The 72,089-nt window shown below is 46.6% G+C and overlaps 2 protein-coding genes and 1 long non-coding RNA gene across 7 annotated transcripts; 2 read left to right on the top strand and 1 right to left on the bottom strand.

Annotated features, from left to right (window-relative positions):
• Window positions 1-8,961: 8,961 nt before the first annotated feature.
• On the bottom strand, window positions 8,962-27,845 carry LOC115204371 (uncharacterized). 2 transcript variants are annotated; one of them, XR_003880364.1, is made up of 4 exons: window positions 27,737-27,845; window positions 26,775-26,779; window positions 24,333-24,340; window positions 8,962-8,974 (listed from the first exon to the last, which is right to left on the bottom strand). It is a non-coding gene; the product is annotated as an uncharacterized LOC115204371 (long non-coding RNA). The 2 variants fall into 2 exon arrangements; XR_003880359.1 differs by lacking the exon at window positions 26,775-26,779 and having other exon boundaries at window positions 8,964-8,974.
• Window positions 27,846-35,940: 8,095 nt separating this feature from the next.
• Window positions 35,941-44,615, top strand: pecam1a (platelet and endothelial cell adhesion molecule 1a). 4 transcript variants are annotated; one of them, XM_029765999.1, is made up of 15 exons: window positions 35,941-36,115; window positions 36,264-36,287; window positions 38,329-38,622; window positions 38,916-39,197; window positions 39,362-39,622; window positions 39,831-40,118; window positions 40,910-41,209; window positions 41,723-41,812; window positions 41,935-42,070; window positions 42,245-42,315; window positions 42,637-42,690; window positions 42,791-42,880; window positions 43,042-43,098; window positions 44,061-44,089; window positions 44,304-44,615. In XM_029765999.1, exons 1-15 carry the CDS (start codon window positions 36,058-36,060, stop codon window positions 44,439-44,441), a joined length of 2,172 nt encoding a protein of 723 aa, XP_029621859.1. In that variant the 5' UTR covers window positions 35,941-36,057; the 3' UTR covers window positions 44,442-44,615. The 4 variants fall into 4 exon arrangements, with proteins under 4 accessions (XP_029621859.1, XP_029621841.1, XP_029621850.1 ...); XM_029765981.1 differs by having other exon boundaries at window positions 41,531-41,812; window positions 44,061-44,123; window positions 44,304-44,412; XM_029765979.1 differs by having other exon boundaries at window positions 35,943-36,115; window positions 41,531-41,812.
• A 19,256-nt stretch (window positions 44,616-63,871) lies between these two features.
• LOC115202115 (protein phosphatase 1 regulatory subunit 12B-like) lies at window positions 63,872-66,762 on the top strand. The gene is made up of 3 exons (XM_029766010.1): window positions 63,872-64,751; window positions 65,128-65,278; window positions 65,568-66,762. Exons 1-3 carry the CDS (start codon window positions 64,232-64,234, stop codon window positions 65,686-65,688), a joined length of 792 nt encoding a protein of 263 aa, XP_029621870.1. The 5' UTR covers window positions 63,872-64,231; the 3' UTR covers window positions 65,689-66,762.
• Window positions 66,763-72,089: the final 5,327 nt, after the last annotated feature.

A 72,089-nucleotide genomic window follows, 5' to 3' on the forward strand; every position in this document is an offset into this window, starting at 1 on the left:
TGTATCTACTGATGTGGTGCTGGGACAGGGCTGGCCTCCCCCTCCCACCTCTAGTTGTATCTACTGATGTAGTGCTGGGACAGGGCTGGCCTCCCCCTCCCACCTCTAGCTGTATCTACTGTTGTAGTGCTGGGACAGGGCTGGCCTCCCCCTCCCACCTCTAGCTGTATCTACTGATGTGGTGCTGGGACAGGGCTGGCCTCCCCCTCCCACCTCTAGCTGTATCTACTGATGTAGTGCTGGGACAGGGCTGGCCTCCCCCTCCCACCTCTAGCTGTATCTACAGATGTAGTGTTGGGACAGGGCTGGCCTCCCCCTCCCACCTCTAGCTGTATCTACTGATGTGGTGCTGGGACAGGGCTGGCCTCCCCCTCCCATCTCTAGATGTATCTACTGATGTAGCACTGGGAAAGGGCTGGCCTCCCCTTCCCACCTCTAGTTGTATCTACTGATGTAGTGCTGGGACAGGGCTGGCTTCCCCCTCCCACCTCTAGTTGTATCTACTGATGAAGCACCATGACAGGGCTGGCCTCCCCCTCACACCTCTAGTTGTATCTACTGATGATGCACCAGGACAGGGCTGGCCTCCCCCTCCCACCTCTAGTTGTATCTACTGATGTAGTGCTGGGACAGGGCTGGCCTCCCCCTCCCACCTCTAGCTGTATCTACTGATGTAGCGCTGGGACAGGGCTGGACTCCCCTCCCACCTCTAGTTGTATCTACTGATGTAGCGCTGGGACAGGGCTGGACTCCCCCTCCCACCTCTAGCTGTATCTACTGATGTAGTGCTGGGACAGGGCTGGCCTCCCGCTCCCACCTCTATTTGTATCTACTGATGTAGTGCTGGGACAGGGCTGGCCTCCCCCTTCCACCTCTAGTTGTATCTACTGATGTAGCGCTGGGACAGGGCTGGCCTCCCCCTCCCACCTCTAGCTGTGTATACTGATGTAGCACTGGGACAGGGCTGGCCTCCCCCTCTTCACCTCTAGTTGTATCTACTGATGTAGCGCCGGGACAGGGCTGGCCTCCCCTTCCCACCTCTAGCTGTATCTACTGATGTAGTGCTGGGACAGGGCTGGCCTCCCCCTCCCACCTCTAGCTGTATCTACTGATGTAGTGCTGGGACAGGGCAGGACTCCCCCTCCCACCTCTACATGTATCTACTGATGAAGCACCAGGACAGGGCAGGACTCCCCCTCCCACCTCTACATGTATCTACTGATGAAGCACTGGGACAGGGCTGGCCTCCCCCTCCCACCTCTAGCTTTATCTACTGATGTAGTGCTGGGACAGGGCTGGCCTCCCCCTCCCACCTCTAGCTGTATCTACTGATGTAGTGCTGGGACAGGGCTGGCCTCCCCCTCCCACCTCTAGTTGTATCTACTGATGTAGTGCTGGGACAGGGCTGGCCTCCCCCTCCCACCTCTAGCTGTATCTACTGATGTAGTGCTGGGACAGGGCTGGCCTCCCCCTCCCACCTCTAGTTGTATCTACTGATGTAGTGCCGGGACAGGGCTGGCCTCCCCCTCCCACCTCTAGCTGTATCTACTGATGTAGTGCTGGGACAGGGCTGGCCTCCCCCTCCCACCTCTAGCTGTATCTACTGATGTAGTGCTGGGTCAGGGCTGGCCTCCCCCTCCCACCTCTAGTTGTATCTACTGATGTAGTGCTGGGACAGGGCTGGCCTCCCACTCCCACCTCTAGCTGTATCTACTGATGTGGTGCTGGGACAGGGCTGGCCTCCCCCTCCCACCTCTAGTTGTATCTACTGATGTAGTGCTGGGACAGGGCTGGCCTCCCCCTCCCACCTCTAGTTGTATCTACTGATGAAGCACCAGGACAGGGCTGGCCTCCCAATCCCACCTCTAGTTGTATCTACTGATGAAGCACCAGGACAGGGCTGGCCTCCCCCTCCCACCTCTAGTTGTATCTACTGATGTAGTGCTGGGACAGGGCTGGCCTCCCCCTCCCACCTCTAGCTGTATCTACTGATGTAGCGCTGGGACAGGGCTGGCCTCCCCCTCCCACCTCTAGTTGTATCTACTGATGTAGTGCTGGGACAGGGCTGGCCTCCCCCTCCCACCTCAGCTGTATCTACTGATGTAGTGCTGGGACAGGGCTGGCCTCCCACTCCCACCTCTAGCTGTATCTACTGATGTGGTGCTGGGACAGGGCTGGCCTCCCCCTCCCACCTCTAGATGTATCTACTGATGAAGCACCAGGACAGGGCTGGCCTCCCCCTCCCACCTCTAGCTGTATCTACTGATGTAGCGCTGGGACAGGGCTGGCCTCCCCCTCCCACCTCTAGCTGTATCTACTGATGTAGCACCGGGACAGGGCTGGCCTCCCCCTCCCACCTCTAGCTGTATCTACTGATGTGGTGCTGGGACAGGGCTGGCCTCCCCCTCCCACCTCTAGATGTATCTACTGATGAAGCACCAGGACAGGGCTGGCCTCCCCCTCCCACCTCTAACTGTATCTACTGATGTAGTGCTGGGACAGGGCTGGCCTCCCCCTCCCACCTCTAGTTGTATCTACTGATGTAGTGCTGGGACAGGGCAGGACTCCCCCTCCCACCTCTAGTTGTATCTACTGATGTAGCGCTGGGACAGGGCTGGCCTCCCCCTCCCACCTCTAGCTGTATCTACTGATGTAGCGCTGGGACAGGGCTGGCCTCCCCCTCCCACCTCTAGCTGTATCTACTGATGTAGTGCTGGGACAGGGCTGGCCTCTCCCTCCCACCTCTAGTTGTATCTACAGATGTAGTGCTGGGACAGGGCTGGACTCCCCCTCCCACCTCTAGTTGTATCTACTGATGAAGCACCAGGACAGGGCTGGCCTCCCCCTCCCACCTCTAGCTGTATCTACTGATGTAGTGCTGGGACAGGGCTGGCCTCCCCCTCCCACCTCTAGTTGTATCTACTGATGTAGTGCTGGGACAGGGCTGGCCTCCCCCTCCCACCTCAGCTGTATCTACTGATGTAGTGCTGGGACAGGGCTGGCCTCCCACTCCCACCTCTAGCTGTATCTACTGATGTGGTGCTGGGACAGGGCTGGCCTCCCCCTCCCACCTCTAGTTGTATCTACTGATGTAGTGCTGGGACAGGGCTGGCCTCCCCCTCCCACCTCTAGTTGTATCTACTGATGAAGCACCAGGACAGGGCTGGCCTCCCACTCCCACCTCTAGTTGTATCTACTGATGAAGCACCAGGACAGGGCTGGCCTCCCCCTCCCACCTCTAGTTGTATCTACTGATGTAGTGCTGGGACAGGGCTGGCCTCCCCCTCCCACCTCTAGCTGTATCTACTGATGTAGTGCTGGGACAGGGCTGGCCTCCCCCTCCCACCTCTAGCTGTATCTACTGATGTGGTTCTGGGACAGGGCTGGCCTCCCCCTCCCACCTCTAGTTGTATCTACTGATGTAGTGCTGGGACAGGGCTGGCCTCCCCCTCCCACCTCTAGCTGTATCTACTGATGTAGTGCTGGGACAGGGCTGGCCTCCCCCTCCCACCTCTAGCTGTATCTACTGATGTAGTGCTGGGACAGGGCTGGCCTCCCCCTCCCACCTCTAGCTGTATCTACTGATGTAGTGCTGGGACAGGGCTGGCCTCCCCCTCCCACCTCTAGCTGTATCTACAGATGTAGTGTTGGGACAGGGCTGGCCTCCCCCTCCCACCTCTAGCTGTATCTACTGATGTGGTGCTGGGACAGGGCTGGCCTCCCCCTCCCACCTCTAGATGTATCTACTGATGTGGTGCTGGGACAGGGCTGGCCTCCCCCTCCCACCTCTAGATGTATCTACTGATGTAGCACTGGGAAAGGGCTGGCCTCCCCCTCCCACCTCTAGTTGTATCTACTGATGTAGTGCTGGGACAGGGCTGGCTTCCCCCTCCCACCTCTAGTTGTATCTACTGATGAAGCACCATGACAGGGCTGGCCTCCCCCTCACACCTCTAGTTGTATCTACTGATGATGCACCAGGACAGGGCTGGCCTCCCACTCCCACCTCTAGTTGTATCTACTGATGTAGTGCTGGGACAGGGCTGGCCTCCCCCTCCCACCTCTAGCTGTATCTACTGATGTAGCGCTGGGACAGGGCTGGACTCCCCTCCCACCTCTAGTTGTATCTACTGATGTAGCGCTGGGACAGGGCTGGACTCCCCCTCCCACCTCTAGCTGTATCTACTGATGTAGTGCTGGGACAGGGCTGGCCTCCCCCTCCCACCTCTATTTGTATCTACTGATGAAGCACCATGACAGGGCTGGCCTCCCCCTCCCACCTCTAGTTGTATCTACTGATGTAGTGCTGGGACAGGGCTGGCTTCCCCCTCCCACCTCTAGTTGTATCTACTGATGAAGCACCATGACAGGGCTGGCCTCCCCCTCACACCTCTAGTTGTATCTACTGATGATGCACCAGGACAGGGCTGGCCTCCCCCTCCCACCTCTAGTTGTATCTACTGATGTAGTGCTGAGACAGGGCTGGCCTCCCCCTCCCACCTCTAGCTGTATCTACTGATGTAGCGCTGGGACAGGGCTGGACTCCCCTCCCACCTCTAGTTGTATCTACTGATGTAGTGCTGGGACAGGGCTGGCCTCCCCCTCCCACCTCTAGTTGTATCTACTGATGTAGCGCTGGGACAGGGCTGGCCTCCCCCTCCCACCTCTAGCTGTGTATACTGATGTAGCACTGGGACAGGGCTGGCCTCCCCCTCTTCACCTCTAGTTGTATCTACTGATGTAGCGCCGGGACAGGGCTGGCCTCCCCTTCCCACCTCTAGCTGTATCTACTGATGTAGTGCTGGGACAGGGCTGGCCTCCCCCTCACACCTCTAGCTGTATCTACTGATGTAGTGCTGGGACAGGGCAGGACTCCCCCTCCCACCTCTACATGTATCTACTGATGAAGCACCAGGACAGGGCAGGACTCCCCCTCCCACCTCTACATGTATCTACTGATGAAGCACTGGGACAGGGCTGGCCTCCCCCTCCCACCTCTAGCTTTATCTACTGATGTAGTGCTGGGACAGGGCTGGCCTCCCCCTCCCACCTCTAGCTGTATCTACTGATGTAGCGCTGGGACAGGGCTGGCCTCCCCCTCCCACCTCTAGTTGTATCTACTGATGTAGTGCTGGGACAGGGCTGGCCTCCCCCTCCCACCTCTAGCTGTATCTACTGATGTAGTGCTGGGACAGGGCTGGCCTCCCCCTCCCACCTCTAGTTGTATCTACTGATGTAGTGCCGGGACAGGGCTGGCCTCCCCCTCCCACCTCTAGCTGTATCTACTGATGTAGTGCTGGGACAGGGCTGGCCTCCCCCTCCCACCTCTAGCTGTATCTACTGATGTAGTGCTGGGTCAGGGCTGGCCTCCCCCTCCCACCTCTAGTTGTATCTACTGATGTAGTGCTGGGACAGGGCTGGCCTCCCCCTCCCACCTCTAGCTGTATCTACTGATGTAGTGCTGGGTCAGGGCTGGCCTCCCCCTCCCACCTCTAGTTGTATCTACTGATGTAGTGCTGGGACAGGGCTGGCCTCCCCCTCCCACCTCTAGTTGTATCTACTGATGTAGTGCTGGGACAGGGCTGGCCTCCCCCTCCCACCTCTAGTTGTATCTACTGATGTAGTGCTGGGACAGGGCTGACCTCCCCCTCCCACCTCTAGCTGTATCTACTGATGTAGCGCTGGGACAGGGCTGGCCTCCCCCTCCCACCTCTAGCTGTATCTACTGATGTGGCGCTGGGACAGGGTTGGCCTCCCCCTCCCACCTCTAGCTGTATCTACTGATGTGGTGCTGGGACAGGGCTGGCCTCCCCCTCCCACCTCTAGCTGTATCTACTGATGTAGTGCTGGGACAGGGCTGGCCTCCCCCTCCCACCTCTAGCTGTATCTACTGATGTAGTGCTGGGACAGGGCTGGCCTCCCCCTCCCACCTTTAGCTGTATCTACTGATGTGGTGCTGGGACAGGGCTGGCCTCCCCCTCCCACCTCTAGTTGTATCTACTGATGTAGTGCTGGGACAGGGCTGGCCTCCCGCTCTACCTCTATTTGTATCTACTGATGTAGTGCTGGGACAGGGCTGGACTCCCCCTCCCACCTCTAGTTGTATCTACTGATGTAGTGCTGGGACAGGGCTGGCCTCCCCCTCCCACCTCTAGCTGTATCTACTGATGTAGTGCTGGGACAGGGCTGGACTCCCCCTCCCACCTCTAGTTGTATCTACTGATGTGGTGCTGGGACAGGGCTGGCCTCCCCCTCCCACCTCTAGCTGTATCTACTGATGTAGTGCTGGGACAGGGCTGGACTCCTCCTCCCACCTCTAACTGTATCTACTGATGTGGTGCTGGGACAGGGCTGGCCTCCCCCTCCCACCTCTAGATGTATCTACTGATGAAGCACCAGGACAGGGCTGGCCTCCCCCTCCCACCTCTAACTGTATCTACTGATGTAGTGCTGGGACAGGGCTGGCCTCCCCCTCCCACCTCTAGATGTATCTACTGATGAAGCACCAGGACAGGGCTGGCCTCCCCCTCCCACCTCTAACTGTATCTACTGATGTAGTGCTGGGACAGGGCTGGCCTCCTCCTCCCACCTCTTGCTGTATCTACCGATGTAGCGCTGGGACAGTGCTGGCCTCCCCCTCCCACCTCTAGATGTATCTACTGATGAAGCACCAGGACAGGATTGGACTCCCCCTCCCACCTCTAGCTGTATCTACCGATGTAGTGCTGGGACAGGGCTGGCCTCCCCCTCCCACCTCTTGCTGTATCTACTGATGTAGCGCTGGGACAGGGCTGGCCTTTACATAATTGTCACGGTGCTCACTCAGAGCTATTCCCTCTCTAAGTGCTTTCAACTTTGTCTTTATCGCAGAAAATCTGTGTCAGCTTGTCTTATCCAGGCTTGGTGAATCTGCCAAATAGAGTTCTTCCCTTTCACCCACCCCCCCCCCCCCCCTATGCAGTATCACAAATCACGAGGCCACACGGCTACACACCCTGAGCACAACTCGTAAACTTCACCTGAAATATTGAGTGTGAATGACTGTGCTGCACTCTGTACTCTGGTTATTATATTCATACTTCAGCCAGCCGAGTGAGCAGGGGTGTGGTAGTCCCCGCACGCACACACACACTCACACACACACACACACGCAAAGGGGTTTTCATCCAACAGTCATCAAACGTGCTCTATTCTGTTACTGTCACCAGTTGATTCATTCAGCATGCACACACACACTGTCTCTCTCACTCTCTCTTCTCTGTCACACACACACACACACACACACACACACACACACACGCCAGGTCATGTGGATGGCAGTAAAGACAGAGTTCTGTGAATTCTGCTCAACTCCAGTGTGTGTGCGTGTTCTGCATAAAGAGCTGCTCTTTTAGCTCTCTAGCTCAGAGAAACATACTGTGGTAGAGAACAGCAGCAAATGGCTCCTCTCTCCCTTTAGTCAGGATGATGACAACCCTCTTTGTCACCCGCTATGTCTTGGTCATTCTTCCCTCTCTTTAAACTAATACGTCTGCCATATCCATCCTCTCATGGCCATGTGCAGGGGTGGACTGGCCATCTGGCATTTCAGGCAAATGCCAGGTGGGCTGGTCCATTTCTTAACTAGTGGGCCTGTCTAACTTTCTAATTTTGTTGTGCAAAATGATCATGGTCTTTGTCAGAAGGTGAGTGTAGCTGGTGCATGAAGTCAGGCGCAAGAGAGCAAAAATAAGTGAGCAACGTACTTTACTTAAAAATCAAGGCACAAGGTAACAATACACTTGACCAATAACCAACGGTAAACATTACGCACGGGTGAACACAGCACCCGTCAAAAAACCAGCCATCATGAACCAAACTGAACATAGAAATAATCACACACAACAAACATGGGGGAAACAGAGGGTTAAATACATGAACATGTAATTGGGGAATGAAAACCAGGTGTGTAGAAAACAAAGACAAAACCAATGGAAAATGAAAGGTGGATCAGCGATGGCTAGAAGACCGGTGACGTCGACCGAACGAGGAGGGGGACCGACTTCGGCGGAAGTCGTTACAGTCTTGCTAATAATGGGGGCCTCAAGGGGAAAAAAGGTCACGTGTGTTAGAAATGCCAGGGCCGATTTCTGGTCGCAGTCCGCCCCTGGCCATGTGTGCAGTTTGTGTGTTCACATGTTTGTCTGTGTGTGTGTATGGGTGTGTATGTGTGCAAGGGCATGTGTATCTGAATGGATTGTGTGTCTATGACAGAGGCATAGATGTTAGCCTTGGCAGGTAAATGTGCCCAGTAAGCAGCAGCATATAGAGGAGAAGGGTGGAGGGTGGATGGGGAGAGTAGTGAAAATCCATTAGAGTCCATTCCAGTGAACCCCTGCCCTTTTGCCAGAGCTTTCAGCCAGGCTAATGCACCCAGCACAAGAGCTAACACAGCCCCTGTGGCGGCAGCAGAGGCTGCTTGGCTAGGGCTTGGGCCGGGGCTGGGGTGGGGGCACACACACTAACACACATGCACACACACAGTTCCAGGGCTGTGTAGATGTGAAGTGTCAGGGAGAGGAGCTGTAAAGCAGGCCAAGGTTTGACATTTGGAGGGTGACGTAGCTTTAAATCTGAACTGTCTCTCCTGCTCTGTGCCCAAGCTAAGGGGAGAGACAGGAATAGCAGCCCCACACAACAGAGATAAAAGGAGAGAATGCAACAATAGAGGAGTGGAGAGAAGGGTTGCGGAGAGAATGGTGGGATGTGAGAGTAGAGAGATTGAAGTTTTAAGTTAATTGGAAGCTATGGCAATCCTCCATCTTCTCTATCTCTCTACTCTCTTTCTCTCAGTGAGGGTCTCGTGGCTCTCTGGAGTTGAAAGACCCCCCGGGCAGAAGCGTTTTCCCACAATCCCTCAGTGATCTCAGCCCTGGTATCAAACAAAATAGCTGAGATTAAAGTCTGGTGTCAGGCCTGATTCCCCCTCTTTTTTCTCATTGGGGTAATGGCGTCATCTCTCCCTGTTTTCTCACTCCATGTCTCCGTCACGCTCTCTGTCTCTCTCCCACTCAATTGTATTCCTAGCTATCCCTCTCTCTCTTCCCTACACTCACTCACACAAACTTATTTCCACCACTTTTTCACTATTTGGTTCAATGAAAGGTGCTGAATCAAATGAATTAATCTGTTCATCCTGCTACAATATTCAGCCTGCTACAGTGTGAGAGACAATGGCTGTGGCATATCATGGCACACTCAGTACCCAAACAGTTACTATGGTTACTCTGTCAGTACATTCTGGTAAAAATTCCTAGCATATAATTTTTTGAATACAAAAACTCATTATGAGCATATTTCCTGTGAGGGATCATAGCACAAAGCACCAATGTCATGTTCATGGACATAGTCTGAGAGGGATGGGGTGCTCTTAACACTGAGTACAGAGTGAATAGGTGGTATGCAGCGTTGTGCAGACATTCCAGTAGCGGCAGACTATTTGAATTCCTGTTCTGTTGCATAAGGATTTAACAGGACTGTCACAGCTGTTAGGTACTTGTAGATCCCCAATGTCCTCCCAATGTGCTTAATTGTTCGTTTGGCTATTTTGGCTTAAGAGTTATTAGTCTGCTTGGATAATCACTTTTTTAGGAGCGGGAGTCTAGCATTAACAACAACAAAAAATATGGCTTTGGCCAATAATGTTAAGTGGAATTTCATTCCATGATGGGTAAAGTCTATTGAATAAGACCTTGCCATTCAACATAAGTCTACAAGGTTGCAACTGCTCGGCATCTGACCGTAAGGCACTACAGAGGGTAATGCGTACGGCCCAGTACATCACTGGGGCCAAGCTGCCTGCCATTCAGGACTTCTATACCAGGTGGTGTCAGAGGAAGGCCCAAAGAATTGTCAAAGACTCCAGTCACCGAAGTCATAGACTGTTCTGTCTGCTACCGCACAGAAAGCGGTACCGGAGCGCCAAGTTTAGGTCCAATAGGCTCCTTAACAGCTTCTACCCCCAAGCCATAAGACTGCTGTAGACGATACGATTTATCAAGAGAGGTTTGACCTATATTTTTTGTAGCTGTCTATTTACCACCACAAACTGATGCTGCCACTTAGATTGCACTTAACGAGCTGTGTATGTAACAGTTTAGCTTCCGTCCCTCTCCTCACCCCTAACTGGGCTCGAACCAGGGACCCTCTGCACACATCGACAACAGCCACCCTCGAAGCATCGTTACCCATCGCTCCACAAAAGCCACAGCCCTTGCAGGGCAAGGGGAACAACTACTTCAAGGTCTCAGAGCGGGTGACGTCACCAAATGAAATGCTATCAGCACGCACCACCGCTAACTAACTAGCCATTTCACATCGGTTACACTCACCCCCCCTTTTGACCTCCTCCTTTTCCGCAGCAACCAGTGATCCGAGTCAACAGCATCAATGTAACAGTATAGCTTCCGTCCGTCTCCTCGCCCCTACCTGGGCTCGAACCAGGGACCCTCTGCACACATCGACAACAGCCACCCTCGAAGCATCATTACCCATCGCTCCACAAAAGCCACGGGCCTTGCAGGGCAAGGGGAACAACTACTTCAAGGTCTCAGAGCGAGTGACGTCACCGATTGAAACGCTATTAGCGCGCACCACCGCTAACTAGCTAGCCATTTCACATCGGTTACATATAGGGCCATAAGCAAACAAGAAGATGCTCTTCCAGAGGCGACGCTCCTAGTGGCAGAAGATTTTAAATCAGGAAAACGAAATATGTCTTCCCTATATTCTACCAGCATGTCACCTGTGCAACTAGAGGCGAAAAAACTCTAGATCACCTTTACTCCACACACAGAGATACATAAAATCTCTCCCTTGCCCTCGATTTGGCTAATCTGACCATAACTGTATCCTCCTGATTCCTGCTTACAAGCAAAAACTCAAACAGGAAGTACCAGTGAAGCACTCAATACGGAAGTGGTCCGATGAAGCAGATGCTAAGCTATAGGACTGTTTTGCTAGCTCAGACTGGAATATGTTTCAGGACTCATCCGATGGCATTGAGGAGTTTACCACATCAGTGACCGGCTTCATTAATAACTGCATCGACGACATCGTCCCCACAGTGACCATACATACATACACCAACCAGAGGCCATGGATTACAGGAAACATCGCACTGAGCTAAAGGCTAGAGCTGCCGCTTTCATGGAGCAGAACACTAATCTGGATGCTTATAAGAAATCCCGCCACGCCCTCTATAGAAACATAAAAACAGGCAACATCGAATCCTACTACACCGGCTCTGATGCTCGTTGGATGTGGCAGGGCTTGCGAACTATCATGGATTACAAAGGGAAAATAAGTTGTGAGCGGCCCAGTGACGCGAGTCGACAACACAAACTTAATGCCTTCTATGTTAGCTCCAAGGCTAGCAACACTGAACCATGCATGAGAGCACCAGCTGTTCCGGACAAATGTGTGATCCCTCTCTCCTTACCCGATGTGAGTAAGACATTTAAACAGGATAACATTCACAAGGCCGCAGGTCCAGACGGATTACCAGGACACATACTCAGAGCATTCACTGGCCAGCTGGCAAGTGTCTTCCCTGACATTTTCAACCTCTCCCTACATCTTTCAAGCAGACCACCATAGTCCCTGTGCCCAAGAACGCCAAGATAACCCATCTAAATTACAATCACCCCGTAGCATTCACATCTGTAGCCATGAAATGCATTGAAAGACTGATCATGTCTCACATCAACACCATCATCCCAGACACCCTGGACCCACTCCAATTTGCATACCACCCCAACAGATCCACAGATGACGCAATCTCTATTGCACTCCACAATGCCCTTTCCGCTTGGACGAAAGGAAACCCTACCTGAGAATGCTGTTCATTGACTACAGCTCAGCATTCCACACCATAGTGCCCTTGAAGCTCATCACTAAGCTAAGGATTCTCGGACTGAACACCTCTTTCTAAAACTGGATTCTGGACTTCCTGACGGGCCGCCCCCAGGTGGTGAGGGTAGGCAACAACACATCCGCCACGCTGACCCTAAACACGGGAGCCCCTCAGGGGTGCGTGCTTAGTACCCCCTCCTGTACTCCCTGTTCACCCACCGGTGAATGGCTGCGCAAAACTCCAACAACATCATTAAGTTTCCTGACGATACAACGTTGGTAGGCCTGATCACTGATTACGATGAGACAATCTATAGCGAGGAGGTCAGAGACCTGGCAGTGTGGTGCCAGGACAATAACCTCTCCCTCAATGTCAGCAAGACAAAGGCGCTAATCACCAAGGAACTTGAAGCTCTCTCTCTCTCTCTCTCTTTCTAATCATGGACTACAGGAAACGGAGGGCTGAGCACGCCCCCATTCACATCAACAGGGCTGTATTGGAGCAGGCCGAGAGCTTCAAGTTCCTCGGTGTCCACATAACTAAGGATCTTGGTCCAAACACACCAACACAGTCGTGAAGAGGGCACAACAATGCCTCTTCTGCCTCAGTAAGTTTAAAATATTTGGCATGGGCCCTCAGATCCTCAAAAAGTTATACAGCTGCACGATTGAGAGCATCTTGACTGGCTGCATCACCGCTTGGTATGGCAACTGCTTGGCATCTGACAGCAAGGCGCTCCAGAGGGTAGTGCGTATGGCCCAGTACAGAACTGGGGCTGAGCTCCGTGCCATCCAGGATCTCTATACCAGGCCGTCTCAGAGGAATGTCCTACAAATTGTCAAAGACTCCAGCCACCCAAGTCATAGACAATCTGGAACTAACAGGATACAAAAAATAATTACTTCCCTCTGGGCAATTCCACAGTAATGAAATTCAGTAACAATTCCACGCAAACTTTGGTAACGGAATTATGGTAAAATCTCCTTCAGTTTTTTATACAACCACGTTTTATGACATGACACCTTGAGTTTGAAAAAATCTCTTTTGATTATTGAACTACAGTAAGTGAAGTTGATGGTAACGGAATTACATCATGGGTCCCTGATCTGTACTACACAGAAATGCAGAAGTATGGATGCTGTAACAACACCGAATAAAACAATTACTAAAAGTCCCATGATGGTAGTGACTGTCCATTACTGCTGATCACTTATTAACCATCATTTACTCACATAATAAAATATTTGTTTTATTTTAGAACTTTATTATTTCATTCCAAGTCATCATCTCATCTCTATAGAGCTGCTGCCTAAAATCACTATTTTAATAGTTCTTCAAAGTAAATAAGGCATACTTTTATGACTGCAGAATACCAACTATCAATCACTTAGATCATGTATTTTCAGGTAGAGATACCTTGCAAAGCAATTGCTTTCTATCCCTCTTGACTGTTGTGCCTTCTCTCTGTCTCTGTCATAGAGGTCTACATGTCTGCTCCGCATAGACCGGACAAGTAGGCAGGCGCGCAATGGATTATGGTAATTGTAGTTAATTAACAAAAAAATGTCACTAATCAGCAATAACTGTACTGTGCTATCCAAACTTGTGAAACATGTCTATAATAGCTTCAGATTTGGTCCAGTCAGTCTGTGGACTTTAACATCGAGGCCAGGGTGGACTGACAAAATTTCAGCTACTTTTCAACGTCCATGGACGTCCGGTGTCGGTTGATGCTCAGTGGGTTAGGATGCTGGTTACAGTAAATGGAAAGAGAGGGGGCTCATGGGTAGGTGACAGTAAGAGCTGGCAAGAAAAAAAGAAGAGAGAGAGAGAGAGAGAGAGTCAGTCAGTCAGTCAGTCAGTCAGTCATAATGACTGTTTTAGCACTCTTGGTTTGCCCACCAGACAACAGAAAGACAAAGAAAACAGTTACGAGCTGAACATAACAGTATGCCAGTGGAAGGGAGGAGAGTAGCATGGGACCCAACTATGGTTTGTGACTACTATGATTTCCCATTGTAGCCAATTCATTTGCAGTAATTCCATTACGGATTTGTTGGTGAATCCATTAACAGTGGCAGGTAGCCTAGTGGTTAGAGCGTTGGACTAGTAACCGAAAGGTTGCAAGATTGAATCCCTGAGCCGACAAGGTAAAATCTGTCATTCTGCCCCTGAACAAGACAGTTAACACACTGTTCCTAGGCTGTCATTGAAAATAAGAATTTGTTCTTAACTGACTTGCCTAGTTATGAAGGAGAGAAATTTGAAAATATCTTAAAGATATGTTTCTTTTTGGTAACAGAATTACAAGGCACAAGGCAATATTTCTTAAACTTACAGAAGGTAAAGAGTTTCTCCAAAAGTAAATATAAGCTTTAATATTAGTTGGCAGGGGTCTTTACGTCAACATTATTGTATTTTGGCGTATTTCTGATACGTTTTAAGACCTCTTTTCCATCTGTTTATCCAGAAATCACTCTTTACTTATGCCAAAACGTAATTGATGGAAAATGGTTGAAAAATGTAAACTGTTAGCTTTCATTTGACACCCAATTTGATATGCTCCTATGAACTTCCCATGTTGGTGCTCATGGGTCCTTTTCTATGGAAATGCTCCTCTGTAAAGTTACTGAATGAATGTAATCAATTTTAACTGGCAGCTGTTCCCAGAGCAGGCTGTTGGTTGCTAAAACAGAAAGATGGGATGTGTTATTCCTCCCTGATGGAGGGATTATGCTGCTGGTAGTGGGTTTACCTACTCTCTATCTCTCTCTCTCTCTCTCTCTCATCAGGTGTTTTAGATGAGCTGTGAATGCTCAGTGCGCTCTGAGACGGTAGAGGACCCTGTCTCTTAATTGGTTCCTGCAAGGGCTCTTCCTGTGCAGCTGTGTGAGAGCAGAGGATGCTGGGTAGTGGGTCTAGCCTCTCCACAACAGGGGGATTTTGACAAAGTCTTCTGCAATAATTGTTTGAGGAGCTACATGATCAAATGTCTGCTCAAATGTCTGTATCAAATGTCTGCTCCTTAAGGATTTATGCTGGGCCTTTTCTATTTTGCTGCATTTGTGCCATTTTTAAAGATATGAGGTGTGAGCTTAACTTCAACTTGGTCAATTTTTTCAAGTAATTTATGTTTGGCTTGAATGCTCATTAGCTATGCATGGTGCAGTGCATTTCAGATGAAATACATTGTTCTGACATAAAGGCTAACACTAGCTGAGTATATCTCAGTTGGAGCTCAGAATGACCATAATGTTATGTAACATCTCGCCCTGGCTTGCTGTAAAACAGTGGCTGAATTCCCTCCCCTGTCTCACTTAAGAGTCTACCACATTATCATGCTCCCAAACATTCTGTTGGCATGTGAGTCATTTCAAAGTTCAGCGAGCTGGGCCGTTTCCTCTCCTGTCTGCTTCCACACACATATGATGTTTGTATTGATTTGTGAGTAGGCTCTCCATAGAACTCCCCTGGTTGGTGGAAGGGGAACTGCTGGGTTTTAATAAACCTAAAAAGCTAAAATAGTAGAATGGAGCCGGAGAGGATGGCTGACATTTTACGTGCTCCTAACTGTGTTATTTTGTTCGTGTCACGTGTGCTCCATTTCCGGCCTCTAGGTCACCAGGCTGCTCTTTATGGCGCACACCTGTCAACATCGTTACGCACCTGGACTCCATCATTTCCCTGATTACCTCCAGGAGCCGCGACAGGCTCTCATGCCTCAGACAGATCGCCAGGCTCCCCTGCCTCCGCCGGTTTGTCAGGCTCTCATGCCTTCACCGGATCACCAGGCTCCACTGCTTCCACCGGCTCGTCAGTGGTTGGCGTCCTGCGGCTGGAGCCGAACATGCCGGGGAGGGGGTACCATCACGTATGCTCTCTCCGGCAGTCTAGGTCGCCATGCTCCCGCGTCTCAGCCAGACTGGCAGGTGCCTGCGCATCAGCAGAGGTGACTGGTCCGCTCCTGATCCCTGGGATCATCATTTTGGTCAGTCCTACGGCTGGAGCCACGCGTCGAGGAGGGGGTACTGTCACGTGTCCGGCCTCTAGGTCACCAGGCTGCTCGTTATGGCGCACATCTGTCACCATCGTTGCGCACACCTGCGCGTCATCAGATTCACCTGGACTCCATCATTTCCCTGATTACCTTCACTATATATACAGTTGAAATCGGAAGTTTACATACACTTAGGTTGGAGTCATTAAAACTATTTTTTCAACCACTCAACAAATTTCTTGTTAACAAACTATAGTTTTGGCAAGTCGGTTAGGACATCTACTTTGTCCATGACACAAGTAATTTTTCCAACAATTGTTTACAGACAGATTATTTTACTTATAATTCACTGTATCACAATTCCAGTGGGTCAGAAGTTTACATACACTAAGTTGACTGTGCCTTTAAACAGCTTGGAAAATTCCAGAAAATGATGTCATGACTTGAGAAGCTTCTGATAGGCTAATTGACATCATTTGAGTCAATTGGAGGTGTACCTGTGGATGTATTTCCAGGACTACCTTCAAACTCAGTGCCTCTTAGCTTGACATCATGGGAAAATCAAAAGAAATCAGTCAAGACCTCAGAAAAAAAATTGTAGACCTCCACAAGTCTGGTTCTTCCTTGGGAGCAATTTCCAAAGGCCTGAAGGTACCACGTTCACCTGTACAAACAATAGTACGCTTCGCTCCACAGGTAATATTACACTTCTTTACATTACAACGGTTTCGTTTGTTTAATCTGAACAATTTTTTCTTAGCTATCAAAGATAATTGTGTAGTTTAGATTAATTAGAGTAATTATCGAGGCCAGCTATTTTTTCGTCCTCCTAACGTAGTCAACACTGCTAGCTGCTAACTAGTCAACACCGCTAGCTAGCCAACCGTTACCGACTAGCAGCGCTGTAGATACTAATACATTACAACGGAACGATTTGACTAGTGCAGTGTTAGCTAGCTAGCTACATAGCTGTCTTTGTCATAGCTTGATAACTGTGTAGTTTAGTAATTATCGAGGTTAGCTAGGTTAGCTAGCCAGCTATTTCCGTCCTCCGCGACGCCATCGTTCCATACCTAGCCAACTATTCCGACGAGCAGCATTGTAGAAACTAAATACATTACAAAGGAACGTCTTGATTAGTGTTATGTTAGCTAGCTACAAAGTTGCTTTTGTATAATAGCCAACCTCTACCGACTAGCAGCACTGTAGAAACTATTACATTACAACGGAACGACTTGATTAGTGTAGTGTTGTGTTAGTTAGCTAGCATTTTTGTCATTTTAGTCAATAAGATTTTCGCAACGTAAGCTTAACTTTCTGAACATTCGAGACGTGTAGTCCTCTTGTCATTCCAATCTCCTTTGCATTAGCGTAGCCTCTTCTGTAGCTTGTCAACTATGTGTCTGTCTATCCCTGTTCTCTCCCCTCTGCACAGGCCATACAAACGCTTCACACCGAGTGGCCGCTGCCACTCTAACCTGGTGGTCCCAGCGCGCACGACCCACGTGGAGTTCCAGGTCTCCGGCAGCCTCTGGAACTGCCGGTCTGCGGCCAACAAGGCTGAGTTCATCTCAGCCTATGCTACCCTCCAGTCCCTAGACTTCCTGGCGCTGACGGAAACATGGATTACCACAGATAACACTGCTACTCCTACTGCTCTCTCCTCGTCTGCCTACGTGTTCTCGCATACCCCTAGAGCATCGAGCCAGCGAGGTGGTGGCACTGGAATCCTCATCTCTCCCAAATGGACATTCTCTCTTTCTCCCCTGACCCATCTGTCTATCTCCTCATTTGAAATCCATGCTGTCACAGTTACCAGCCCTTTCAAGCTTAACATCCTTATCATTTATCGCCCTCCAGGTTCCCTTGGAGAGTTCATCAATGAGCTTGATGCCTTGATAAGTTCCTTCCCTGAGGATGGCTCACCTCTCACAGTTCTGGGTGACTTTAACCTCCCCACGTCTACCTTTGACTCATTCTTCTCTGCCTCCTTCTTTCCACTCCTCTCCTCTTTTCACCTCACCCTCTGTTCTTCCACTAATCTCATTGCAACTCCCCTCCAAGTCTCCGACCACTACCTTGTATCCTTTTCCCTCTCGTTCTCATCCAACACTTCTCACTCTGCCCCTACTCGGATGGTATTGCGCCGTCCCAACCTTCGCTCTCTCTCTCCCGCTACTCTCTCCTCTTCCATCCTATCATCTCTTCCCTCTGCTCAAACCTTCTCCAACCTATCTCCTGATTCTGCCTCCTCAACCCTCCTCTCCTCCCTTTCTGCATCCTTTGATTTTCTCTGTCCCCTATCCTCCAGGCCGGCTCGGTCCTCCACTCCTGCGCCGTGGCTCGACGACTCACTGCGAGCTCACAGAACAGGGCTCCGGGCAGCCGAGCGGAAATGGAGGAAAACTCGCCTCCCTGCGGACCTGGCATCCTTTCACGCCCTCCTCTCTACATTTTCCTCTTCTGTCTCTGCTGCTAAAGCCACTTTCTACCACTCTAAATTCCAAACATCTGCCTCTAACCCTAGCAAGCTCTTTGCTACCTTCTCCTCCCTCCTGAATCCTCCTCCCCCTCCCCCCCTCCTCTCTCTCTGCGGATGACTTCGTCAACCATTTTGAAAAGAAGGCTGATGACATCCGATCCTCGTTTGCTAAGCCAAACGACACCGCTGGTCCTGCTCACACTGCCCTACCCTGTGCTTTGACCTCTTTCTCCCCTCTCTCTCCAGATGAAATCTCGCGTCTCGTGACGGCCGGACGGCCAACAACCTGCCCACTTGACCCTATCCCCTCCTCTCTTCTCCAGACCATTTCCGGAGACCTTCTCCCCTACCTCACCTCGCTCATCAACTCATCCTTGACCGCTGGCTACGTCCCTTCCGTCTTCAAGAGAGCGAGAGTTGCACCCCTTCTGAAAAAACCTACACTCGATCCCTCCGATATCAACAACTACAGACCAGTATCCCTTCTTTCTTTTCTCTCCAAAACTCTTGAACGTGCCGTCCTTGGCCAGCTCTCCTGCTATCGCTCTCAGAATGACCTTCTTGATCCTAATCAGTCAGGTTTCAAGACTGGGCATTCAACTGAGACTGCCCTTCTCTGTGTCACAGAGGCTCTCCGCACTGCTAAAGCTCATCCTTCTAGACCTATCTGCTGCCTTTGATACTGTGAACCATCAGATCCTCCTCTCCACCCTCTCCGAGCTGGGCATCTCCGGCGCGGCCCACGCTTGGATTGCGTCCTACCTGACAGGTCACTCCTACCAGGTGGCGTGGCAAGAATCTGTCTCCGCACCACGTGCTCTCACCACTGGTGTCCCCGAGGGCTCTGTTCTAGGCCCTCTCCTATTCTCACTATACACCAAGTCACTTGGCTCGGTCATATCCTCACATGGTCTCTCCTATCATTGCTATGCAGACGACATACAATTAATCTTCTCCTTTCCCCCTTCTGATAACCAGGTGGCGAATCGCATCTCTGCATGTCTGGCAGACACATCAGTGTGGATGACGGCTCACCACCTCAAGCTGAACCTCGGCAAGACGGAGCTGCTCTTCCTCCCGGGGAAAGACTGCCCGTTCCATGATCTCACCATCACGGTTGACAACTCCCTTGTGTCCTCCTCCCAGAGTGCTAAGAACCTTGGCGTGACCCTGGACAACACCCTGTCGTTCTCCACTAACATCAAGGCGGTGACCCGATCCTGTAGGTTCATGCTCTACAACATTCGCAGAGTACGACCCTGCCTCACACAGGAAGCGGCGCAGGTCCTAGTCCAGGCACTTGTCATCTCCCGTCTGGATTACTGCAACTCGCTGTTGGCTGGGCTCCCTGCCTGTGCCATTAAACCCCTACAACTCATCCAGAACGCCGCAGCCCGTCTGGTGTTCAACCTTCCCAAGTTCTCTCACGTCACCCCGCTCCTCCGCTCTCTCCACTGGCTTCCAGTTGAAGCTCGCATCCGCTACAAGTCCATGGTGCTTGCCTACGGAGCTGTGAGTGGAACGGCACCTCCGTACCTTCAGGCTCTGATCAGGCCCTACACCCAAACAAGGGCACTGCGTTCATCCACCTCTGGCCTGCTCGCCTCCCTACCTCTGAGGAAGCACAGTTCCCGCTCAGCCCAGTCAAAACTGTTCGCTGCTCTGGCACCCCAATGGTGGAACAAGCTCCCTCACGACGCCAGGACAGCGGAGTCAATCACCACCTTCCGGAGACACCTGAAACCCCACCTCTTTAAGGAATACCTGGGATAGGATAAAGTAATCCTTCTAACCCCCCCCCCCCCCCCCAAAAGATCTAGATGCACTACTGTAAAGTGGTTGTTCCACTGGATATCATAAGGTGAATGCACCAATTTGTAAGTCGCTCTGGATAAGAGCGTCTGCTAAATGACTTAAATGTAAATGTAAATGTAAATGTAAGTATAAACACCATGGGAACACGCAGCCGTCATACCGCTCAGGAAGGAGACACGTTCTGTCTCCTAGAGATGAACGTACTTTGCTGCAAAAAGTGCAAATCAATCCCAGAACAACAGCAAAAGACCTTGTGAAGATGTTGGAGGAAACAGGTACAAAAGTATGGGACAATGACCACAGTAAAATGAGCACAGTAAAACAACTCCTATATCGACATAACTTGAAAGGCCGCTCAGCAAGGAAGAAGCCACTGGTCCAAAACCGTCATAAAAAAGCCAGACTACGGTTTGCAACTGCACATGGGGACATAGATCATACTTTTTGGAGAAATGTCCTCTGGTCTGATGAAACAAAAATAGAACTGTTTGGCCATAATGACCATCGTTATGTTTGGAGGAAAAAGGGGAAAGCTTGCAAGCCGAAGAACACCATCCCAACCGTGAAGCACGGGGGTGGCAGTATCATGTTGTGGGGGTGCCATGCTGCAGGTGCACTTCACAAAATAGATGGCATCAGGAAGTAAAATTATGTGGATATATTAAAGCAACATCTCAAGACATCAGTCAAGAAGTTAAAGCTTGATTGCAAATGGGTCTTCCAAATGGACAATGACCCCAAGCATACTTCCAAAGTTGTGTCAAAATGGCTTAAGGACAACAAAGTCAAGGTATTGGAGTGGCCATCACAAAGCCCTGACCTCAATCCTATAGAAAATGTGTGGGCAGAACTGAAAAAGCGTTTGCGAGCAAGGAGGCCTACAAACCTGACTCAGCTACACCAGCTCTGTCAGGAGGAATGGGCCAAAATGTACCCAACTTATTGTGGGAAGCTTGTGGAAGGCTACCCGAAACGTTTGACCCAGATTAAACAGTTTTAAGGCAATGCTACCAAATACTAATTGAGTGTATGTAAACTTCTGACCCACTGGGAATGTGATGAAAGAAATAAAAGCTGAAATTAATCATTCTCTCTACTATTATTCTGACATTTCACATTCTTAAAATAAAGTGGTGATCTTAACTGACCTAAAACAGGACATTTTTACTAGGATTAAATGTCAGGAATTGTGAAAAACTGTGTTTAAATGTATTTGGCTAAGGTGTATGTAAACTTCTGGCATCAACTGTATGTTGTTTCTGTTTCAGTTTCATGTATGTGTGCTGTTATTGTTTCTTGTTTTGTATTATGTTCCATTTATTTTAATAAAACACTCACTCCCTGAACTTGCTTCCCGACTCTCAGTGCACATTGTTACAGTTCATTTTTTTGCGTTGTTTTTAAGTAATTTTTTTACTTATTTTGTACATAACATTACTCACCACAAACTGGTAGAAGCAACTTCCTTTAACGAGTCAGATGAGTCCGACGTGAAGGATATACTGCTTTCCCGGTAACAGGCCCAAATCCCAGTCATTTGCGTGAAGAGAAGATGGAGAAAAAGGAGGCAGAGGTCAGGCTGCCTTCTGAGAATTCGTATACGAGCGTGTAAACCCCCACTGCCATCCATTCTATTGGCAAACATGGGAAAATAAAACCGATGACCTATGAGCAAGATTAAGCTACCAACGGGACATTAAAAACTGGATATCTTATGTTTCACAGAGTCGTGGCTGAACGATGGCATGAACAACATACAGCTGGCGGGTTTTACACTGTATCGGCATGATAGAACAGCAGTCGCCGGTAAGACAAAGGGTGGCGATCTATTTATATTTGATTTCTATGGAAGTCTCGAGTTTTCATCTGTATTTTTCGTAGCTGTCTACATACCACAACAGATCGATGCTGGCACTAAGACCGCACTCAATGAGCTGTATACCGCCATAAGCAAACAGGAAAACGCTCATCCAGAGGCGGCGCTCCTAGTGGCCAAGGACTTTAATGCAGGGAAACTTAAATCTGTTTTGCCTCATTTCCACCAGGATGTTAAATGTGCAACCAGAGGGGAAAAACTCTAGAGCACCTTTACTCCACACACAGACACGCCTACAAAGCTCTCCGTCGTCCTCCATTTGGCAAATCTGACCATAATTCTATCCTCCTGATTCCTGCTTACAAGCTAAAATTAAAGCAGGAAGCATCAATGACTCGGTCAATAAAAAAGTGGTCAGATGAAGCAGATGCTAAGCTACAGGACTGAAATATGTTCCGGGATTCTTCCGATGGCATTGAGGAGTAAGCCACATCAGTCACTGGCTTCATCAATAAGTGCATTGATGACATCGTCCCCACAGTGACTGTACGTACGTACCCCAACAGAGAAGTTATGGATTACAAGCAACATCTGCACTGAGCTAAAGGGTAGAGCTGTCGCTTTCAATGAGCGGGACTCTAACCCTTAAGCTTATAAGAAATCCCGCTATGTCCTCCAATGAACCATCAAGCAGGCAAAGCATCAATACAGGACTAAGATTGAATCGTACTACACCGGCTTTGACGTTCGTCGGATGGGGCAGGCTTGCAAACTATTACAGACTACAAAGGGAAGCACAGCCGAGAGCTGCCCAGTGACACAAGCCTACCAGACGAGCTAAATTACTTCCATGCTCACTTCGAGGCAAGTAACACAGAAACAAGCATGAGAGCATCAGCTGTTCCGGACGACTGTGTGATCACGCTCTCCACAGCCAATGTGAGTAAGACCATTAAACAGGTCAACATTCACAAGGCTGCAGGGCCAGACGGATTACCCGGATGCGTACTCCGAGCATGCGCTGACCAACGGGCAAGTGTCTTCACTGACACTTTCAACCTCTCCCTGTCTGAGTCTGTAATACCAACATGTTTCAAGCAGACCACCATAGTCCCTTGTGCCCAAGAACACTAAGGTAACCTGCCTAAATGACTACTGAACTGTACCCCTCACGTCTCTAGCCATGAAGTGCTTTGAAAGGCTGGTCATGGCTCACATCAACACCATTGTCCCAGAAACCCTAGACCCACTCCAATTTGCATACCGCCCTAACAGTTCCACAGATGATGCAATCTCTATTGCACTCCACACTGCCCTTTCCCACCTGGACAAAAGGAATACCTATGTGAGAATGCTATTCATTGACTACAGCTCAGCTTTCAACACCATAGTGCCTTCAAAGCTCATCACTAAGCTAAGGACCCTGGAACTAAACACCTCCCTCTGCAACTGGATCCTGGACTTCCTGGCGGGCCGCCCCCAGGTGGTAAGAGTAGGTAACAACACATCGGCCATGCTGATCCTCAACACGGGGGCCCCTCAGGGGTACGTGCTCAGTCCCCTCCTGTACTCCCTGTTCACTCATGAATACACGGCCAGACACGACTCCAACACCATCATTAAGTTTGCAGATGACACAACAGGTCACCGACAACGACGAGACAGCCTATAGGGAGGAGGTCAGAAACCTGGCCATATGGTGCCAGGACAACAACCTTTCCCTCAACGTGATCAAGGCTAAGGAGGTGATTGTGGATTACAGGAAAAGAAGGACCGAGCACGCCCCCATTCTCATCGACGGAGCTGTAGTGGAACAGGTTGAGAGCTTCAACTTCATTGGTGTCCACATCACCAACAAACTAACATGGTCCCAGCACACCAAGACAGTCGAAGACGGCACGACAAAACCTACTCCCCCTCAGGAGACCTCTATAACAGGCGGAGTCAGCGGAAGACCCTAAAAATTGTCAAACACTCCAGCCACCCTAGTCATAGACTGTTCTCTCTGTTACCGCATGGCAAGCGGTACCGAAGAGCCAAGTCCAAAAGGCTTCTAAACAGCTTCTACCCCCAAGCCATAAGACTCCTGAACATCTAATCAAATGGCTACCCAGACTATTTGCATTGCAGCCCCCCGCCCCTCTCTTTTACACTGCTGCTACTCTCTGTTATTATCTATGCATAGTCACTTTAATAACTCTACCTACATGTGCATATTTTCTCAATAACCTCGACTAACCGGTGCCCCCGCACATTGACTCTGTACCGGTAGCCCCTGTATATAGCCTCGCTATTGTTATTTTACTGAAACTCTTTAATAATTTGTTACTTTTTTTTCTTATTCTTATATTTTTTTTGGGGGGGGGGGGGGTTTACTGCATTGTTGGTTCGGGCTTGTAAGTTTTACCTTTATTTAACTAGGCAAGTCAGTTAAGAACAAATTCTTATTTTCAATGACGGCCTAGGAACGGTGGGTTAACTGCCTTGTTCAGGGGCAGAACGACAGATTTGTACCTTGTCAGTTCGGGGATTTGATCTTGCAACCTTCCGGTTACTAGTCCAACACTCTAACCACTATGCTTCGCAAGCATTTCACTGTAAGGTCTACCTGTTGTATTCGGCACATGTGACAAATTAAATTTGATTTGATTTCAAAGAGGGGCCTTACCTAATCACAAGCAGTGTGATTAGTGGGGAGGGGCAGCCCTGGACCTTAAGGGGTTGACTACGCCACTGCTTGTCTATATAGCGCCCCTCACTGGACGGAGTAGCACATAGCAGGCCACTGTCTGCTGCTGGTCTTTAGAAACTCAAGGACATTCATTTTATACATGATACCACTGTCAGCCACTGATAGAGAAACGTCAATCATTTCTGCAGAGGGAAGAGTTATTATTCCAAATGGTGAGTCTTGACATTTTGACAGATGTTACATTATATTTGGTGCCCTGCGTGGAAGAGATTTAGTGAGATTTAGAGATAGAGAGAGTGAGAGAAATGGGAAGAGCATTAATCTCTTGCTCCTGTGTGCTGTATTGACTGCAATTGCAATTTACAAAAAACACGGCATGTGACCAAAGTGTTAGTGGATAAGCTGGAGTCAGCGAGGGCTTAGGCCTGGGTCAGGGTGGTGCTTGATTATGAGTCTCCTCTCTCCCTCGCTGGTACTGTAGCTCAGCAGGTTCTGTGCGTTAGATGACTTGGTGTGTCAGCACTATCTCCAGGAAAATGAGCCTGTGCCCATCTCATGTTGTATGAGGACCCAAAGCCTCTATTCTGGGCAAGCTATTTAGAGGCACTCCACTCAGCGCCAGCACCCTCACCCTCTTGGCTACCAGCATGTGGTTTGTGATGATTTTATGTGTTTGTGAATGTATGGGGTCAACATGGTACTCCATGATACATTGATATCATAGAGTTTATTATTCATGTTTGATTTTCATTGACTCAGTTCTTTGTATGAGGGGGATTTCTCAAGACCACAACCCTGTTACCGAAACTTCCCATATCTCTCTCTAGGAGAGCTCTCCTGCACCCTCAAAGCAGGTCAGCAGCTAGAGAAGCTCTGAGTTGGAGACAGACACCACCTCCGACATCTAAGTCTCAGTACACAAGCCTTGTTAACAGCCCCTGTTTATCCATCCCATCAGTGTAGCAGTACATAGACTGCTATGTACTGGGTGACGTTGGATCATGCAGCCCAGCTCTCTGTGAAGAGTGTGCTACAGCGGGCGACTGAGAACAATAGACCCCTGTGGAGACTCAGATTGAGCTGTCTGCGTAGTATGTGTGTTTGTGTGTGTGTGTGTGTGTGTGTGTTTGGGTTGGGTGTGTGTGTGGTTGGGTGTGTGTGTGTGTGTGTGTGTGTGTGTGTGTGTGTGTGTGTGTGTGTGTGTGTGTGTGTGTGTGTGTGTGTGTGTGTGTGTGTGTGTGTGTGTGTGTGTGTGTGTGTTTGTGTTGGGTGTGTGTGTTTGTGTTGGGTGTGCGTGTGTGTTTATCGTAGTGCAACAAGTAAAAGTTTGAAGTTTGAAGCTATGTGCTAAGACACATGCAGCCGTAAATAGAAAGCAGTGATATGTCTGTACACAGAATAGCACCAACTGTTTTTATATCGCCAAAAGCCCTATGTGTGACTCCCAAATGTTTTACTTCAATTGTTTCCCTGTTGCCGAGTTGCAGAATTTGGACTTGGTGCATCTCCCTGACAACTATCAGAGAGCTTTGATAAAAAAAGCAAGGGAGGGAGAAAAAGAGTCCAGATAGAGAGAGAAATAGCATCCACACTGTAACAGCATCATCCTACAGGTGGTAGTGAGGCTGAAGCTCTCTATCTCAACCACTGAATTATGAGACATGGCTACAGCCTCCCACCCACCTGTAGGATGATGCTGTTACAGTGTGGATGCTATTTCTCTCTCTATCTGGACTCTTTTTCTCCCTCCCTTGCTTTTTTCATCAAAGCATTGGTTGAGTCCCATGTTTTGCTTTTCGGTTTCACCCTAGAATAGATAGCTAGCTACCTCTTTTTTCTCTCTCCCTCTCTCTCCCTCTCTGAATCCAAAATAAATGATCTAAAAGGCTTTGCTATGACAGTCTCTTTACTCTGGCAGTTGGTTGAGTCCCATGTCACAGTGACAGAGCATCCTCAGTCTACAGTCACTGTGCCTGGGAAGAGTAGCAGGCCCTACATGCTCCAGAGACAGAGGTGGACACTTACTGTCATAACAGACTAGACCCAGGAGGAGATGACAGAGTGGTTTAGCCTGCTGACTTTTTCTTTATTTTACCTTTATTTAACTAGGCAAGTCAGTTAAGAACAAATTCTTATTTTCAATGACAGCTTAGGAACAGTGGGTTAACTGCCTTGTTCAGGGGCAGAACGACAGATTTGTACCTTGTCATCTCGGGGATTCAATCTTGCAACCTTTCAGTTACTAGTCCAATGCTCTAACCACTAGGCTACGCTGCCGCTGTGTGTGGGAGAGAGGGAGCGAGGAGAGAGGGATGAGAGAGAGGGAGAGGTAGAGATAGGGCCACCACACGGAGATGTTCTGTAGTGATGCCATATAGAATTTTGGTTTATCATATCCAATGTGCAGTATTAGATGTTTGTGAATGGATGTCCCATCAAATGAGCACATTGAGAGGTTCTATCTGCGAAAAGATGATTCTTTGATAATTGGCTTTAATTTCCGAAACCCTCATTGGTTTGAAAGGTGTCAGCAGTTTTTTTTATTGTATTCTTTTATACTTAACAACAGGCGAAACCCAAGCGCTTGATATTGGAGACCCGAGGTGGGAATACCCAGTTCACCGGCAACCCCCGATCCCCTTCGTACGCGGCCGACGCACCTGCCCACAGGTGCACCATGCGGCTGTGCCTAACGGGGAAAGGGGGGATGGAGCCGATCGGGCGCAACCCAGGCGACATGGAGAAGCGGGGAACTAAGCTTGGGCGAGAGTCGAAGCCACCCTCCCGGCCCAGAACCACACACAGAGGGAAGGGAGAAGCCTACCCAGTCTTCAGAGAGTCATAGATACTCCCGCCGTTTACCCGCGCTTCATTGGTCTGTTTCGTTTGATAGCCCTCCGATCTGCACTTGCTTGATGGGCCTCGGACCTGCAGACGTTGTTCCCTTTCTTGAAGTATAACTTATTGCCCGTTTTACTATCGTCCTGGGCTGATTGGTCAAGGCAATCCTTATCCCGAAGTTACAGATCTGACTTGCCGACTTCCCTTACATACATTGTTCTAACATGCCAGAGGCTGTTCAGCTTGGAGACCTGCTGCGGATATGGGTACGGCCCAGCACAAGATTTACACCCTCTTCCCCGGATTTTCAAGGGCCAGTGAGAGCTCACCGGACGCCGCCGGAACCGCAACACTTTCCACTGCCATCCAGGACCTCTATACCAGGCGGTGTTAGAGGAAGGCCCTAAAAATTGTCAAAGACTCCAGTCACCCTAGTCATAGACTGTTCTCTCTGCTATCGCACGGCAAGCGGTACCAGAGCGCCACGTCTAGGTCCAAGCAACTTCTAAACAGCTTCTACCCCAAGCCATAAGACTCCTGAATGTCAAATCAAATGGCTACCCAGACTATTTGCATTGCCCCCCCACCCCCACAGTTTACGCTGCTGCTACTCTCTGTTATTATCTATGCATCAGTCACTTTAATAACTCTACCTACATGTACATATTACCTCAATTACCTCGACTAACTGGTGCCCCCGCACATTGACTCTGCACCGGTACCCCCTGTATATAGCCTTGCTATTGTTATTTTACTGCTGCTCTTTAATTATTTGTTTCTTTTATTTCTTATTTTTTGTAGGTATTTTTTAAAACTGCATTGTTGGTTAAGGGCTAGTAAGTAAGCATTTCACTGTAAGGTCTACACCTATTGTATTCAGCGCATGTGACAAATAACATTTGATTTTGATTTGATTTATTTAGAGTATTAAATGGGTAGAGAACATTGGTATAGGTAGAAAGCTATGTCAATAACTAAAGTTTGACAAAAATGCAGATAGAACCCAAATAGTCCCAAGGTCTCGACATGAGAACCGTGGCTCTCAGCCTCGCTTGACTACACTGTTGAGGTGATGAGGAAAATGTTGTTTAGGATATTATTTTTTTTTAAGTTAAGTCCTTGTCACTACCCGTTCTTCCTGTAGAGAAAGACCTCTGTAGTGTTTCTATTTGAATACTTTGATTTCTGACTTGATACATAACCTTAGATTCCAGTACAGTTTTTCCACATCCTTTAAAGGGCTATTGGTCTATAGGGCACCAGAAACACAATTAAAATATGAGAGAACGTGAGAGCACAAACTAGGGAAACGAATGATTCAAAATGGGCCAGACTAACTTACTGTAAGAATGACTGATTGGCATCATTGTCTCTACTTCAGTGTGTCAGAAGCATGAGGAATTTGGCAACTTAATTTGCTTTAGAAAAATCGTTGATGTCTGTGAAGTTGTTGACTCAGTAAAGGATCACCTGTTAGTGGGAACTGTCAAACCATGGAGTACGGTCTAATAGAATATCACTGCTTTCCTATAACTGCCTATGTGAAGTATAGTGCCACGTATTGATAAAAGGCTGTAGCTAGCGGTGGCTACATTGATCATTGCAATGATTTATGTATATAGTATCTGTGTTATTTTACTGTGTTACACCAATTCAATAATGACAACATCAATAACAATTCACTCTCATACCAGTCCTATTGGACAGTAGGAATTTTAGCATTCAGCTAGAGATGTGCTCTACTGCTTCAAGGCCCAAAAGTTGTCGTCATGTGTACTACTGCTACTGCTACTTTACCAGTTGATGTGCAGAACAAATGAAATAAATGTGTATTAGAAGCTTGAAATGAGGCTAGTACATTACAGTTTTTGAAGGTTGTATCTAATACAAGCTAAATTAGCTGAGACTAATTCAAAGTGAGAGATAAATTCCAGGGTAACATCACAAAGAGAAATGTTAACGAGTTAGTAAGAGGACACTGACTCTGCTGGTCTGATTGAGTTATAAGACAATGGTGCTCTCATTTATTAGGCTGCTAATGTGCAGTTTACATAATTCTCTCTCTCCCTCCATGCCTCTTTCTCTAGCCCTTTACCACTTTCTCTTCCTCTCTCTCGCTCGCTCCCTACCTGCCTCCCTCTCTATCCCTCTCTGGTATTGATAACATGCATTATTAGCACGGATAGAGGTCTTATAGGCAGAAGCATATCAGTGTGGTGTGCAGAGCCTGAGCCAGTCAGAAGAGAGGAGGGGAGCTTTGGCGGTGCCGCCCGGGGCTATGACATCAATCAGACCTCTGTACCCACGACCCACATAGAACTGACCGCCTCAACAGCAGCGCTACAGGGCACCATCAATCACTCTCATATGTGAATGCTCTTTAATGGTGAATACAAACACATGCAGCCTGCCACTCTATTCTCTCAACAACACTATCGTCGGTTTTGGAGGTCATTCACTGAATGTAATGTATGCCTGATAAGAGAAACAATGAGAAAATGTCAAGTAGACAGACATTCTGCTCAAATAACACCCCCCACCACCTCCCTGTTGCACTCAGCCCTGCCTCTGCCGCAGCAGGCGGGTGACTCTTCCCCTCCCTGTGGGACCTGTAGGATGATTTCCAAGTGACTGGGCATCATGGCGTGATGAGGAGCTCAGCCAGATCCATTCAGACAGTCAGCTCCATCTCTACTGTACATCAGTCACAGTCAGCTGTGCACCCTCGTGTGGACAGACAGACAGACAGACTGGCCATGGGCACCAATAACACAACTCAGCATCCTGGGTAGAAGAATGTTTGCCAACTACACTGTTCATGACAATCTAGGGCAGCGAAACAGTATGTTTTAGCTTAAATTAGGTGCACAAGGAGTCTGTGTTAATATGCAGTATATGTAAGGTGACTTTGAAAAGTCAGTTTGTCCAATGTGTGAAAACTTAAAAGTATGAGTACAAAACATGAAATAAGGCATTTTATGTAAGCAATGTAAGCAAATGACTGCACAGGGGATGTTACATCTATATAGGCCTGCTAGCTTCCAGCTATATTGCAACATTGAGTCTGAAGGACTTAGGGTACAGTATGTGGGTGGGTGCTTGACCCCTCAGTGACTTTGTGAGGAACCAAAGCTTTTTCACACTAACCCCCTGATGAGCCAGCGGTGCAATTAAGCACTAACCTGTCCCATGAATGTTTAACGAATACAGGCCGTCACTCAGGTCCTGGGTCATATGGAGACGCAAAGACACACACCGCACCACATCACAACACAACGCACCACATCACACCACAACACACCACACCACAACACAACGCACCACATCACAACACACCACACCGCACCACATCACAACACACCCCACCGCATCACACCACAACACAACGCACCACATCACAACACACCACACCGCACCACATCACAACACACCACACCACACCACATCACACCACACCACATCACAACACAACACACCACACCGCACCACATCACAACACACCACATCACAACACACCACACCGCACCACACCACAACACAACACAACGCACCACAACACAGCAGAGTAAAACATAACAGTACACTACACAGCACAGCAAAACAGAACACAACACAACACAGCAAAACATAACAGAACACAACACACCACAACACAGCACAGCACAGTAAAACATGACAGAACACAACACGCCACAACACAGCACAGCAAAACAGAACACAATACAGCAAAACATAACAGAACACAACACACCACACCACAACACAGCACAGCAAAACATAACAGAACACAACACAACACACACAACACACCACAACACAACACAGCAAAACAGAACAGAACAGAACACAACACAGCACAGCAGAACAGAACACACCACAACACAGCACATCACAACACAACACAGCAAAACATAACAGAACACAACACACCACAACACAGCACAGCAAAACACAACACAACACAACAACACAGCACAGCAAAACAGAACACAACACAACACACCACAGCACAGCAAAACAGAACAGAACACAACACAACACAGCAAAACATAACAGAACACAACACACTACAACATAGCACAGCAAAACAGAACACAACACAACACACCACAGCACAGCAAAACAGAACACAACACAACACACCACAGCACAGCAAAACAGAACAGAACACAGCACAGCACAGCACATCAAAACAGAACACAACACACCACAGCACATCAAAACAGAACACAACACACCACAACACAGCACATCAAAACAGAACACAACACACCACAACACAGCACATCAAAACAGAACACAACACACCACAACACACCACATCAAAACAGAACAGAACAGAACACAGCACAGCACATCAAAACAGAACAGAACACACCACAGCACAGCACATAACAGAACACAACACACCACAACACAAGGACAGCAGCAATTAGGGCAACACCTCAGGCTCTGTACTGGCTTTGGGTTTCATTACATGACTCCTGTAGTAATACCTACAGCAAAGGTACAATTCTAGAATTTTGGCAGGTTCATTCCAGCTCCCCCCAATTTCACTTAATATTTCAATTCTACATAAACATTACAGGCTACGGGCCATATGCTGATGTGGATGCGGTGAGAAGAGCAGAGCAGAGAGTAGGTGATGTTGGCTGCTGTAGCCCTTTTCCCTGTGAGCCTTTAGCACCTCTTAGTGGTGAGATATGAGAATTGCAATCAGGACTGAGCAGGAATTCACACCATAATGCGTACAGACAGTGTGTGTAAAATATGCTCTTTGGACAGAGTAGTTATTTCAGACATTCTCTGTTTGTCAAGCCCCTATTAGTGTACTATGTAGATCTCATCAGAACCACACTAGCCCAAAGCTTTTGTCTGAGGGGGAGCAAATAAGTTGTCATTACAATGTAAGCAGTAATGAAGCACAGTCTTTCAGTTTGACTTTCTCCCACTGACTGTAATATTGAATTTCCTGGCTACAGACATAACCTTTTTGGTTAACTCTTTATGTGTTGTATGGTCATATTGCCTTAAAACCTAGCGAGGGTTTTGTTGGACTTGCCAATCATTCATAAACAATAAGCACATGGGCAAAGTACATTGGTCTGTATTTGGTGTATCTAATTCAAAACTCAATTTCCATTAGCGGACATGAATGATGGCGAGTTAATGACGAAGATGATATTGCTAAGAATATCTTGAAGGAGTTAATCTAAGGATTCTTGTCATCTTTCAATTCATAGAATGTTTCCAAACAAGTGCTCCACCTGATATTGAGATCTTGAAGCAACAATATCCAATGAATGAAACCGTCCCAGCTTACAATAGTCAAAATGTTTATTCACGAGGGCTCTGCCCATCATACAATGCACATAGCCTTTTATACCTCACATGACATATACTTGATAAATGCCCCTCCTCTTTTCTAACTCTGTCACAATGTTCTACTTCGATAGCTCCTTCTGTCTAACCGGGTTCCTCTATCTTCATGTCTGCAACTGACAAGTCAAGCTCAAAAACCTCTGGTTTCCCAGCGCCTGACTTACTTCTTCTCTCGGAACACAGTCTAGTCTACAAGGTCAGAGTAATATAACACAATTGTTTCCTGCAAATCCTCACAGACATGTTCCATCATAGAATTGTTCATATTTCTCTAACCTATTGTAACACACACGTTAAATGTCTCCTTCTATTATTTGGCATTAACTCAATAAATGAATACTATGTACATTGCTTATCATATTCTGCAACATGTTTCCTAATCTACTGCAAGTTGTGACGATCGTCAAAATGAGTAGACCAAGGTGCAGCATGGTACGTGTTCATATTTATTTTAACTCAGAACACTCAAACGAATGTCACGTTCTGCAGGCTTACTGAGCTGACAAAAACAAGATCCCACACTGAAGGAGGGAAAAAGGGCTACCTAAGTATGATACCCAATCAGAGACAACGATAGACAGCTGCCTCTGATTGGAAACCATACCAGGCCAATCAAAGAAAAAAAAAGCATAGAAATATGACACAGAATGCCCACCCCATGTCACACCCTGACCTAACCAAACAGAGAAAAACGGCTCTCAGGTCAGGGCGTGACAGTACCCCCCCCAAAGGTGCGGACTCCTGGTCGCAAACCTGAACCTATAGGGGAGGGTCCGGGTGGGCATCTACTCATGGTGGCGGCTCCGGTTCGGGGCATAGCCCCCACTCCGCCCGCTGATCCCTCTGCTTTTGTGTCGCCGGAGGAACCAGACCGTGGATCTTCGCCGGAAGCTCCGAACCGTGGATCGTCGTCGAAGGAACCAGACCGAGGATCATCGCTGGAGGTTCTGTACTGCAGGCCCGCCGCTGAAGACTCTGGACTGCGGGCCGTCTCAGGAGGCTCCGGACTGCGGGCCGTCTCAGGAGGCTCCGGACTGCGGGCCGTCTCAGGAGGCTCCGGACTGCGGGCCGTCTCAGGAGGCTCCGGACTGCGGGCCGTCTCAGGAGGCTCCGGACTGGGGACCGTCTCAGGAGGCTCCGGACTGGGGACCGTCTCAGGAGGCTCCGTGCCATGGATCGTCACTGGAGGCTTCGTGCCATGGATCGTCACTGGAGGCTTCGTGCCATGGATCGTCACTGGAGGCTTCATACGTGGAGCCGGAACAGGTCTCACCGGACTAGGGAACGTCGCTGGAGGCCGGGTGCGCAGAGCAGGCACAGGATATACTGGGCCGTGGAGGCGCACTGGAGGTCTGGAGCTTATGGCTGGTACAACCCGTCCTGGCTGGATGCTTACTTTAGTCCGGCAAGGGCGGGTCGCTGGCACAGGACGAACTGGGCTGTGCAGGCGCACTGGCGACACATTGCGTAGAACTGGCACAGGATATACTGGGCCTTGGAGGCGCACTGGAGGTCTGGAGCTTATGACTGGCACAACCCGTCCTGGCTGGACGCCCAGTCTAGCCCGGCAAGTGCGGGGCGCCGGCACAGGACGAACCGGGCCGCGAAGGCATACTGTCGACACCGTGCATAGAGCTGGCACAGGATATCCTGGGCAGAAGAGACGCACTGGAGACCAGGAACGCTGAGCTGGCACAATCCTTCCTGGCTGAATGCCAACTCTAGCACGGCAACTGTGACGATCGTCAAAATGAGTAGACCAAGGTGCAGTGTGGTGAGTGCTCATGATAAATGTATTTTAACTCAGAACACAAAATCAAAACAATAAACAAAGAAAAAAAAAAACATCACGTTCTGCAGGCTAAACTGAGCTGTACAAAAATAAGATCCCACACTGAAGGAGGGGAAAAGGGCTGCCTAAGTATGATTCCTAATCAGAGACAACGATAGACAGCTGCCTCTGATTAGGAACCATACTCGGCTAAACACAAAGAAATAGAAAACATAGAATAGAATGGCATAGAATGCCCACCCCACATCACACCCTGACCTAACCCAAAAAAGAGAAAATAAACGGCAATCTAAGGTCAGGGCGTGACAGCAAGTCTAACAGTTTCTCCCCTCCCTGGGTTGGGAGACTTCCTTCCTGTTATCAGTTTCACAGTTGTCACAATACATTGAGTGGTTGTTTTAACTTTTAGCACTTAACTTATATAATTTCTATATCAGTACCACTCTCCACATTTTGAAGCATAGTGGTGGCTGCTTATGTTATGTGTATGCTTGTAATCGTTAAGACTGGAGAGTTTTCAGGATAAAAAATAAACTGAATGAAGCACAGACAAAACGCTAGAGGAAAACCTGGTTCAGTCTGCTTTCCACCAGATACTAAATTCACATTTCAGCAGGACAATAAGCTAAAACATAAGGCCAAATCTACATTGGAGTTGCTTACCAAGAAGACAGTGAATGTTCCTGAGTGGCCGAGTTAAAGTTTTTACTTAGATCTGCTTGAAAATCTATTGCAAGACTTGAAATGGTTGTCCAGCAATGATCCACAACTAATTTGACAGAGCTTGAAGAATTTTGAAATTAATAATGGGATGATATTGTACAATCCATGTGTGCAAAGCTCTTAGAGACTTAACCCAGAAAAACTCACAGCTGTAATCGCTACCAAAGGTGATTCTAACATGCATTGACTCAGTGGTGTGAATACTTATGTAAATTCAATATTTCTGTATTTAATTTTCAATAAATTAGCAAAAATTTCATTTTGCCATTATAGGGTATTGTGTGTAGATGGGTGAGGGGAAAAAAACAATTTAATCAACTTTGAATTCAAGCTGTAACACAACAAAATTTGGGGTAAGTCAAGGCACTTTACATTTGGGAACTTGCATATCCTGAGGAAGCAGCGGTCATTTCCTGGTCAATGAAACAAAAAGAAGGCCAATGATTAGACGAAGGCGTAACACACACACTTAGACAATTATGCCCCGCCTTCTCCACCTTCCTGCTCCTTGCGTACTCCACCTCTCATTCCCTGTGGCCCGGCCCGTCTTTCCCTTCTTCCCCTGTCCCTATGTGAGCGCCTGCCACTCTTGGCTGTGGTGCTGTATCAGTATCATCACTCAGGATGGACTCCCCACCACTCTACCTGCCTCTGCTGCTGCTGACCAGTCTGCTCACCCTCTGTAAGGACCCAGCACTCTACTCTACTTTCTGAGCTCAGATAAGTTACCTTTAGTTTACCTTCTATTCATATGTAAGTCTCTCTCACATCACTTGCTTTCTATTCTTATTCGTCCTCCTCTGTCTCCCTCCACCTATCTCCACTCACAGGGCAAGGGGCAGGAGCTCAGTCATGTAAGTATGAGACACAATTACTTTCTGTATTTGATGCCACTTTAATAAATGCACCAGAGAGCTGGAAGAGTCCCAGCATAGAGACAGTTTGAGGGTAGTTGGTCCTCTCTACGGTTGATAAGCAGCTATTTTTATGCCTCACACAAAATAGTTCTTTTTGTAGGAAATGGGTATTGTGAGCGTCTGGCTTCCTTGATATTTTCATGTTTTTCATTCGATTTATTGAAGGTATTTTAAGCGGAATACGCAGCTGGTTTCATTGTTTTGTGTCAGCATGTGAACGAGCTTCTGAGATGTTGAACCTCTTTGATCCACCTACATTCTCAGATACTGTAATGGTTTTATTTTTCTCAGCAACTTAGTTCATTCTGAGCTCTTGGTGGGGTTTTGAGAGGGAGCTGGTGGCATATAACTGTAATAACAGACCGTATCTATTCCCCAAAGGCTGAGTCACAAATTTGGCTCCAAAGTACTTTTGGCTCAGGTCTCAGCCTTTTCTCCTGCATGGCTAAGCTGTATGTGTTACCTATTCTAAAAGCATTACCAGGGAGGATGTGGAACAAAATGCCCGCTTTGTTGTGTCAGCTCAGGCACAATAGTGTTGTTGGTATTGAGTGCGAACAGGAGCCAAGGTAAAGCCACAGACCTCCCAGGGGAGGGGAAGGTTGGTCTGTGTTTGTTAAAGTGTTTTCCTCCTTTCCTTCCTCCTCCACCTTCTGCTTACTGTGCAGCAGAGTGGAGGGGCGCCAGGCACACCTCCTGCTTACTGTGCAGTGGAGTGGAGGGCAGCCAGGCACACCTCCTGCTTACTGTGCAGTGGAGTGGAGGGCCGCCAGGCACACCTCCTGCTTACTGTGCAGTGGAGTGGAGGGCAGCCAGGCACACCTCCTGCTTACTGTGCAGTGGAGTGGAGGGCCGCCAGGCACACCTCCTGCTTACTGTGCAGTGGAGTGGAGGGCCACCAGGCACACCTCCTGCTTACTGTGCAGCGGAGTGGAGGGCCGCCAGGCACACCTCCTGCTTACTGTGCAGCGGAGTGGAGGGCCACCAGGCACACCTCCTGCTTACTGTGCAGCGGAGTGGAGGGCCACTCCGCTGCACAGTAAGCAGTGGAGTGGAGGGCCACCAGGCACACCTCCTGCTTACTGGGCAGTGGAGTGGAGGGCCACCAGGCACACCTCCTGCTTACTGTGTAGCGGAGTGGAGGGCCACCAGGCACACCTCCTGCTTACTGTGCAGCGGAGTGGAGGGCCGCCAGGCACACCTACTGCTTACTGTGCAGCGGAGTGGAGGGCCACCAGGCACACCTCCTGCTTACTGTGCAGCGGAGTGGAGGGTCGCCAAGCACACCTCCTGCTTACTGTGCAGCGGAGTGGAGGGCCGCCAGGCACACCTCCTGCTTACTGTGCAGCGGAGTGGAGGGCCGCCAGGCACACCTCCTGCTTACTGTGCAGCGGAGTGGAGGGCCACCAGGCACACCTCCTGCTTACTGTGCAGCGGAGTGGAGGGCCGCCAGGCACACCTCCTGCTTACTGTGCAGCGTAGTGGAGGGCCGCCAGGCACACCCCCTGCTTACTGTGCAGCGGAGTGGAGGGTCGCCAAGCACACCTCCTGCTTATTGTGCAGTGGAGTGGAGGGTCGGCAGGCACACCTCCTGCTTACTGTGCAGTGGAGTGGAGGGTCACCAGGCACACCTCCTGCTTATTGTGCAGTGGAGTGGAGGGTCGGCAGGCACACCTCCTGCTTATTGTGCAGTGGAGTGGAGGGTCGGCAGGCACACCCCCTGCTTACTGTGCAGTGGAGTGGAGGGCCACCAGGCACACCTCCTGCTTACTGTGGAGGGCCACCAGGCACCAGGGAAGGGCCTTCCTCTGTCTGGAGGACTCTACCTGCACTGTATAGGAGAAAGCACAGAGGGAACTCCCTGGCTAGTCTTGAAGAATAGTCCATTTATCCGTGGTTATTTTGTACCCCAAATAGTAGTTTGCATTAGCCTTGGAGGTCATGGTGTCTTTGTGTGTCTGTGTGTGTGGTTGTCCAGTATTCACCATAGATAGTGTGACACTAAAACTGGACCCCAGTGGCGAGGTAACCAGTGGGACCTTGATGGACCTGAACTGTGAGGTCAGCGTGAGCCATGACCAGTCCCAGCCCCTGACACACAGCTTCAACTTCCTGAGAGACGATGTCCTGGTCTACTCCAAAAACACCACTGAACCTGCGGTCCTTCACCAGCTCACCCCGGCCAGGGCTGCCAACTCTGGCACTTACAAGTGCCAGGTCATAGTTCAAGACAAGAGCAAAGGCAGCAGCACCCACAGACTCTCCGTCACAGGTACTGCTGAAATGGATCCATGATTATATTGACTTTCTGGTAAAACACTCTAGATCTCTAGATCCCGTAGGGCGGTGCACAATTGGCCCAGCGCCGTCCGGGGTAGGCCGTCATTGTAAATAAGAATTTGTTTTTAACTGACTTGCCTTTTTAAATAAAGGTTAAATAAAATACAAATATCTTCATTCGTAATCCATTATATGAAGGTGCATACAGTATCAAGTATTTTTCTCCTGATGATGCATGGTATGTGAAATCCTAGTGACTGACAATAATTGATTGTTCGACTACAGGCTTACAGACGCCTGTGCTGCAGGTGACCTCCGAGATTCTGTTTGAGGGGGATGAGGTGGCAGCTACCTGCAGCGCCCCAGATGAGTCTGGCTCCCTGCTCTTCCACTTCTACCAGGACCAGGAGAAGATCAAGCAGGTGAGGGCCAGTGGGAACTCAGTGGATACCAGGCTGGAGCTGAAGCATGCTGGGGACACACACCTGCGCTGTTACTTTGAAATCACCATGCTGCCCGCTGCTGGGAGGTCCAACAACAGTAACACTGTCAAGGTCATGGTCAAAGGTAAGAGTGGGGTTGAATGCTGACTTTAACTGTTGCATTTGTCATTGGAAGGTACCGGTTCAGATTTATGGGCATTATGCTTCTGTGTGCTTCAATATTTGATCACCTGTAAGAAAATAAATGTTGGGTTAAAGAGTTTCCCTGTTCTTCTGTTGTATCATTAGAACTTTTCATCACACCCGTCATGAACATTCTTCCTGGTAAAGACGTGATTGAGGGTGACATTGTCGAGATTGTCTGTCGAGTGGTGAACCCCCCACCCAATGTGGCGGTCTTCCTGACCAAGGACAAGAGGGTGCTTAAGACAGCCTCCGTTAGTCTTAGTCATTCATTCAGAGTGCTGGCAGAGGACTCTGGGGAGTACGTGTGCAAGGCGGACAGAGGCAATGTGCAGAAAGAAGCCTATGAGAGCATCAAAGTCAAAGGCAAGTATTGGATGTCTGACTGTGTTGTAAAAGGTTCGGCCACATGACATGTAATAGTGAGCGTTTTCTAACTTAATTTAATGTTTCGCCATGCCAAAGTATCTTTGAATTTAATGTTTCGCCATGCCAAAGTATCTTTGAATTTAATGTTTCGCCATGCCAAAGTATCTTTGAATTTAATGTTTGACACTCTGTCTGATCCCCACAGAGTTGTTTTCCAAGCCAGTCCTGGTGATGAAGCCCAGAGAGGTGTTTGAGACAGAGCGCTTCACACTGAACTGTTATACTGACCGCTATTCCCATGAGAGAATCAACATTGGGAACGTGAAATACTCCCTGTACAGGAACCAGGTCCTACTGACATCAGGAGGGAACTACAGTGCCACAGCACACCCCTCCCTTAATGGAAATTACTCCTGCCAGGCCCAAGCCCAAGGAAGAGGCCAAACCAAAAATATCTTCAAAAACAGCACACAGATTGTCCTCAAGGCAAAAGGTGAGTCTCTCTGTGTGGTGTGGTGGTTAATTTCTTACCTTTCAAATGAGGAGAGACAAACTTATCACACAAGTCAGAGATATACTTAAACTGAATCTTTATTCACTTATTAATAAGGGAGCAGGTCAATACAACACACACATATAAAGTGAATCGATTGAGTGCCCTAAGATAATGATGGCTGGTCGACGAATCACCCTCAGATGATTTGTTGAGAGCCTCGAGACAAAGGTACAAAGGTCTTTTATAGCCAAGATACACCCCCTTCAGTCTACATGACAAACAACAGATGTATGGAATGGGTTACAAGTTTAAGATTTGTATGAAAGATACTGTCTGCTGTGAATTATAAGTATCTGCTGTAAAAACATCTCATTGTGTAGAAACCAGGGTCTGGCCCCGAGCCATCTCTCCCTGGTAGCTTCCAGTCAGGCACACAGACACTAATCATGCTATCGAATGCGGTCTTGTTAGGTTTATCACCCAGAAGACATTGCAAATCTTCTGTCAGTGTTAAATCTCCTAGAGGCCCACTTTCAGTAGAACACACACAGATAGATGAGTGTTCTAACAACCCCTTATTCTGTTGCATAAAACAACCATTTGATGCAATAACAGCATTATAACAATCTTGTAATTTCTGTTCTGACAATGGATGGGGTCACATTAAAAACACTCTCATTCAACACTCTCAAACATTGCATGTACTTGATTTTCTAACAGTTTTTCTCTTCTCTGGTCTCATTCTGTCTTATTCGTTCTCTTTTTTGTTCCCCCTCTCCCTCTGTCAGTGCCTGTGTCAGTCCCTCTACTGAGCGTGGTAGGGGGCAGGTTGATCCTGGGCAAGCCCTTCCAGCTCCAGTGTCAGAGTGACAACGGTAGTCTGCCCATCACCTACACCCTACTGAGCCCCCACAGACAAGCTGAGTTCAGGGTGGTTCGCAGTCCCTGGGATCTGGCCCTCTTCAACATCACCTCCATCCACAGGAGCACTGACATCCATAGCTTCTCCTGCAAGGCCGAGAACAACCCCAGTCAGCCCCACATGGAGAGCTCAGGAGAGCACCTCCGACGCACTGCCACCATCATAGGTGAGTTGGCCACACCACCTGTTCATAACAGAACCAAATGTACATACATACATACATACATACATACATACATACATACATACATACATACATACATACATACATACATACATGCATGCATACATACATACATACATACATACATACATACATACATACATACATACATACATACATACATACATACATACATACATACATACATACATACATACACCTACATATGGCTCTGGTTTATAAAAGGGAGATGCTGGTACAGTCAGTCTAACTGATGACATAGTAGATTTACTGTAATGACTCAACAACATTAATTCCTCACAGAGCCAGTGTCCAGGCCATTATTGACCATGACACCCAACATGGGGGACGTGGCTGAGGGGGAGAACCTGACCCTAACCTGCACTGTCCAGCGGGGCACGCCCCCCATCACCTACACATGGTATCACACAAAGAGTGCCCTGCCCCTGCTGTCCAAGACCACCAATGACATGCGATCATCCCACTCGGTTCAAGGTGTCAGTAGAGAGCATGGAGGCGGATACTACTGCGTCACTAACAACCCATCCAATGACAGCCAGAGGAGTGCCATGGTCACTGTTGGAGGTGAGAGGGGAAGGGATCTTGCAGATGAAAGTATTATCACACAAACACACTGGTGTGTGACTAGAAGTCCTTAGGTAAATCCACTTGACCTGAGGTAACCTCTGTAACCTTGCTGTCTGCAGTGAAGTTGGCTGGCTGGAAGAAGGGGCTGATCGCAGCATTCTGCATCCTGCTCACAGTGTCTCTCATCATCATCATCATCCTGGTTAAGAAATGCCTTCTTCCATTCAGAAGAGAGAGAACAGTGGAACTGTCAGTGTGAGTAGGCGTGGCTTTGATTTCATCATACTACCATCGTCTATTCACAAACCATTGAATGTACAGACGTTGCACAATTCTTTGTTTGGGAAGATGTGAGTATTAAAGCGATAAAGGTCATATAGGAGTTTCCAGTTTAATTGTTCATTGTGTTTTCTTGTTCCCCTCTCTCAGGAAGCCAGCAAGCACTAAAACAGACGAGACTCTGAGACTGACCCATGGAGAAGTCAATGAGGCTGCCAATGGTAAGATCTGTCTACTGATTTACTGTACAGTAGAACCTATATCTGCTGTCAGGACTTCACACTACTAAATCATTGGCCCATGATAGAAAGTTTATGGAGTCTTGCAGACCCCTACCATCTCAGCCCTAACCTTGCTCCAACCCTTCATCCTCTCAGGATGTCATCTCTCTTCCTCTCTGTGTGTTCCTTCCTCCTAGCTTGGCTCAGGGTAAAGAGCAGGTGAGGGGATGCATAGCTAATATGGCAAAGCAATGAATGTTTCATCCAATTGGATGTGACCGGTGTCCTGTATGACTGACCCCTAGTCTCTGTGTTTTGCAGTCACTCCTGGGGTAATGGGAAGGAGTGTCTGGAGTGATCACGTCTCAGGCTCAGGTGAGTGTACCAGAGTTCATGAGGTCAACTCCTACATTTCAACAGTAGGAGCATTAACTATGTAACTATTCATGTCTAACATTAAGTGTGACTATTGTAGAGTCTGACGACCAGACCAGCGAGGAAACTACTGAGGTACCTGTGCCACAATACACTGAGGTCCATCCCCAGGAGGTAGACCTCACCAGAGGTAAGAGACTGACCCATCCTCTTAGCTGGGAGGTGCTAGGCTTCAAATGCACATGTCAACATTATTATTACTGATCTATTGCTTAATATCAAATAATCATGAGCTGTCCACTTGCATTTTTTGATTATGTCCCTATGAAGCATTTGTTTATGCATTTCTAGCCCCCGTGAAGAAAGGCACAGACACTGTGTACAGCGAAGTGCGGAATTCAAATCAAGGTAAGAGTAACATCCTGTTGAATGTTCATTGAAGCCCTCTATACACTAAGAAACAGCAAATTAGATGGGCTTCTTCTCTGGAGTTTGAGAAATGTGCCATGCAGGAAACCAGGCCAGGCCTAACTCTAAACATCTGCATTGTCAGTGAGAGAGGGTGCCGTTAAGCCAGCCGCTTAGCCAGCTGTCCACTTCCTGCTCTCGTCAAAGGGAACTTCCTGTTATTACAATCCAACCCAAACACAGGGTGCATCTGTCAAGCGGAGTCAGAGGACAGACTGCTCCCTTGTTAACCCCTGAAATAAGAACCCACACGCCAACCATGTTGTCCATTGTTGAGTAATTGACCTACTCCTTGCAAATGTCAATGGTATTTGTATCAAACAATGTTGCAGCGCAGGGGAAGAGAAAACAATCATGGGCTTTGGCCTGCCTCGATATTGTCAAACAATGGGCTTGTCGGCAGGGAAACTGACTAGTAACACACACATTAGTTGTTGTAATGCGATAAGCCCAAGGCGTCAGTCTTGAGGAGAGGTGGAGGTCCGGGGTGGAGGGTGTTGTTTTGGAGAAGGAGGCTCTGGGTGGAGGGTGTTGTTTTGGGAAAGGGGGAGGCTCTGGATGGAGGGTGTTGTTTTGGGGAAGGAGGAAGCTCTGGATGGAGGGTGTTGTTTGGGGAAAGGGGAGGCTCTGGGTGGAGGGTGTTGTTTTGGGGAAAGGGGAGGCTCTGGGTGGAGGGTGTTGTTTTGGGGAAAGGGGAGGCTCTGGGTGGAGGGTGTTGTTTTGGGAAAGGGGGAGGCTCTGGGTGGAGGGTGTTGTTTTGGGGAAAGGGGAGGCTCTGGGTGGAGGGTGTTGTTTTGGGAAAGGGGGAGGCTCTGGGTGGAGGGTGTTGTTTTGGGGAAAGGAGAGGCTCTGGGTGGAGGGTGTTGTTTTCCTGAGCTTGTCTCCTGCTCTTGTTGTTGCAGGTGAGTCAGAGTCCGAACAAGCTGACGGCGTAAGTAGAGCAATGTACAAACAAATACACTCATGTACGTAACAGTACTGTTTTACATACAGTACATAGACCTTATGAATTTGTTTTGTCTTAGAGGGACCCCTTATGGAGAATATAAGATTCAACACAGGAGGAGGAAACTGCTGGAATACACAGATACTGTAGAAACAGACACTGGCTTCTTGTAATTTCTATTTTATTTTGTCTATTTCAGCAAGGTTCAGTTGAGTATGCCCAGTTAAACCACAATGACCATGAGTCAGAAGAACCAGAGCACGAACCAGACCAAGAACCCCGGCCTGAACCACAGCCAGAACCAGAACAAGGATCAGAGCAAGACGGACAACTCTAATGACCACCATCAATATTTATTCTCTAATTTATTCAGCCCATTGAACAACTAGAGCTGTTATTTGTATATTTTCTATATTTTGTACACCTCTTCTTCATAACCTTTTGTACAGTCTTAAAATGCCTGTAATTATGCCTTTGTGAACTGAGAATAAAACAATGCAGCAGAATGGGAGACCTTGTCATGTGTCTCAATGCAACAAAAAAAAATGTATTGACGGTTTCCATCATCTCTCCTGAGAACGTGCACATAGGATGTGTGTTGTGACCCAGAGGAAAATACACACAAATACATTTCCCTCCATTGTGAGCTGAGCTCCATGGACAGGAAGGAAACCTTTGAAGCCTGCGGGGTGTAGTGACAGTCAGGCGCTGTGACACCCCCGTAGAGAAGCGTGACAATATGAGAAAAGAACGTCTGTACCCCCTGGTGGGTGACCAGGCAAACCACTCTCCCGCTCCTGACCAGAGGAGGGCAGCACCTTGCTTACGATTCAGTAGGGAAACTTGGTGCCACGCGGCTGAAATCATGTGAGAGGCTTCCACTGTGTTTTAGCATCAAGGCATATCAGTTTCAGTTTCCATCCTTTCATGGCTTTGATTGACTCAGACGAGTAGTGACTCAATAAGTTATGAGGTCATACAGGAGTCAATTCCTTTTCTCAGTAGTTGGCTACCAGAGGAGATTAAAAACAGACAAACAAACATTAAAGTGAGGCTATATTGTCTTTGTACAAAGGTGTACACAGAACTGCTGTAATTTCAGAACCTCTCTTCAGTCCGGAAGGCTAGTGGAGTCATCGTGCCCAAGGGAACACAACAACATTACATTAGTAAGGTCTGTGCCATCACATATCCTTGATCACAAAATCCAAATATCTATATTAGCTATATTGTATTTGTTTATTAAAAAAGCTTAATGAGACATCACCAAGGGGATCTGAACAACAAAGGCCTATAGCCCACAAGAGGTTGATTCGTTCATTAATGTCATGGCACATGTTGTTGACAGTCCAGCTCATGTGGATTTGCCTTTTGACAGGAAGCTCTTAGGGACGTTGAAAGACTGACCAACCCTGTGTGAAAAGCCATAAAACCCTGACAACACAGCTAAACACCCACAGCCTGCCACCCACTTAAATGTTCTCAACTACATGCCCAGTTCAGTCTAACGTATACTGTATATCACAGCCCTTAGGAGGAAGCATTTATCTTCATTAGAGATAGCACAGTCCCTTGTTAGGATTATGTTTCAGTTATTTGTGTGTGCATGTTTCAGCTGTGTGTGTGTTTGTGTGCGCACATGTGTGTGACAGAGAGGGAGCAGTACAGAGGGGGAAGTAAGGGTGAACCCAAGAGAGAGAGAGAGAAAGAGAGAGCTCTAGTGACAGTGTGTCTAAGCTAGGGCTCCTCCTTCCCCACCTCAGGTCATGTTGAGTTTGAAACACCGTCCTAACAAAACAGTATAATATTTAATGTCCATGCAAATCTATTTAGTATTATGATATGGTAAGCAATAAAATAAGTACTGCTCTTTTAGGTAATCCCCCAAGGGGAAGACAAAACTATCGATAAAGTGTTAAAGACAGCCCATTTAAGAGGAGGCCTTGGGTCCAAAGAGTCATCTATGAATGGATAGTTTTCCAAAATGAAAACCGAATCTCCATGTCTCAGCAGTCTGGATCTCTGCAGGTTGTTATTACTGTATTGTTACATCACACACTGCAGTTTCAGCTTTTAGAGTGTGGGTGAATTAATCATATTACTTAACAGGTCTGCCATGACAGCAGTTAGCAGCATATTTTGAGGACTGGCAGCTGGAGATCATGTGCCGCTATGGAATTAAAATGACTGTAGCAGAAGTAGAATAAATAAGAATATGGTGGCTGGGTATTAATGAGCGGGTATTAACCTGTTCAAGCAATTTTTGGATGACATTTATTATAGCTCAGATTGGCTTTTTAATTTTTAACTGCACAATAATAAAGCCAAAGTGATATATGTTTACACCCTGTGTCCAATACTATTTTCCTCCGCAAGGACACTACATACAGAAATAACCCCAAGTTTGGTGAATCTGCTGAGGCCATCTCCTGCATACCTCACGGCGTCAACCCAGCCACCATCCCCTCCAAACCCTGACATGTCCTGGCCATGGATGGTGCTGTCCTCTTCAGAGGGCCTGGTCTGATGTTTGAAGAGCCTGTCTACCCTGTCAAATACATGCTGCTGCATTTACCATGTTCCTGCATCCATCATGTGAGGTCATGTGCTGTCATAGACGCTGTGGATTCTTGTTTAATGTCATCTGCCCATCTGCACAGGAGAAGACCAGACGGCATGTCCTTCATAGTCACAAGACCAATGGCGTGGTAACTAGATAGGACAGGTTTTCTTAATGTCTTTATAATGTTGATACAGTAGGAGAGAGGGATACATGTGTCTTTGGAACTTTTCACATTTAGAACTGTGTGGGACGCTGTGTCCCTTTATTTTTACTGCCTGTGTGTTCGTGTCTCAGCAAGGAAACCTGATCCGGCCCCTCCTGTATCTGAAGCAGGATTCCAGCTAAGCCATTGGCTACGCTGCTAAAATTGGCACTTTGACCCCTATGAATATTGTGTTTTTCACTTGGCCTTATGGGGCCAGTGTTGTGCACTGCTGAGACTCAGTGGTGAGGTCATCGCGGCAGCAGGTTCATTGTTCTTAGATTTGCTACTATCACAAATTAAGACGTTTCCAGGTACTTATGAGTTTGTGCTTTCCAGTTGTACACAGTGTTCAAGTTTACTGTGTTTTACAGATGTCACAAAATACTGCTATTAGCAGACACCATAGTTACAGCTAAAGCCCCTATTAATAATGTACTTGATAGCCCACAGCAGCACTCTAAGCACTGCCTCTGCAATACATGTTTTAAGTTTAAAAAAAAGAATGATTATAATCAAAGACCTGAGGGCGTGGCAGATTGTCAACATGATACACTGACCCAGTCTGACCCAGTCTGTAGACTAGAGGAGGATACAGAAAGGATCCATCAAACACATGTGTTGTGTCATCATAGTGGTCTCTGACTTGTGGTCAGACTCGATCAGGTGAGGCAAACTTCCACTTCCACCTTTTTTGCTTCCTCCTCATGGTACGGCTAGTTACCTGACTTGCCTATCATTAGACACACGTCACCAGGAAACGCGGAGATTCAATCATCTCTTCTCTAACTCTTCTCAGTACAACTGCTCCTTCAATTTCTACCCTGCTCTCAATATTCCCTGGTATTCGTGTTTCCATGCATACATTTTTGATGTAAACTTTATGTTCATTTTCCCCCTCTGTGGAATGTTGTTCCACTCCTTTTCAATGGCTGTGTGAAGTTGCGGGATATAGGCGAGAACTGGAACACGCTGTCTTACACGTCAATCCAGTGCATCCCAAACTTGCTCAATGGGTGACATGTCTGGTAAGTATGCAGGCCATGGAAGAACTAGGACATTTTCAGCTTCTAGGAATTGTGCGCAGATCTTTGCAACATGAGGTTGTGCATTATCATACTGAAACATGAGGTGATGGCGGCGGATGAATGGCACGACAATGGGCCTCAGGAACTCTTCACGGTCTCTCTGTGCATTCAAATTGCCATTGTTAAAATGCAATTGTGTTCATTGTTCGTAGCTTATGCCTGTCCATACCATAACCCCAGCGCCTCCATGGGGTACTCTGTTCATTGACATCAGCAAACCATTTCGCCCACAGGACACCATCAGCCATCTGTCCGGACAGTTGAAACCGGAATTCATCCGTGAAGAGCACACTTCTCCTACGTGCCAGTGGCCATCGAAAGTGAGCATTTTTCCACTGAAGTCGTTTACGACGCCAAACTGCAGTCAGATCAATACCTTGGTGAGGACAACGAGCATGCAGATGAGCTTTGTGCAGAAATTCTTTGGTTGTGCAAACCCAGTTTGATCAGCTGTCCAGGTGGCTGGTCTCAGACGATCCCGCAGGTGAAGAAGCGGAATGTGGAGGTCCTGTGCTGGCGTGGTTACACGTGGTGAAGCCAGTTGGACGTACTGCAAATTCTCTAAAATGACATTGGAGGTGACTTATTGTAATGAAATGAACATTCAATTCTCTGGCAACAGCTCTGGTGGACATTCCTGCAGTCAGCACCCCAATTGCGCGCTCCCTCAAAACTTGAGACATCTGTGGCATTGTGTTATGGGACAAAACTGCACATTTTAGAGTGGCCTTTTATTGTCCCCAGCACAAGGTGCACCTGTTTAATGATCATGCTGTTTAATTTAACATGACATATGGAATTGTTTTAAGGTGGTAATGCCATGGATAATTTGCATTTGATTTTAAATTCTGTTTTTTTTTTATCTGCTTCTTGATATACACCACCTGTCATGTGGATGGATTATCTTGGCAAAGAAGAAATGCTCACTAACAGGGATGTAAACAAATGTGTGTACAGAATTTGAGAGAAATACGTTTTTTGTGAGTATGGAACATTTCTGAGATCTTTTATTTCAGCTCATGAAACATGGGACCAACACTTTACATGTTGTGTTTATATTTTTGTTCAGTATAACTACAGAGGGTAAAGCTTTGATTTAGATCATTCGCATGTTCAGATATTGAATATATCATACTTCTGTAGTACTTTTTTTGTAGCACAGTTATTTACATAGTAAAATGGTAATTACTTAAGCAATCTTTTTTTAATCTTTATTTAACGAGGCAAGTTACTTAAGAACAAATTCTTATTTACAATGACGGCCTACCCTGGCCAAACCTGGATGACGCTGGGCCAATTACGCGCCTCCCAATCACAGCCAGATGTGTTGCAGCCTGGATTCAAACCAGGGACTACAGTGACACCACTTGTGCTGAGATGCAGTGCCTTAGACCACTGCGCCACCCGCTGCACCAGTCCTGTGGAGTAGACAACCACCGATATAACATGTAATTGGAATCCTATTAACACCCACCGTATACGTTGCCCGTATGTTGTCAATGGGCCGTGCGGTGCATTCTGGGTAAACTCCGACAAGGAGAACTCTCCTTCAAGGAGTCAATTGGGCGCTAGCACAAAAACCCAACACGAGCAAGAATTACATGAACAAGAAGCTCAACATTACAAATCTTTTCCAGGATTTAAGATAATTAACTTGTTCTCTGTAATATCGTATTGCTTTAGGCAGGTTTCTCGACTCCTACCCTGACTTTTATAGGGAATTTCTGCCTGTCTGTCTAGTCCAGACTCTAGTGGCCATGTGTATATTGTCTAGTATATCATGGGCAGGATTGACTCTAACAATGGGAATTCCAAACCACCCATTGTATAAACAATAATAACCAATCAATGATCAATTCTTATATGATTTGAATCTAAAGTAGTCAATACTATGACATTGTATTTAGAGTAATGAACATAACTCATTTAATAACTAACTATTTGGCCTAATAATATCTGTCTCTTCATAATATCATGCATTATTTCATCCCTAATGGCAATGTAACGGGCGTCATAATGATTGGACCAAGGTGCAGCGGGAACCTGTATACTCATCTTCTTTATTACATTTAAAAGAAGGAAAAACAAACAAATCACATATACAAAAACAACGAACGACATAAAACAGTCCTGTCAGGTGCACAGACACAAAACAGGAGACAACTACCCACAAACCCCCATAGCACAAACACCCCTATACATAGGACCTTCAATCAGAGGCAACGAGGAACAGCTGCCTCCAATTGAAGGTCAATCAACAAACCCTAAACATAGAAGTGGAAACACTAGACTGAACATAGACCAAAAACCCCGGAACACTCTAAACAAACACCCCTCTTACATAATAACATAGCCCAACAAACCCCGAAACACTCTAAACAAACACCCCCTGCTACGTCCTGACCAAACTACAATAACAAATAATCCCTTTTCTGGTCAGGACGTGACAGGCAACTAATTCTAAACTGGTGGTAGGAACTTTACGTTCTCAAATCAACTCTTCATATGACCTTTCATAGGTTGGTCTCTGTCCTCTGGTAAACAGTAGACGTGATGATTGAAGAGCAGAGCTGAGGAGGAGGTTTGGTAAGCATGGATGGCTGCAGGGCAGAGATTGACTGTGTGTGGTTGTCATCTTTAATAGGACTAATAAGTCTTGTCAGCTTGGCTATTGATGGGTGTGTATATTTTACATAACCTCTGTGTTTCCTTGAAAAGCTCTCTTGGCAGGTGCATGACTGAAGACAGCGCAGCCCCAACCTGCTGGCCTGCAATAGGTCAAACTCCAGCTGGAGATTCTATTTGTGTTACGTAATTAGGTCACGTAGCTTGCTTCCCCCTTTTTTTTACCATCCAATCTTTTGCCCGCTGGCTCCTCAGTTGAATTAATTCCTGTCATGCAACCTCCACAGCTACTAACGAGGAACGGTATGCCAGAGATATGCCCCAACGGTGTGACAATAAGAGGAGGTCACAGGGGCGAGAGCTCCTGCAGGCTGATCCTCCATGGTGGGAGCAGTGTTGGTAAGGGCACACACTACATGGATATTGTGTCAGAGATTAAGGAGGGATTAGTCTTGAGGTAAATTTCAATAAGTCCGTTAGTTGTCACAGTTATTATGGACCTGTGTGTCCACCATGACACGGGATCTTATATTTTGCATTAATGTCAGTGTCCTCTCCTTAATGGAAATATCATAGGTAGGAATGATGACTGGTAAATGGTCTTGACAGCACTTTGCTATAGAGGATGCCATCTGAAGATTGTCCAGAATGCCATTGTTCTTTGATGTGGAGGGTACAAGTTTGTAAAGGTTAGTTACTGCATGTTACTTGTTTTAATCACTAGCCGTTCTCCTATCCATTGGCTGCTGAATGCCAACCATTCCCAGGGCAAAACTCAGTCACATGCCCCCATTGTGTAATCAAACATCAACAAATTAAATGCCCACACGGCTGGCCTTTCACCCCACCCTCATTTTCCATGGATGCAGGCCCGGCTCGGGTAACCCTATCCCCAGACAAGCAGGCCTGCACCCTGGCTCTCTCCCCTCCGTGTGAAGTCCGGACACTCCTGCTCTGGCTGTGGACTGGACAGCTGCTGGCCCTGTTTACTGCTGCGGCCCTTCACGGGGTAGCATTCTTCATACCTGGTCACTGTCAGCAGCTACAGCCCCTCACTGTGGCCCGTGTCTCCAACGGGAGCACACAAAGCACTATTCTAAACATTCTAAACACATAAAACTAGTGATCCCCCTTTGGAACAGCTTTGGCTCTGTAAAGCGGGAAGCCTTTTAACATTGGTTTGCTATCAGTCATAGGAAACTATTATGGGAGCGGTGTTAATAGGGTGATATGTATGGTCAGTAAGTTCCCAGGTTCAACTGTTCTGCTCCATTATACAGTACCTTGCAAAAGTATTCATACCCCTTGGCGTTTTTCCTATTTTGTTGCATTACAACCTGTAATTGTATTTGGGTTTCATGTAATGGACCTACACAAAATATTCCAAATTGGTGAAGTGAAATTAAAAAAATTACTTGTTTAAAAAAATTCTAAAACAAATACCTGAAAAGTGGTGCGTGCATATGTATTCACCCCCTTTGCTATGAAGCCCCTAAATAAGATCTGGTGCAACAAATTACCTTCAGAAGTCACATAATTAGTTAAATAAAGTCCACCTGTGTGCAATCTAAGTGTCACATGATCTGAGTATATATACACCTGTTCTGATAGGCACCAGCGTCTGCAACACCACAAAGCAAGGGGCACCACCAAGCAAGCGGCACCATGAAGACCAAGGAGCTCTCCAAACAGGTCAGGGACAAAGTTGTGGAGAAGAACAGATCAGGGTTGATCCCGCTCAAGATTTTTTGTTTTTATTTACTTATTTTTTCTTTGTTTCACAATAAAAAAGATTTTACATCTTCGAAGTGGTAGGCATGTTGTGTAAATCAAATAAATCAAACACCCAAAAAATCTATTTTAATTCCAGGTTGTAAGGCAACAAAATAAGAAAAATGCCAAGGGGGGTGAATACTTTGGCAAGCCACTGTATACCTTAGCTTGGAGAGGGCCTCAATACCTTTAACTCAGAACAAAAAACACACTCTCACTCTCTAATATCTGCTATGTGGTAATAAAGGAAAGGTATGGCTAGTCAAGTGTTTGGCCAACTTCACACTTTACACACTCAAAATAATGAGCCTCAGTGAAAGTGTTCACTAACAAATATTGGTCTTTCTAAACGTTTATTATCTACATATAACCATTATATTATTAAGGAATGCAATCTCCTTTCCACCTTTCGATGACATATAAAGCCCTTGGCTTTGACTGTACCATTTGTTCTGAAGACAGCCTGAGACATTGAGGACAGTGTGTGAACCAGTTCAAGAAGCCAAGGGATTTACAGGCTATCTATTTGTATCCTTTTGAGGAGAGATTTGAGTGAGTTTGTGAACAACTTTCAACTACATCTATCTTTAGGTGGGTTCCATCTGTGTGGTAGGAGCTGCTTATCGAGTGGATTTACACATCTGCATGAATCTATGTGATCATAATTAGCATGAACTATATACCCCTGTATTAAGCATAGGCTCATGTCTAATAGCCTGCTCTAAACCATTGTTCAGACCATGGTATAGGCATACACTTCAGAGTACCAGTGAAGCTCCTTGAAAGTCAAGGTGATATATTTCAGCCCTGAATTGTGACCACAAATAGTCACAATTCTAACTCTCTTTCTTTCAGCTTAAATTACCTCAAGGAATACTCTCCAACAATCGTTGGAGCCTAGACTTTTACATTGATTGGTGCGTTTACACAGAAAGGGTGCTATTTAAAACTGAGCCCCAACTAAATATAGCTTTGAAATTCCCATGGTGCCCTCCTTGTGTGATGGGTGCAGCAGCAGGCCTACTGTTTGTGTTCTTGAAGACGTGTGTCTTTGTTTCTCTGGGTCTGAGCACATCATATGATAAGCCTACCTATAATAGTTTTCAGGCAAAACGTCCACAATCGAAGTGCATCCAAGCCAAAGTACACAATTCATTTTTCTATGTGCTGTTAAACATGTTGTAACTTTCCTGTTAACTTAAAATAAGCAAAGGCAACACTGAAAGTCAAACAAATTAATTTATCATTGATACTTTTCCGGGCAACACTATTTTGGTCTTCTCTCTGTAAGAAAATATTGACCAATTCCCATGGAAACTATGTCCTTGTGCCTTGAGGGCTCAGCAACTCTAGAGTCTAGAGGCATGGGAACCATGATGGCCATGCCATACATCTCGGGCCAGGTGGTGGACGCCGGACGCTCCCATTTGCAGAGCAAATAGCCCGATTTAGTTTGGGGTGGTCTGCCGTCCGTGCTAGGAACAAGGCTCAGATTAGAGGCCATGAAAGCTGTCAGATCATCCGTTTGTGGAAGCCTGCCACAGCATGTTCAAATACACGCATAGAGGGCAGCGCTGATAAGCAGTCAATGGAAATGTGCCACATTATGTGATGCACAGCAAACTTTGTAGCCTCCATGTTTTGCAATAGTGGATGCCTACAATGAAGACATAGAAATGTAGGTGTAATTGTCGGTCACCACTTCCATGGGCTGTGAAAATCATCACATATCCAGGGTACCTTTGGCCCTGATTATTACAATCCTGTAAACTCTTCAAACCAGAAAAGAGGATGGCCGTGTCTGAATATGCGTACTTGAGTTCCAAATACTAAGCTGATTGAGTATTCGAAAATAGAATGTTTGAGAGTATGTGATATTCTGATAATTAAGTATGCTTTAAAATGCCAGCATTTCATACTGATTTCGGCTTTTCATCAAAAATTTTAAACACAACATGCAACAACTTCAAAGATATTCCTGAGTTACAGTTCATATAAGCAAATCAGTCAATTGAAATGTATTTTATCTTTATTTAACAAGGCAAGTCAGTTAAGAACAAATTTTTATTTTCAATGACGGCCTAAGAACAGTGGGTTAACTGCCTTGTTCAGGGGCAGAACGACAGATTGTACCTTGTGAGCTCGGGGATTCGATCTTGCAACCTTTCGGTTGCTAGTCCAACGGTCTAACCACTAGGCTACGCTGCTGCCCCATAATAAATAAATTCATTAGGCCCTAATCTATGACTGGGAATACTGATATGCATCTGTTGGTCCACAGATACCTTTAAAAAGTAGATGTGTGGATCACAAAACCAGTCATTATCTTATGTGACCACCATTTACCTCATGCAGCACGACACGTCTCCTTCGCATAGAGTTGATCAGGTTGTTGATTTTGGCCTGTGGAATGGTCCCACTCCTCTTCAATGGCTGGATATTGGCGGGAACTGGAACACACTGTCTTACACGTCAATCCAGAGCATCCCAAACATGCTCAATGGGTGACATATCTGGTGAGTATGCAGGCCATGGAAGAACTGGGACATTTTCAGCTTCCAGGAATTGTGTGCAGATCTTTGCAACATGGGGCTGTGCATTATCCTTATGAAACCTTGAGGTGATGGTGGCGGATGAATGGCACGACTGAATGGCATGAATGGCAGTTCGGGTGGCTGATCTCAGACGATCACGCAGGTGAAGAAGCCGGATGTGGAGGTCCTGGGCTGGTGTGGGTACACGTGGTCTGCGGTTGGAGGCAGTTTATGGTAGAGAAATTAACATTCAATTCTCTGGCACTAGCTCTGGTGGACATTCCTGAAGTCAGCACGCCAATTTACACGCTCCCTCAAAACTTGAGACATCTGTGGCATTGTGTTATGGGACAAAACTGCACGTTTTAGAGTGGCCTTTTATAGTCCCCAGCACAAGGTGCACCTTTGTTGTGATCATGCTGTTTAATTTAAGATGACATATGGAATTGTTTTAAGATGGTCATACCATGGATCATTTAGGTTTTTGATTTTGAGTTATAGGACCCCTTTAGGTATGAAAAAGAAATATAAACAAATGATTTGGCCTTTACTACCACCCACAGAAATTCATTGAGTAACACATTCATAAATGGCAAAAAAAGACAATCAAAAATAAATCATAAGGAATAAGGTTTTGAAGTGTCTGTCCTATATCTATGAGATATAAGAAAGCTCAGGAAATATGTATATACAGTACCAGTCAAAAGTTTGTACACACCTACTCATTCAAGGGTTTTTCTTTATTTGTACTATTTTCTGCATTGTAGAATAATAGTGAAGACATCAAAACTATGAAATAACACATTTGGAATCATGTAGTAACCAAAAATATTGTTAAACAAATCAAAATATATTTTATATTTCAGATTCTTCAAAGTAGCCACCCTTTGTCTTGATGACAGCTTTACACACTATTGACATTCTCTCAACCAGCTTCATGAGGTAGTCATTTGGAATGCATTTCAATTAACAGGTGTGCCTTGTTAAAAGGTAATTTGTGGAATTTCTTTCCTTCTTAATGCATTTGAGCCAATCAGTTGTATTGTGAGAAGGTAAGTGTGGTATACATAAGATATCCCTATTTGGTAAAAGACCAAGTCCATATTATGGCAAGAACAGCTCAAATAAGCAAAGAGAAACAACAGTCCATCATTACTTTATGACATGAAGGTCAGTCAATGCAGAAAATGTCAAAAACTTTGAAAGTTTCTTCAAGTTCAGTAGCAAAAACAAATCAAGAGCTGTGATGAAACTGGCTCTCATGAGGACTGCCACAGGAAAGGAGGACCCAGAGTTACCTCTGCTTACAGAGGATAAGTTCATTAGAGTTAACTGCACCTCCGATTGCAGGCCAAATAAATGCTTCACAGAGTTCAAGTAACAGACACATCTCAACATCAACTATTCAGAGGAGACTGTGTGAATCCGGTCTTCATTGTCACGTCCTGACCAGTATAGAGGATTATTTGTATTATTTGGTCAGGGCGTGGCAGAGGTATGTTTGTTTTGTATGGTGGGTTTTTTTTGTGTATAGCTTAGAGGGGTGTGTTATTTATGTGTTCCGGGGTTTTGTGGTGTATGTTTTAGTATGAGTAGGTTCTAGATTAAGTTTTCTATGTGCAGGTTTGGTTGCTGGACTCTCAATTGGAGGCAGGTGTCACAGTGTTGCTAGGAGTGGTGGTAGGAGTCAAGCGCAGAGAGCAGAGGTACGGAAGTTCGTGTTTATTTGAACAAAAAAAACAACACGATCAACGCCAACACAAACAGCGTGGGAAAATTGCCAAGTGCCCAAAACAGGTGCACAGCATGTATACAATATTAAGTAAATAATCGCCAGCACATCCAACGACAAAAGTACAACCTGACGCTAAAATAATCCCGCACAACACTGGGCGGGCTAACCAGGCTTAAATAACCAAAATCAAAAGACCAAATGAGGAACAGGTGCAAACAATAAGACATACCAAACGAAAAGGAAAAAGGGATCAGCGGCGGCTAGTAGGTCGGTGACGACGACCGCCGAGCGCCGCCCGAGCAGGCAGGGGAGCCACCTTCGGTGGGATTCGTGACAGCAGGTGTTTCTAGTTGCCTCTGATTGGGAGTCCTATAAGTAGGTGTGTGTTTTGTTTGTCACTTGTGGGTAGTTGTATGTTAGCACTGCTTTTGTTTAGCCTGCTACACTGTTCCTGTCGTGAGTTTTGTTTATTGTTTTTTTCCTCGTGTTCACATTGAAAATAAATGATGATGAGCACGCAATCCGCTGCATATTGGTCCACTTTTTCCGACAGCGATTTCAACATATCTTCTGACGAAGAGGTTTGTGACATTCATGGTCGAATTGCTGCACAGAAACCACTATTAAAGTACACCAATAATAAGAAGAGACTTGCTTATCTGTCCTTTGGTCGGATAAGTCCAAATTTGAGATTTTTGGTTACAACCGCCGTGTATTTGTGAGATGCAGAGTAGGTTAACGGATGATCTCTGCATGTGTAGTTCCCACCGTGAAGCATGGATGAGGAGGTGTGATGGTGTGGAGGTGCTTTGCTGGTAGAGTTAACCATCATGGCTACAACAGCATTCTGCAGTGATACGCCATACCATCTGGTTTGCGCTTAGTGGGACTATCATTTACTTTTCAACAGGGCAATGACCCAATACACCTCCAGGCTGTGTAAGGCCTATTTGACCAAGAAGGACAGTAATGGAGTGCTGCATCAGATGACCTGGCCTCCACAATCACCCGACCTCAACACAATTGAGTTGGGATGAGTTGGACCGCAGAGTGAAGGAAAGGTAACCAACAAGTGCTCAGCATATGTGGGAACTCCTTCAAGATGGTTGGAAAAGCATTCCAGGTAAAGCTGGTTGAGAGAATGCCAAGAGTGTGCAAAGCTGTCGTCAAGGCAAAGGGTGGCTACTTTGAAGAATCTAAAATCTAAAATATATTTTTATTTGTTTAACACTTTTTCGGTTAATACATGATACCATATGTGTTATTTCATAGATTTGATGTCTTCGCTATTGTTCTACAATGTAGAAAATTTGTAAAAAATTAAGAAAAACCCTTGAATGAGTAGGTGTGTCCAAACTTTTGACTGGTACTGTATATATTTTTTACACATATTTAACCAATTTTTTGAGTAGGCACAAAACTACCTCCATACTTCCATTAATGTTTTAAACCGGTACCGGTTACCTTCAGAGGAGTCCCGTGACACTTTGTAGCCCAAACGCTTCAGATGCTAAAAACTGAAGTTGGCACATCGACTGTACTGACTTGAGATGAGTACCCTGACACTTGTGGGTGTCGTAGAACAAAACTGAGACCACCATAGTGTTCGTGAGAGTCTCATATTTCCATAGAGTAGTCATACTAGTTTGTAGTGTCCGTTCGGATGCTACAGACGTTTTCGTGAGAAGACCAATCTAGCTCTGCCACCTTTCACCGCAGATGCGGAAATGCGACATCGGCGGATGCGGTAGATTGAGACGCATCCAATGCAAAACTGATATCTCTAGCTTAAACTGAATGATTTTTATGGGGATTTTGTTTAAATGTTACTTAGATGGATGCACCGATGCGTCAACCGACTCTAGGGGGATATATTCAGGGCCCTAAATGTGTGGCTCAACCAGTTGTTGGGGGAAAATCGAGAAGCCATGGTTACGCTTTCTCATCACTTTTTCTAACATGGAAACTTCCCTGCTATAAATGACCTCATGTCTGCTGTCAATTCAGTCTCACACTTCTGCCACTGTTACTGGTGATTGCAGCTGGCATGGTGGAGGCTCCCTGTGCAAGGACTGAGGATTACTGGCTCCTGATTTAGATGTAGGCTTCCTATTCTGGCCAAGCCACACGTGCAGTAACTGGATCCAGCCGGCCCGAGCGTGTATCTCCCACTGGGCCTGGAGGATCCAGTCCCACACTGTTCACTGTCCAGTAATCCAGGTGTGTCAATCTGCTCCCTGTCTCTGCCCCCCTGATGAGAGCATAGTGCTGCCACCAATGGGGCTCACTGTGACCAGGGCAGGCCAGGCTGTTCTGAGAAGAGGCTCATCACGCCATGCACAGGAGGCACGCGGTACCTGGCACCCCATCATCAGTACAAGGATGCTGTCTGCCAACTTGGCAAAAGGTGTGCATTTTGTAGACAGCCCCATCAGCCCCATCTTTTGTCTTGCCCATTCACCATTTGAATCGCATACATACACAATGTCTCAATTGTCTCAAGGTTTAAAAATCCTTATTTAACCTGTCTCCTCCCATTCATCTACACTGATTGAAGTGGATTTAACAGGTGAAATCAGTAAGGGATCATAGCTTTCACCTGGATTCACCTGGTAAGTCTATGTCATGGAAAGAGCAGGTGTTCCTAATGTTTTGTTCACTCTGTATGTATGCTCATATCTAAGGATGATCCTGAAAGTAATGTGTATGTCAATCATACAATGGAGTGCAGCAGGGGACTCCAGTGTTGATCCAGGAATAGCCAATATTCTATGAATTCTTGTGAAATCTTTGCTGACATTGGATGTTTCACTGTTCTGGTTTCTATGATTTCATCTCACCTTGAACATATTTAGAGAGTGAGTCACCAACTGTCCAGCCACCAGCTTAATGAAAGTCAACATCAAAGTGTTTTGGAATCCATAGCTGTCCGGTCAACATGATAAGCCTATTTGACAGGTTGTTAACATCACGATGCCTCTGTCTGTCATCGGCTGTGTCCTAAACCTTTGGTCTGTTATTGAAGGTCGGTCGTTATAAGGATCCTAATACTTTGCAGTGGGTACAGATACCTGAGTGGTTCAACAGCTTATTTATAGAAGGAAAATGTGCATTGCCAGGTAATTTATAACATAGATCTTAAACTATACAGTGCATTTGGAAAGTATTCAGACCGCCTGACTTTTTCCAGATTTTGTTACGTTACAGCCTTATTCTAAAATTGATTAAATTGTTAGTTTTTTTCCTCCGACCAGAAATTTGGAACTACCAAGAGTCTTCCTAGAGCTGGCCTCTTCCTATAGCTGGGGAGAAGGGCCTTGGTCAGGGAGGTGACCAAGAACCCGATGGTCATTCTGACAGAGCTCCAGAGTTCCTCTATGGAGATGGGAGAACCTTCCAGAATTACAACCATCTCTGAAGCCACTCCTCAGTAAAAGGCACAAAAGGCTGCATGACTGCTTGGAGTTTGCCAAAAGGCACCTAAAGATTCTCAGACCATGAGAAACAAGATTCTCTGGTCTTATGAAACCAAGGTTGAACTCTTTGGCATCACTTCTGGAGGAAACCTGGCACCATCCCTACGGTGAAGCATGGTGGCGGCAGCATCATGCTGTGGGGATGTTTTTCAGTAGCAGGGACTGGGAGATTAGTAAGGATCGAGGGAGGGATGAACGGAGCAAAGTACAGAGAGATCCTTGATGAAAACCTGTTCCAGAGCACTCAGGACCTCAGACTTGGGTGTAGGTTCACCTTCCAACGGGACAACGACCCTAAGCACAGAGCCAAGACAACTCAGGAGTGGCTTTGGGTCAAGTCTCTGAATGTCCTTGACGGGCCCAGACAGAGCCCGGAATTGAACCCAATTGAGCATCTCTGGAGAGGCCTGAAAATAGTTGTGCAGCAACACTCCCCATCTAACCTGGCAGAGCTTGAGAGGATCAGCAGAGATGAATGGGAGAAACTCCCCAAATACTGGTGTGCGAAGCTTGTAGCGTCATACCCAAGAAAACTTGAGGCTGTAATCGCTGCCAAAAGGGCTTCAACAAAGTACTGAGTAAAGGGTCTAAATACTTATGTAAATATCGTATTTAATTTTTTATTATACATTTTTTGGGCAAAAATAAATAAATTGTAATTATGGGCTATTGTGTTTAGATTGATGAGGGACATTTTTTTGGGGTCAAAATACTTTCCTCTATGCACTGTATACATAAAGGCTTTGCCAAAGTCATGACACAACTGCAATTGGAAAGCATGGACTGTTCTCTCTTTTCTTATGGACTGTTCTCTCTGCTCCCGTCCGGCAGGCGGTAACGGAGCATTGGGTCTCGGACCAAAAGGCTCAGAGACAGCTTCTTTCCCTAAGCCATAAGACTGTTCAATAGACAGCTACCACTGCACGACCTGCACGGACTCTATGCTCATCCACAGGTATTTATTATGGATCCCCATTAGCTGCTGTTATCGTGTGTTTGTGTGTGTGTGTGTGTGTATATGTGTCTGTGCCTATGTTTGTGTCTACACACTAAGGCACACACTGACACTCTTCTCACACACGCATATACACACACACACACACACACACACACACACACACACACACACACACACACACACACACACACACACACACACACACACACACACACACACACACACACACACACATGCACCCACACTCACAACTGACACCACACACTTACACTCATCACCATGCACACACCCACTCACCACATATGCTACTGCTATAGTGATTATAGTGATTACTAACTTGAAACACTACAGCGATTCACACACCAGGAAGCTTTTAACATGGACCTGCTTGGTGGTAATTGACAGTATGTAATACTGTATGTGCCCTATAAGGCATGCGGGAGGTGGGCCTGTATCTATGTATAGCACACTGAATGGAGGGTGATTCAACCCCTACAGATCACGTGAGCACTCCTTTTGGCATGTATCCATGGGTGCTGCAAGAGGACAATAAACAAACTCCCACCAAACGAGGCCCTTCTCAGTCTTGGGTGGGTAGGGGCTTTGGGAAGGGGTAGCACCATAGTTCATGGAACCACCACCCTCTCACCACACTTCTTTATGAGAGACTGGTGAACTCTATAATCAATGCATAAAGTCTCTTCCCCGAGCTGCGGTTATAAATTACTCTCACCTCAATTTGTCTAGACATGAGCTCTAAGACTTTTCCACCAGCTCCTCTGTGCAGAATGGCCAGCTGTGCTGGGTGGAGACAGTGCAGGGCTAAAAAAGGTTTATGTTCAGGGCCGGGGTCAGTTCTCATCCGAAGGTAAAGTCACCCATACAGTTCCAATCCCAACGTGGATAATCATAATGAGTTTAAAGGGCCCCTCCAGTTAGGTCATGGATAGAGTTAATGGATGTATGTAACTTAGCCTTCCCTGTAGCTCAGTTGGTAGAGCATGGTGTTTGCAACGCCAGGGTTGTGGGTTCGATTCCCATGGGGGGCCAGCACAGAAAAAAAAAATGTACGAAATGTATGCATTCACTACTGTAAGTCGCTCTGGATAAGCGCGTCTGCTAAATGACGTAAATGTAACTTCATTTCTTTGTAACTGAATACACAAGCCTATTATACCCCTAATTACAATCAACTGTTCTAGAAGAAGGATGGTTTTGCAACAAGCTTTAATCTCCTCATTGTAATGCAATTTGCCATGATGTGATATAACATAAGCCTTGACATTTCGACGGTAAGTGAGCCAGTGGATCCTTATAGTGGAATTGTACCTAATGACAGATGCAGGACACACATAACAGGATGTACATTACAGTAGACTGTACTGCTTCTCAAGCCAGGCCTGATAGTAAGATGAAGCCTATGTTGTGGATTCTAGTCAACCATAAAGGTTGCCCCTTGGGGCACAGTAAAGTCTACCCTGCGAGACCTTGGTAAGAGAAAACCAGTGGGATGGTAGCCATGCTATTTTCATTGGCTAGCATGGAGCAGCTCCTGTGAAATGTCCAAGTCCAAAGCCTTTGAAATCCAGCTTGAACCAGCTCTGCCACTCTGCTGAGAACAGCTGGCACTGGCACAATGTCCCGGCTATCACGGTTCACAACTTCCAACTCACAAAATCATATGACATGAAAATGGAGTAACCACAGTACCAACTTTACTACATTTCAAAACATTGCTTTGGGATTTGAGCTAATTTGACATTCCAATATGATTGAAGGTCACACAGATTGAAAGATCACTGCACTGTAAATGGCCTTCTTTTTTAAACCAAAACCATCTGATCTTTTAATGCCATCTAGAGAAATGGGTTACCTTTCGCAGCATAGATTTATGTCCCTATGACACAACTGTTGGCCAAGACTGCGCTCCTGCACTGAACTCCCTGAATGGCTGGATACTATTGGCCCAGTGGTTCCTGAACGTTCTGTATGGCAAGATACTATTGGTCCAATGGGTCCAGGCAAGTGAGTGTAGATCAGATGTCAACCATGTGATGGGGTTACTGTATGTTCTAATAGCAGAGATGCTACGGTCAAAATATTGATCCTTCCAAAGTTTCAAGACCTGTCACAATAAGAATAGATACAGTAGTTGTTCAAGCAACCAAAAAGTATGTCATCCTTTCATGACAAATAAAATAACTTTTGAAGACCTTGTTTGTCTGCTATTTTGTTAATGTCAAATAACGTGTCCTAAATTCTCGTACATTACCTCTGTTGAAATAGTTCAAGTATTCAGGTTGTTGTTGTTTTGAGGCGAGAGTTCTTGAACCCTTCCAAAGTAACAAAAACAAAATGTCAAACTAATTCTGAAAATCACATATAAGCCATGTGACTCTCACACTGTTGACCACCATGACCATGTGTCAGTGCTGTCGCTTGTGAAATTCCAAAAAAGGCTGCCTGACTTGTTCCCAGGGGCCATAAAAACACGTCTACACTGAACTGTAAACATTTCATTTCCCTCAACTGTTAATGACAGTTTGTTCCTCTGCTGATGTTGATCATGGACATTTTGATGTGATGTGGTATTAGACATGTTGGGAAAGCTCCATAAAGACCCAATGTGTTTGTGCTATGGGGTTAGGGGTGGAGGCAGTGTCAGGGGTCATGTGACCGCATAGTGGGTGGAGACTGGCCTGGAAGAGACCACTCCGTTCCAAGCTAAAGTCACTCGATATGAGGGATGACGGGCCCCAAAATAGCCCTCCAGAGTGTATATAGGGACCCTTTCCCACCTGCTCCATCAGACCACCAGCCTGTACAAAGCCAGTGGATCCTGTTGTGACATACAAAAGGACTGGAGAAAAAAGACAGGAGGCACGAGGGAGAAATCCAGAGAACCAGAAGGAAATAAATCAATAAAAAGAGGAAGTTTGTCCAGTGAGAAATGACTTTGGGAAAGTTTTGGTACTCTGCAGAGTGAGTAGCCGTGCTACTCTGGTTGGAAACTCAAGGATCAGAAGGAAGTGAGAAAAGTCAAGGACGATAAGCGTGAAAAGGACAAAGGATTTTCTTTCCCCTGACTGGATTGCAAAGTTTTCTTGGATTTCTCCCACCCCTCCTCCTGGGCTGAGCGCATAGGGGGAGGAAGAACCGTGTTGACTGCAGGGATGAAGTATAGCTACCAGCTACCAGTGTCATCGTACACCACGCGATATAGTCAGTACACACCAATGACGTACACACCAACACACTACACCCCCACCAATTACACACCTACGCACTACACCCCCAGCAATTACACACCTACGCACTACACCCCCACCAATTACACACCTACGCACTACACCCCCACCAAATACACACCCACTTCATATGCCCCAACAAAGTACAGCTCAACTCACTACACCCCCACAAGCTACACCCCATCACTTTACACACCTACACACAAAACCAGTTCCAGTTACACCCCTTCGTACAGCAGAGGAACACGCTACAGTGCTGCTACACGTCGCACAGCACATATACCTGCACAGCAGACTCCTGCACCTCTACCACTCAAGCCAGTCCGGGCTGTGCACTTCTCCAATGATATTATCTTCCAGGACCTTGTCCGACATGGTGAGATGGAGCAGATTGGACGCTTTATGAGAGCGAAGAAAGTACGTCTGCATACCCTCTTCCCATCTGGTGAGTGAATCTACAAATACATAAAGACAGAGGAAAAGTGTTGAGAGATTGACAGGAGTTACCACAGCAGGCAATGGCACCTACAACTGTGCATGAAAATATAGTCACTAACTACAACAGCTTATTTTTCGGAGTGATATTGTGTTGACAAATATAAAACTACTGAGAAGTTAAAGGGTCTCAAATATTTATTTATATTCGAAAACCAGTAAAAGAATAAAGGCTTGAAATTTTTTTTGACAAATGCATAGTGAAAGTTCACAAAAGTTCTGAAGTTAAAAGCAGGGGTTGAAATGACAGAAAAGCAGTGTAAGGGTATGAACAGTGCAGCTGAGCCCTCTTCTGACTGTACCCATGTATGGTGCTCTGTGTACAGGTATGGCAGCACTCCATGAGGCCGTACTCACAGGGAACCTGGATTGCGTGAAGCTGCTGGTGAGATATGGAGCTGATGTCCACCAGAGAGATGAGGACGGCTGGACGCCGCTGCACATGGCCTGCAGTGATGGCTTCCCCGAAATTGCCAGGTTGGTGTACAAATGAAACACAAACTCATAAAACGGCCACAGAAATATTTCCCTACAGTACGGAGACCACAAAACACAACATTCAATTGATCTATCATGCAACATTGCTGCCTCTTTGAGAAATAACTCTTCTGAAAAAAGGCAGGTAGTGATTTGCTAACCATACTGACCTCGGTGACCTGATTTAACCAGACATGAGCATTTCATAGCCAGTGTGAATATAGACAATGAAGATGCCTTGTGTGAATGTGACTTGTGCTGAACAACACTGTATTTTGTCCCTCCTTAGTTACCTGCTGTCTCTTGGTGCCAGTGCATTTGCAGAGAACGAGAACGGGGAGAAGCCAGCGGACCTCATTGACCCAGACTGTAAGGACCTGGTCAATCTATTTGAGTCAGGCTGTGTGTAACTCACTGGCCACCTATAGAACAGGACCTGAAGGAGCTTGATGTGAACAGATGAATAGTGTACCCTGGTCCTGAGACTAGCTTCTTGGCATGGAAAAGCCCAGCCAGAGAGAAGGAGAAAGACTGGGACAAGGGACCAGGCCACTTTTCCTGCTACAGAGCACTTGTAGCCTATTCTTTGCTAAATGCATAACTGTGACTCACAATGCTTTTTGGAGAGGTTTTGTATATCAAGTTGGACAATGCTTTGTAAAGGTTATTATTTTTTGTATCTTTTTCATTCTTTGCTTAAAAGAAGTTGGCTACTTTTTGTTTGGTGCTTTTCCACAAAAACATCCAAACCAGTCTTGTCACTTTAGTTGTCACAAACAGCATCTCAGGCTGTTCATAGCACCAGCAGCTTTCAGTTTCCCTGATCATGTAGCACCACATACCAACAAAATACTGTGTGACACACCACATTTAACAGTTGTTATTTAATCTGTGTAATCAAATCAAATCAAATCAAATGTATTTGAATGAATCAATAGGGTATGCCTTCCTTCTGATTACCCAATGAGATGATCCAGCCCAATTCTGTGATCAATCTTATAAAAATCTGACTGTCCATTGCTTGAATTTTCCACAAAACTACGCAGCATTGAGGATAGTTCCTGCATATGGGCAGAGACTATTATCAACTCACTGCTTCCAAAATAGTACAGACTGTATTTGACATTGTTCTCTGCATTTAGCCTGTATGTTTATGGCTTGGGAAAGGTTGTGTGTATCCTCTCTGCTGAGCAGAGAGAGGGAGTCAATAACAATTCACATCAAAAATGACATTTCATTTGGTAGGCCAGAGATCATTGGAAAATAGCTACTATGCCATACATGCACTGGTGCTGCCGTATTGCCATTTTTCCTATTATGCTTGACAGTTGTTATTTTCTGAAATAGTTAACAGTGTTGCTGAAAGTGTAAGTGGCATTCTGCCCATTTCAACTAATCTAATGAATTTCACCAATGAAAGTCTTATTTTTTTACAAAATATTTTCATAAATAAAGGTGCTTTTTATAAATATTGATGAAATTAATTGGTGGGGACGCAACTCTTTTCTATATCACTGATTGACCCTTGATGGGAAAATCTACGTAGCCTATTATAGGTTATGATACGGATCACCTAGAGGAAAAGGGTAACAAGCTGCTAATTCACATAATTTCATTAAAATAACATTTTTACGTTTTTTAAACAGTAATTTCATATCAACTTGAGGTTTATGTTTAGGCTTAGTGTGGCGTTCTCATTCACAGATCTCTGAAGTGTGGAGTTCTGACTTGGAAGTTTCACTTGAATGACCCTCAAGTCGTACGGTGAATCCCAAACCAGGCCCTCGCCCCTACCAACTAACTCATTTGTAGGGCCCTCAATTTTACGTGTTACTGATAAAATTCCGAGGGTGACTTCAAAAGTGGCGAGGGGACCAGATAAACCCATCGACTTCGGGACACACTCGTGACTTAAATGATACAATTACACAGGTATATAATAATACAAGCATACAATTTTAATGCAAAAATTCCATCATGTTTCTTCCAATGAGAAAACATTTATTTCGTTTAGGGTCAAAGTAGTCAGATGGGGTGGTGCGTTTTTGGGGATAGTGTATAGGTGCAGGTTTAGATGGTGGTGCAATTTAAGATTTTCCCATTCCCTTTTCCCTTTTTTGTTTGTGACCAAAATGTGCAATCTGCACTCCGACCTGCGAAAGGCAGCAATACACAACACAGTGTCTAAATTGCTGGAAAACCACATGAAGAAGAAGTTTTGAACACGGTAACACACCTTTGTCGGAGGACTGGGCGAGCAAGAGGATGGATGGCAAGAAGAAGCGAGGCAGAAAGAAGGGTGCAAGGTGCAAACCTGAACTGATGGTGAAATACAAGCTGAGTACTTTCTCCTTTGGGTCAAGTACAGGAGAGAAAAATGCATGTTACGCACCTGAAGATCCTGAGCAGTCGACGGATAATGAACTTGAAATTGATCCTGACAAAAGTGAGGAGAAAGAACCTGTGTCGTCAGGTGAAGTGAAGACTTCCAAGCCTCACCCCAATGATTAGAAAAATGCATGAGATGACTCTGGCCCAGTGGGAATACGATTCATGGAGAAAGTGGATCCATGCCTTTTGGCCGATCCGTTTGAGGTATCAGGCTGGGTGAAGGAGATGGGTTCTGTCAATTCGGTCAAAGTATCCAGAGATGGACTTCTGTTGTTTTTTTTTGTGTGTCTGCTGCTCAGAGGGAAAGGTCGTTGTGCATTTTTAGTCTTGGGACGAAAGCAATGTCCTGCTTTGATCTCCGGAGCAGACCGCCGCTGACAGGAGTGATAACTTGGGTGGGGTTAAGTGGATCAACTGAAGTTGGGGGTCCCCGGTGTTTGTGACACGTTGTTTAGTGCGGCGCAGACTAGAGTGTTTGCTGGATAAAGTCATGCTAGGGTATATACATTTTCCGGTTGAAAGCTTTTGTTCTGAACCCACTATGGTGTTTCAGGTGGCAAGTTTATGGTCATGTTGCAGCAGTATATAGGAGGGAGATTCCTAAATGTGAGAAGTGTGCATGTGGGAGGGGGCTGGGGGAGTGTTTCAATTGTGGGGGTGGCCATGTTACTGGGGATCAGAAATGTTGTGTGCAAGTGAGACAGATTGAAGTTTCCAGGGTGAGAGCAGTGCAGAAAGTGTCATATGCTGAAACAGTAAGGAAAGAAGAGGTTGATGGGCAAAGTGTGAGGGAGCCTGAGAGGATCCCTGTGAGTATTTCTATTTACTACCACAAACCGATGCTGGCACTAAGAACACACTCAACGAGCAATATAGGACGATAAGCCAGCATGAAATAGCTCATCCAGAGGCAGCGCTCCTACTGGCAGTGATTTTAAGGCAGGAAAACTGACATCTGTTTTACTTCATTTCTACCAGCATGTCACCTGTGCAACTAGAGTGCAAAAAAATTGACATCACCTGACTGGAATATGTTATTGGATTCATGGCATTGTGGAGTTTTACCACATTAGTAAACGGCTTCATTAATAAGTGCATCGACGACATCGTCCCCACAATAACCGTCCGTACATATCCCAACCAGAAGCCATGAATTACAGGCAACATACCCACTGAGCTAAAGGCTAGAGCTGCCACTTTTAAGGAGTGGGACCATAACCAGGATGCCCTCCGACGAACCATCAAACAGGGAAAGCATCAATAAAAGACTAAGATCGAATTCTACTACACCAGCTCTGACACTAGTCGTATGTGGCAGGGCTTGCGTACGTACATATCCCAACCAGAAGCCATGGATTACAGACAACATCCGCACTGAGCTAAAGGCCAGAGCTGGCGCTTTCAAGGAGTGGCACACTAACCCGTACGCTCTCCAACAAACCATCAAACAGGCAACGCGTCAATAAAGGACTAAGATCGAATCCTACTACAGCAGCTCTGATGCTCGGCAGATGTGGCAGGGCTTGCAAACTATCACGGATTACAAAGGGAAACCCAGCTGCGAGCTGTCCATTGACACGAGCCTACCCAACGAGCTAAATATCTTCAATGCTCGCTTTGAGGCAAGCATCACTGAAACATGCATGAGAACACCAGCTGTTCCGGTGACTGTGGGATCATGCTCTCCGTAGCCGATGTGAGTAAAGACCTTTAAACAGGTTAAAATTCACAGGGTCAGACGGATTACCAGGATGCGTACTCAGAGCATGCGCTGACCAGGTGGCAAGTGTCTTCACTGACATTTTCAACCTCTCCCTAACCCAGTCTGTAATACCTACATGTTTCAAGCAGACCACCTGTGCCCAAGAAAGCCAAGATAACCTGTTTAAATGACTATCGCCCCGTAGCACTCACAACTGTAGCCATGAAATGCTTTGGAAGGCTGGTCATAGCTCACATCAACACTATCCTCCCAGAAACCGTGGACCCACTGCATTTTGCATACTGCCCCAACAGATCCATAGATGATGCAATTCTATTGCACTCCACACTGCCCTTTCCCACTTGGACAAAAGGAACACCAATGTGAGAATGCTGTTTATTGACTATAGCTCAGCGTTCAACACCATAGAGCCCTTGAAGCTCATCACTAAGCTAACGTCCCTGGGACTGAACACCTCCCTCTGCAACTGAATCCTGGACTTCCTGACAGGCCGTCCCCAGATGGTGAGGGTAGGCAACAACACATCCGCCAAGCTGACCCTCAACACTGGGGCCCCTCAGGGGTGCGTGCTTAGTCCCTTCCTGTACTCCCTGTTCACCCACGACTGCAGATGACATGACGGTGGTAGGTCTGATCACCGACGATGATGATAGGGAGCCTATAGGAAGGAGGTCAGAGACCTGGCAGGACAAGAACCTCTCCCTCAACGTCAGTAAGAAAAAGGAGCTGGTCGTGGACTACAAGAAACGGAGGGCTGAGCACGCCCCCATTCACATCAACAGGGCTGTAGTGGAGTGGATTGAGAGCTTCAAGTTCTTCGGTGTCCACAACACTAAAGATCTATCATGGTCCACATACACCAACACAGTCGTGAAGAGGGCAAGACAACGCCTCTTCCCTCTCAGGAGGCTGAAAATATTTGGCATGGGCCCTCAGATCTTTAAAAAGTTTGACAGCTGCACCATCGAGATCATCTTGACTGGCTGCATCAACACTTGGTATGACAATTGCTTGGCATCCGACCGCAAGGCGTTACAGAAAGTAGTGCGCACAGCCCAGTACATCACTGGGGCTGAGAGCTTCCTGTCATATGAGGCGGTGTCAGAGGAAGGCACCAAAAATGTTCAAACTCTCCAGTCACCCAAGCTGACAAGCGGTACCAATGCACCAAGTCTGGAACCAACAGGACCATGAACAGCTTCTACCCCCAAGCCATAAGACTTCTAAACGACTGCTAAATAGCTAATCAAATGGTTACCTTGACTACCTGCATTGATCCTTTTTTGCACTAACTCTCTTGCACAGACTTTACACAGACACAGCATACGCACACACACACACACAACATGCACACACATGCATACTGATGCCACACACTCACTTTCACACTTACCACATTTACATTACATTTACATTTAAGTCATTTAGCAGACGCTCTTATCCAGAGCGACTTACAAATTGGTGCATTCACCTATAATATCCAGTAGAACAAACACTTTACAATAGTGCATCTAAATCCTTTAAAGGGGGGGGGGGGGGGTTAGAAGGATTACTTTATCCTATCCCAGGTATTCCTTAAAGAGGTGGGGTTTCAGGTGTCTCCGGAAGGTGGTGATTGACTCCGCTGTCCTGGCATCGTGAGGGAGCTTGTTCCACCATTGGGGTGCCAGAGCGGCGAACAGTTTTGACTGGGCTGAGCGGGAACTGTGCTTCCTCAGAGGTAGGGAGGCGAGCAGGCCAGAGGTGGATGAACCACAAACCACAAGAGGTTGGTCGTACCTTAATTGGGGAGGACGGTCTCGTGGTAATGGTTGGAGCAGAATCAGAGGAATAGTATGAAATACATTAAACACATAGTTTCCATATGTTGGATGCCATTCCATTTTCTCAGTTTCTGACATTATTATGAACCAGCCTCCTACGCCACATGCGCTGCTACTACAATCTATTATCTATCCTGTTGCCTAGTCACTTTACCCCTACTTATATGTACAGTACATACAGTTGAAGTCAGAAGTTTACATACACTTAGGTTGGAGTCATTAAAACTCATTTTTCAACCACTCCACAAATTTTTTGTTAACAAACTATAGTTTTGGCAAGTTGGTTAGGACATCTACCGTGTGCATGACACAAGTAATTTTTCCAACAATTGTTTACAGACATATTATTTCACGTATAATTCACTGTATCACAATTCCAGTGGGTCAGAAGTTTACATACACTAAGTTGACTGTGCCTTTAAACAGCTTGGAAAATTCCAGAAAATCATGTCATGGCTTTAGAAACTTCTGATAGGCTAATTGACATTATTTGAGTCAATTGGGGGTGTACCTGTGGATGTATTTCAAGGCCTACCTTCAAACTCAGTGCCTCTTAGCTTGACATCATGGGAAAATCTAAAGAAATGAGCCAAGACCTCACAAACATAATTGTAGACCTCCACAAGTCTGGTTCATCCTTGGGAGCAATTTCCAAATGCCTGAAGGTACCACGTTCATCTGTACAAACAATAGTACACAAGTATAAATACTATGGGACCACGCAGCCGTCATACCGCTCAGGAAGGAGGCACGTTCTGTCTCCTAGAGATTAATGTACTTTGGTGTGAAAAGTGCAAATCAATCCCAGAACAACAGCAAAGGACCCTGTGAAGATGCTGGAGGAAACAGGTAACAAAGTATCTATATCCACAGT

Source organism: Salmo trutta, chromosome 1 (assembly GCF_901001165.1).
Source record: "Salmo trutta chromosome 1, fSalTru1.1, whole genome shotgun sequence".
Lineage (NCBI taxonomy): Eukaryota > Metazoa > Chordata > Actinopteri > Salmoniformes > Salmonidae > Salmo > Salmo trutta.

Coding starts and splice junctions, on each gene's coding strand:
- pecam1a (XM_029765979.1), top strand. CDS start 36,058: ATGGACTCCCCACCACTCTACCTGCCTCTGCTGCTGCTGACCAGTCTG. Junction 38,623..38,915: donor CCACAGACTCTCCGTCACAG/GTACTGCTGAAA, acceptor GTTCGACTACAG/GCTTACAGACGCCTGTGCTG. Junction 42,881..43,041: donor GGAGGTAGACCTCACCAGAG/GTAAGAGACTGA, acceptor ATGCATTTCTAG/CCCCCGTGAAGAAAGGCACA.
- LOC115202115 (XM_029766010.1), top strand. CDS start 64,232: ATGAAGTATAGCTACCAGCTACCAGTGTCATCGTACACCACGCGATAT. Junction 64,752..65,127: donor GCATACCCTCTTCCCATCTG/GTGAGTGAATCT, acceptor CTCTGTGTACAG/GTATGGCAGCACTCCATGAG. Junction 65,279..65,567: donor GGCTTCCCCGAAATTGCCAG/GTTGGTGTACAA, acceptor GTCCCTCCTTAG/TTACCTGCTGTCTCTTGGTG.